Source organism: Enhydra lutris, unplaced genomic scaffold, assembly GCF_002288905.1.
Source record: "Enhydra lutris kenyoni isolate GAN:26980312 unplaced genomic scaffold, ASM228890v2 scaffoldscaffold9, whole genome shotgun sequence".
In the NCBI taxonomy this organism is placed as follows: domain Eukaryota; kingdom Metazoa; phylum Chordata; class Mammalia; order Carnivora; family Mustelidae; genus Enhydra; species Enhydra lutris.
In genome coordinates this window covers 12,987,406-13,056,015 of record NW_019154093.1, presented here as the reverse complement: position 1 = coordinate 13,056,015, position 68,610 = coordinate 12,987,406, and the positions used below count along the sequence as shown (strand labels likewise).

The 68,610-nt window shown below is 50.1% G+C and overlaps 5 protein-coding genes across 8 annotated transcripts in view; 2 read left to right on the top strand and 3 right to left on the bottom strand.

Moving 5' to 3' along the window:
• The window catches only part of LOC111143390 (transmembrane protein 269), a 14,454-nt gene extending 7,465 nt beyond the window's left edge, over positions 1–6,989 (bottom strand). Inside the window, exons 1-3 of the mRNA XM_022497094.1 lie at positions 6,975–6,989; positions 5,709–5,817; positions 2,734–2,878 (exon numbers count right to left, since the gene is read on the bottom strand). Coding sequence (XP_022352802.1) covers positions 2,734–2,878; positions 5,709–5,817; positions 6,975–6,989 — 269 coding nt within the window. The remainder of the gene's footprint in view (positions 1–2,733; positions 2,879–5,708; positions 5,818–6,974) is intronic.
• An 8,095-nt stretch (positions 6,990–15,084) lies between these two features.
• Positions 15,085–22,831, bottom strand: LOC111143326 (chromosome unknown C1orf50 homolog). 3 transcript variants are annotated; one of them, XM_022496991.1, is made up of 5 exons: positions 22,710–22,831; positions 22,490–22,602; positions 17,601–17,687; positions 16,952–17,083; positions 15,085–15,835 (listed from the first exon to the last, which is right to left on the bottom strand). In XM_022496991.1, the coding sequence occupies exons 1-5, from the start codon at positions 22,801–22,803 to the stop codon at positions 15,638–15,640; spliced, it is 624 nt and encodes a 207-aa protein (XP_022352699.1). In that variant the 5' UTR covers positions 22,804–22,831; the 3' UTR covers positions 15,085–15,637. The 3 variants fall into 3 exon arrangements, with proteins under 3 accessions (XP_022352699.1, XP_022352698.1, XP_022352700.1); XM_022496990.1 differs by having other exon boundaries at positions 22,490–22,605; positions 22,725–22,831; XM_022496992.1 differs by having other exon boundaries at positions 22,490–22,605; positions 22,734–22,831.
• Positions 22,832–23,154: 323 nt separating this feature from the next.
• Positions 23,155–42,427, top strand: LOC111143043 (prolyl 3-hydroxylase 1). The gene is made up of 15 exons (XM_022496475.1): positions 23,155–23,644; positions 26,970–27,122; positions 29,554–29,743; positions 30,009–30,140; positions 31,029–31,168; positions 35,899–35,988; positions 36,273–36,325; positions 36,495–36,616; positions 38,169–38,296; positions 38,468–38,563; positions 38,952–39,102; positions 40,721–40,838; positions 41,158–41,233; positions 41,449–41,589; positions 41,981–42,427. Exons 1-15 carry the CDS (start codon positions 23,180–23,182, stop codon positions 42,131–42,133), a joined length of 2,208 nt encoding a protein of 735 aa, XP_022352183.1. The 5' UTR covers positions 23,155–23,179; the 3' UTR covers positions 42,134–42,427.
• A 5,091-nt stretch (positions 42,428–47,518) lies between these two features.
• LOC111143502 (claudin 19) lies at positions 47,519–52,242 on the top strand. The gene is made up of 5 exons (XM_022497307.1): positions 47,519–47,971; positions 49,146–49,310; positions 49,421–49,505; positions 51,320–51,472; positions 52,194–52,242. The coding sequence occupies exons 1-5, from the start codon at positions 47,749–47,751 to the stop codon at positions 52,240–52,242; spliced, it is 675 nt and encodes a 224-aa protein (XP_022353015.1). The 5' UTR covers positions 47,519–47,748.
• Positions 52,243–67,388: 15,146 nt separating this feature from the next.
• LOC111143507 (Y-box binding protein 1) overlaps positions 67,389–68,610 on the bottom strand; it is an 18,805-nt gene continuing 17,583 nt past the window's right edge. For both annotated transcript variants that reach the window (XM_022497313.1, XM_022497314.1), the window contains exons 7-8: positions 68,538–68,610; positions 67,389–67,772 (exon numbers count right to left, since the gene is read on the bottom strand). The exon at positions 68,538–68,610 is cut by the window's right edge and continues 193 nt beyond it. In XM_022497313.1, coding sequence (XP_022353021.1) covers positions 67,671–67,772; positions 68,538–68,610 — 175 coding nt within the window. In that variant the 3' untranslated portion in view covers positions 67,389–67,670. The remainder of the gene's footprint in view (positions 67,773–68,537) is intronic.

Here is a 68,610-nt window from a genome sequence, read left to right as displayed (position 1 = left end):
TGTAATCATGCAGTAAGTGGCATTTTCAGTTTAGCTTCTTTCACTTAGTAATATGTGCTAAAGATTCCTCCATGTCTTCCCATGGCTTGATAGTTCATTTTTTTTTTTTTTTTTTTAGCACTAAGTAACACTTTCTGGAAATACCACAGTTTATTCATCTGTTCACTTACTAGAAGAGATCTTGGTTGCCTGCAAGTTTTGGCAATTGTACATAAAACATCATAAACATCCAACTGCAGATTTTCATGTGGACATAGCTTTTAACTCATTTGGATAAATACCAAACAGTGTGATTGCTGGATCATATGATAAGAGTATGTTTAGCTTTGTAATAAACTGCCAAATTGTGTTCCAAAGTGGCTGCACCATGTCATACTCCCATTGTCGCTCCACATCCTTGCCAGCCTTTGGTGTTATCAGTGTTCTGGACAATTGGTTTGGCTGATGAGTGTGTAGTGGTATCCCATCGTTATTTTAATTTGAATCTCCCTGATAACATATGGTGGGGAGCAACTTTTTGCATGCTTACTTGCCATCTGTAGATCTTCTTTGGTGACGTGTCTGTTAAGGTCGTTGGTTCATTTTTTAATTGTTTGTTTCCTTACTGATGAGTTTTTAAGCTTTGTCTATTTTAGATTATAGTCCTTTATCAGATGTACCTTTTGAAAATAATTTCTCCCAGCTTGCAGCTTGTCTTTCAATTCTCCTGACATTGTCTTTCACAGAGCAGTTTTCTTTTCCAGTATATGCATTTGATGCTATACATTTCCCTCTAACTACTGCTTTTTCTGCATCTCACAAAGTTTGGTAAATTGTCCTTTCATTTTCTTTTGGTTCAAAACACTTTTCTTCTTTAAGCCATGTATTATTTAAAATTGTGTTCTTTAACCTCCACATATTTGGGGATTTTCTAGTTATCTTTCTGTTACTGATTTCTACTTTAATTCTATGTGGTCTAAGGGCACACTTTGTATGATTTCTATTCTTTTAAATTTAAATTCAGTCTTATAGCCTGAATATGTGAAGAGAAGAATGTGTATTCTGTTGTTCCTGGATAAAATATTCTATAAACATCAATTTGATCCAGTTGATTGATGGTGCAGTTCAGTTCAACTATCTCCTTCCTGATTTTCTGCCAACCGGATTTGTCAATTTCTCATAGAGGGGTGTTGAAATATCTAACTATGATAGTGGATTTGTCAAGTTCTCCTTGCAGTTCTATCCATTTTCAGCTCACATATTTTGATGCTCTAAATGATTTCCAAGATCTCTTGCAGACCCTACATTCGAGGATTCCATGCTGCAGTCCAGCATATGCTCCCAGACAGCTCTGAAAGCAGCCACCGCAGTCTCAGGCAAGGCTGACCTAGGCTGCCATTCCTGAGTCTACACCCTGACTGCAGTGCTCAGATTGTCAAGCAGAAGCAGAGAGCCTGACCCCAGACTTCAGCAGTCTCTAAACAACCTCAGGACTACCTTCCTTTAGATCCATACCTATGTGTCTATAGGAAGCTGGGTTTACCAACCTGCCATAAAAACTACACTCCCTGGCTCAGTCATTTAAATGTCTGTCTTTGGTTCAAGTCATGATCCCGGGGTCCTGGGATTGAGTCCCGCATCGGGGTCCTTGCTCAGTGGGGAGCCTACTTCTCCCTCTGCCTATGGCTCCCCCTACTTGTGCTCTCTCTCTCTCTAGCAAATAAATAAATAAATAAAATCTTTAAAAAATATATACTCCCAGGGGGCACCTGGGTGGCTCAGTGGTTTAAAGCCTCTGCCTTCGGCTCAGGTCATGATCCCAGGGTCCTGGGATCGAGCCCCACATCGGGCTCTCTGCTCAGTGGGGAGTCTGCTTCCTCCTCTCTCTCTGCCTGCCTCTCTGCTTACTTGTGATCACTCTCTCTGTCAAATAAATAAATAAAAATATTAAAAATATATAGATATATATACTCCCAGAAGATTAGACTAGAAGAAGATAGAATTTTCTCTTGCAGGTATGATCTACTTTATAAGACTCCACAAATCCAGACTTAGAGAATCATAACATTTTCAAACTGGAAGGGAACTCAAACATCATCAGGTAAGATCATCCTATTTTATGGATGAGAAATGGATCCAGAGAATTCATGCGCTGATGGTTACAGAGAAGCAAACAGTTAGGAGGCGGATATCTGCATTATAAAAGATTTCTCTTTAAAGAACTGATTTGCCAAGGCATTGAAATATGATTCAATTTACAGAAATAGAACTTCCCTATAAAATATAATTTGCTTTGCTTTGTAGGGGCCCATATACATGTCTCAGATTTTCCACAATAGTGCTAATTGTAAATATTCCCCACATCATAGGTTCAAATTTAAGAATCAAAAATTTCAAATGGTAGCCTGCCTACCCGAGGATTATGTAAGGGCCACCAGAACAGAACCTCTGATTTTTCTCGCAAAACCATTCTAGACTGCCATAGCCCGAAAGCACTATAGAGATCACAGTGCAAGCTCCTTGTTTTAGCGATGGGGAAACCAAGGCTCGGGATGTGACCTAGCCAAAGTCACATATCAGGATGGTAGTAGAACTGAGGCTAGGATCTTGGCCCCATGACTCCCAACCCACTCCGCTTTCTCCTGTCCCTGGTTGATTCTGTGCCTCAGTGCCTGGCTCCCTAGGCTCCCCACTCCTTCCTTCATGCCATTGGCTCTAGCTCTTGACTAGGAGCCCGCTGGGCCCCAGACCTACTTGCAGAAGCTGCAGAAGATGGAGAAGAGTCCCAGGATCAGGTTGGCCAGGGACAAGGCGTTGGTGACATCCTTCCAGGAAAATTCATTCATCTGGAGACAGCTCTCGTCATTGGTCAGGAAGAAACTGGTGCACGGATCTGGGGCTCAGGGGAGAGGGGTAAAGGGTTCCCAAGGTCAAAGAGTCCCAAAAGAGGTTCCCAGGGACCAGGCAGTTCCTGTTCACCGGACCTCATTCCCGAACCGCACCCTCCCAACACTGTTTCACTGACCGTAGTGAGAGAGACAGGAGGCAGATGGCGGAGACCAGGAGGTAAAGACAAAGCTGCTGAGGATGAGTGTCTTGGGGAAGGGCAACAGCCAAGCAAGTGAGCCCGCAGACCAGTTTCCACACCCTCTGTACCCCTTGCCTATAGTGCAGACCTCCCTCCAGCCCATGTGGTGAATTCTATTCTATTCTTTTTGAATAAAAAAGAATGCTGGGGAAAGGTAACCCTCTCACCCCCCAGAAGTAGCCCAGGGGGAGAGGGTCCCTGAGGGGTAGAAAGCTCAGAAGAGACGGGTATGGAGTCAGCTTCCTTTGTCCTGCCAGCTGCGCTCACTCCCTCAGGACAGAGCTGCTGTTGGGGTGCCCCAAGGTCCTGTTCTGACAGGCCTCGACCAGAACAAGCAGGCCTAGCTCCCGCAGAGGAAGAAGTGAGAAACTAGAAATGAACGTGGACAGCATAGAACATGGACACCACACAACGTGGACAGGACAGTGGATAGTTCACAAGCCCCTTCCACTGTGTTCTCTCTCCTGATCCTGACGACCTCAGAAGATGGTGCTGTCATGATTTTATGGATGAGAAAACTGAGGTTCAGAGAACTGAGACATTGGCTCGAAGTCACATGCTAGGTGCATAGAAGGTAATCCTGTTGCTGGGTTCTCAGTCTGGTGCTTTCTCGGCTCAGGGCACAGCTCTGGGCAGGAGGAGCTTTGTGGAGTAGGAGACCAAGGAGGAGCTGGGTTGGCCAGCCCTGGAGGGCAGCATCAGCCTCCCGCTGTGGGAGCAGCCCGGCCCAGGGCTTCTCACACCTCCCAGTCCCTCAGGGCGGTGGGGAATCAGCTGGGCCTGACGATTCTCACAGCCTGGCTGGCTCCACTCTTCCTCTAAGACCAAACATGCACTCCGTACACACAGACTGCTTGTGACACGAAGTCTCTTTGGGAGAAAGAGCCCAGGGGCTCTCTGGAACAGGGAGGCCCCGCTGTTTGCTGCCAGCACGCTACCCACAAACAGTAATCCTGCCCCCCCCCCAAGGAAAATATACAAGTTCCAAGGTGTTTTCAGGACCTCTTCCTCATTTAATCGTCAGTCATTTGAGAGGGGAGGAAGTTGATCCTCTGCCTCCACTCAGCCCGTGTCTAGCCCTGGGCCCTTCTGGTCTGGGCAAGAGTTAAGACAGAGTAGGGTCCTTTTCCATAAACCCAGTCACGGAGATGTTAGAGGCTGGGAGGGGCTGGGTTTGGAGTTTGGAACTGGGAGTTTATCAGGGCAGCCTGGTGGGGCTCACTGCTCCCCCAGGCCATTTACCAAGACCCTCTGGACTCCTGAGACCCTTTCACGTCAGGGCCCCTCCAAACGTAAGACAGGAAGAATGCTGCCTGAGAAATCAGGGAGGGGAGGGAGGAGAAGGAACCAAGGGCTGGCTGCGAACTCCCTCCCCAGGAAGCGCCTCCTCCCAGGTTCTCCTGGGCCTCAGGGCTGACCCCCACAAGACGAAACACCTCAGCGCCCTGCCCAGCCCACTCCTGCCTGGAGAGCAGCAAGCCAGCCTCTCTGCCCCTCAGAGGCAGTCAGCACATACCTGGGGCACTTCTGCCAATTACCAGACACACCTCAACTGCACTACTTTGGTTACTTTTTAAAATTAGTGGTCAATTATCTACTATATTAACCCTTTCATTCAGGAAGCACTTTCACATTCATGGCTTCCATTGGCTTCGTGAGGTCGACCAGGTGAGGGTTACTATCCCTACTCACAGGGTAAGGCAAAGAAGACTCAGAGAGGAGAAGAACCTTGCTCAAAGTCACACCAGAAGTGGCAGAACAGGACTTACAACGTCACCTTAATTGTTCTTTCCCTCCTACTCTGTACTCTGCTGTCTACCAACCAATAGAACAGAGCATCATATTCCCTGTAAGCTCAGACCAAGCTAGGTCCTGGGGAAAGTGTTCACAGCATGCCCAGTCTACCCAGAGAAACAAGACTCATGCATGCATGTGGGGACTCCTAGACTGTTCGTCTTACAGGTGAGGAAACTGTTTTCAAGATAGTCAAGTGACTTGTCCCAGTGAATGATGGAACCAGGATTTGAATCTGGACTCCTCTTTTCCAATTAAATGCCATTTTCAGCATACTGCACAGGTCCTGGGTATGAAAGAATGTGGACCTCAGAGTAAGGGCTCTAGAAATCCAGAGAAAAAAGGAGCAATCCATTCATTCAGCAAACATTTGGTCATGAGGAAGATTCAGTGCCTGGTGCTTGGGACACGGAGGAGATTAAGACCTGGTCTCAAGTCCCAAGGAGCTACGGAAGGCAGAGGTATTCAACCTCTGCACAGAGAAGGGGAAGTGGACAGGCTGCTAGGGGAGCACAGAGGAGGGGTCCAGCTTGACAGGGAGCTTAGAGAAGGCTTCTCGGAAGAGAGGGTCCGAGCAGAGGCATTGCTGGAGTGTGGCTGGCAGGACTAGATCATGTCACTCCCCTGACTTTGTGCAAGCTGTCCGTGGCTCCCCGGGCGCCCAGGATATGGAGTCCATCTCTTTCCTTTGATGTATAAGCCCTTATGATAAGGTTTGGCTCCATTGTCAGCCTCCTCTCTCGACTGCCCCTTGCACTGGCTCTCCCTCTGCTCTCAGGGAAGCCTGAGCCCCTCCCTTCCCCGGAGCCAGGCGCCCCTCTACACTGCAGCGTCTCTGTGTGCTCACCGTGTGACCCCGGGCACTCTGCATTGGCGCAGCCTATCCTGTCTTCCTCCTCTACTACAGGGGAAGCAACTGGAGCGCAGGCTGAAGTCCCCTGTGCCCAGCATGAGGCCTGACAATAGAAGTTGTTCGATGATTGTTAAGTTAGTAGAGGATGTCCCTCTGGTGCTCCCCCAACATCCTCTGGCTGCACCAGGTCACATCTCTTCCCTGCCAGAGTCTGTTCAGTCTATCCTCCAAGAAGCCTTCTCAGATGAACTCTCAACCATCCAGACCCTCAGCACACCCAGCATCTACCTAACGCTTACAATCTTCCATTTGCTCATTTTTAAATACATGTGTTGATGCCCGCTCCGAGCCAGGGCTGTGTTCTGGGGACAGAGAGAACAGAGCTCGGCTGCATCCTCAAGAGGCAAGGAGTCTGGTAAGGGAGGCAGATCCGTGTAGGGAAGTCAAGGCAGCGTGGCAAGGCTCCTGTGGGACAGGGGACGTCCCCTTGCTGCAGTGCGCCAGGGAAGACCAGCCTATCTATGTCTGCTGTGGCAGCAGGGGAAACATCCAAGGACGAAGGGGGGGCCCCCTCCTGGCAAAGCGAAGAAAGGTGCCAAAGCATAATGAGGAGGCTGGATTCCGGGGGGTGGGGGGTGGTGACTGGAGGTGCGGTGGGCAGGGAGGCCGCAGTTGGGGATATGCCCGTGTGACCCTGTATCGTCGCGGTCATGTTTGGCCAGGAGGTGTCTGGGTCAGATATGGCTGGGAGTGGAGGGGAGAACGGGAAGAAAAGGAAGCCAGTCCCGAGGGCAGCGAGGGCAGAAAAGCCAGCAGGAATGGCAGGCCGCGAAAACTGTGGGCAGCGGAGAAGAGAGAGGGCTATGGCCCGGAGGCGGTGCAGCTCCTGTGCCTGAAAGCCAGGCGCGAACTGGAGTGCGCATGCGCTCGGACACAGGGCGCAGCCACTCCAGTTAGAGATGCGCGCACGCCCCGCCCCGCAGGCCGCCTCTCGCCACAGTAAGCCACAACCCCCTCCCCGCCTGCGGTTCCGTCGGCGGGTCCCGGCCCAACCGGGCTACGTCGCCAGCCTTAACGCCACCCCGCACCGGAAGATGGAAGAGAGGGAGCCAGGCTGGCCTCCAGGACGGTTCACACACACACACACACACACACACACACACACACACACACACACACACACCCACCCACCCACCCACACCAGCCCTTCTCCGGGGGCCTGGTCGCAGGGGAGGGACGTGCGCTGCCTCCAATGCCTACCTGGGGACCAGACATCCCTGGAGGGGGGTGAGGGCAGCACTCTTAACCCGCTTCCTGTGCGGTGGAGCAGGCCAGCCAGGGCCTGGAGGAGCCGCACAGGTCCCAAGCCTCTTAGCCCTGGCTCTTAGCTCACAATCCCCGAGAGGCAGGGGAGGGGCATGGGGCTCTAGTTGGCAGAAAGAGGGGCTTCAATTTGCAGAGGAGCCTAGGCCACCCTGTGGGCGCCTTGGGGAATGGAGGGATCAGGGAGGAAAGGACTGGTCTCTCTATGGTGGCCAGCAAGGGGAGGCTTGGGAGGTGAAAGCCCAGAGTGCAGCCAGGGCGTGTGGCAGGCGGGCTGGAAGGGCTTTGGGGAAGGTAGGCATCTGGCTGGGGTCCAGACCGTGAAGGGCCTCCAGGGCAGGGCCTTGGTTGTCTGGTTCACCGCTCTATCTTTGCACCTGTAAGAACTGCTTAGGCATATGGTAAGCCCCCCTTCCCACTCCAGTATTTGTTGGGTGGATGAATGACAAGCCGAGTTATTTATACTTAGTCCTGAAAATAGTTTAAAGTAGGGAAGTGACATGGTCAGGATGGTTCAGAAAGATGACTCTGGCAGCTACTGTGGATGAAGTCTCTGTAAAACTACAGGAGAATTGAGACAGCCCAGAGCAAGGACATACTGTGGGACCGCAACAGAAGGGAACGGGAGGAAGTAGCTGGACTAGGAGCGATTGTGAAAGCATCCCAAGGGTGTGGGAGAGAAATGAGAGGGAGAAGGTAAAAGCCGCTCTGAGGGGTCTCGGTTTGGCAGCTGGATGAATAATGTGCTACAGGAAGAAGCTTGGGTAGGTTCCCAGACACAAGTTCTGATACCTGCCCCACATCCTCCCACCTGCCCTAATGCCAAGTTAGCGCAGCAATGGCTTCCAGGACCCCACAGGACAATATGCAAGAGAAGAGATGGAGTTGGGTGGTCAAGGGACACTTTGCTTCTCCTAGCAACCTGGAGGGGAAAGAGGAGCGTGCCCTGAGTGGCGACTAGCCACCTGCACTGTGCTCAGTGCTCTACAGACATCATCATCATCTTCCTGGCCGTTCTCAAATGCTCTCGGCATTAGTATTAGCATTCCTGTTCTCCAGAAGAGGAAATAGAGGATTTGTTGATTTTCATAAATGATGGAGCTACGACCTGAACACAATCCAACACTAAAGTCAGACCTAAGGTGTCCGAGAAAATAGAAGAGAAAATGAGGATGGAGGCAACAAGAACAAGAGTCAGGTCAGCTTCTTTCTACCCTTTGTACTTACCTTAATTTGTCCATGCCACATGGACCTTTAGTGGCAGATTAAAAATTACAGCATATGCATTCTAATGCTGGCTTTAACAATTAATCAAGTTCATATGGCCGCTCTAACACCACCAGATGTGTAAATCTGAACACGTTACTTTGCTTTCCTGAACCTATTTCCTAATCTGTAATATGGGATTGTTGTGTGAACTAAGCGAAGTGCTCAGGACAGAGCAGAAGCTCCGTCATTATCATTATTATTATTCTAAGGACTCAATCATGCCTCTGTTAGCCTGGACATCACCAAAGCTTCCTTCTGAAGAGGGAGAGGAAGCAAGGGCAGCTACAAAAGACACGTGTCCCCAGCTGTCAGAAGTTTCTAGCTTCCTTCTGTTCTGGATCTTACAAGGAAGTAGAGGACAAGAACGGTAAAGTTAGACTGTTTACACTTGTACTAATATGGTTGCCACTGGCCACACATGGCTCTTAGGCACCTGAAATGTGGCTAGTCTGAATTGAGATGTGCTGTAGGTGTAAAAAAACACCAGAGTTGGAATACTTAGTTCATACATATACATATAAATAAATATATATGTATATATAAAATTATATATAATTTTTTAGTATTTGTTGAAAACATTTAGGATATATCAGGTGGACATCAAATATATTATTAAGTTCACCTGTTTATATATATATATATTTTTTAAAGATTTTATTTATTTACTTGACAGAAAGAGACACAGCGAGAGAGGGAACACAAGCAGGGGGAGTGGGAGAGGGAGAAGCAGTCCCCATCTGATCAAGGAGCCTGATGTGGGGCTCAATCCCAGGACCCTGGGATCATGACCTGAGCCAAGGACAGATGCTTAATGACTGACCCACCCAGGTGCCCCACCTGCTTGTATTTTTTTAATGTAGCTACTAAAAATTTAAAATCATTTGTGACTTCCATGATATTTCTATTAAGTTCTATTTATGACACTGACTTAGATCCCTTGCAGGATATAAGTACACAGACATAGCTGTCCATGCACTCATACATTATTAGAGTATTTTTTATGTCCCAGGCACTATTTCAGGTGACAGAGCAGTACACAAGACAGACAGTTTCTGTCCTTACAGAACTTAAGCTTGAGTGTGGAGGAAAGGCAAGCAGTATGTCTGCTCATGAAAAGGGCGATGGAAAACAAAGCAGGCCGAGCAGTCACTCGGACATGGGAGGGGTTGGTATTTCTGACAAGGTGATCAGTCAAGTGATATGCAAGCAATGACCTAAATGACGAGAAGCCGCAAACTATGCAAAGATCTTGGGGGCAACTTTCTAGGCAGGAACGCAAAGCCTCAGAAGCAGAAATGAGCTTGATTTGTTGAAAGGACAAGGTCATCGGGAACAGGGCCAGGTATGGAGAACGCTCCCACAGAAACTTGGCAAGAGGCTTGGATTCTATTCAAGTGTAATGAGAAATTTTTGGGTCATTTTTAAACAGTGGGGTTATGCCCCGAATTCTCTTTGTAAAGGATGATGTCCCCAGTCTCTGTGGAGCTAGACTGAAGCAGGGGGAGAAAGAGGGCAGGAAGCGGAGCTGGGAGGCTGCTGCGCTAGTCCAGGCCAGAGTTACCGGTGGTCTGGCCCCAGGGGCTGGGGTGGAGGTGGTGAGAAGCTGTCAGATTTGGGATAATATTTTGAAGATGGCTGAGAAGACCTGCTGACTGCTGTGGGAAGAACAAGCAGAATCGAGGATAACTTAGACTTCTGGCCTCAAAAAACAGAGGGAGCTAGGTGTTGATGGCAGGAGAGGGGCTCGGGATGAAACACGTCTGGGGCAGAATTCAAGACTTTGGGTTTGGACACGTTAGGGTTGTAATGACGTCAAGTGAGGCCGTTGATAGACAAGGCTGAGTGAAGCTGGGGAGAGACCGGGGCTGGAGGCAGGCTAATGAGTCAGCAGGATGGGGGTGGTGTGTGATCCCTGGGGACAGATTAGATCACCTAACAGGGAGAAGAAAAGAGGGCTAAGGAACAGGCCCCAGAGCAATCCAAAAGCTAGGTGTCAGGAGACAGAAAAGGTGTAGTCAGCAAAATGGGAAAAAAGGAAGGAGATCCTAATATCCCGAATCAAAATGAAGAAACGAGCTTTCAAGTAGAGGGTGGTCCACTGAATCAGAAACTTCTTTAGAAATAATTACTCCAGGCACTTGTAGCTCCTTCCTCCCAAGCTCCAGCTCCTTAAGGGCTGAACCCCATCTTGTGCGTGAGGGTTCTGCACAGGCTTTAGTGCCAGAAACATGGGCTCCCCCACTTAGGAGTTGCATGACCTTGGGTAAGTTACTTAACTTCTCTGGGCCTTGATCTACAGCCCCTCCATGCTCATCACTACACACCCAAGGGAATGCCTCCAAAAGCATCCCATTAGCACAGCTTACTGTCACTTTCGTGTTTTAACTTCCTTACATGACTATGTTGGGATCCCCTAGGACTGGTTATAGGCAGACTTGAATCAAACAAGATTGTTCGATCTATATAACCATGGGCCTGTTGCTTAATCTTTGGGCAGATGTTCCCGCGTTTTAAAACAGAGATACTAGGGTGCTTGGGTGGCTCAGTGGGTTAAAGTCTCTGCCTTTGGCTCAGGTCATGGTCCCAGGGTCCTGGGATGGAGCCCCACATCAGGCTCTTTGCTCAGCAGAGAGCCTACTTCTCTTCCTCTCTCTCTCTCTGCCTGCCTCTCTGCCTGCTTGTAATCTCTGTCTGTCAAATAAATAAATAAAATATTAAAACAAAACAAAACAAAACAAAACCAGAGATACTATTGGTGCCTGGGTGGCTCAGTCGGTTAAGCATATGCCTGTGGATCAGGTCATAATCCCAGGGTCCTGGTATCGAGCCCCATGTCAGGCTCCCTGCTCTGTGGGGAGTCCACTTCTCCTTCTCCCTCTACCCTTAGCCCCCACTTGTGCTTGCTTTCTCGCTCTCTCTCATGCTCTAATAAATAAATAAAATCTTAAAAGTAAAACAAGGATACTATATACCTCATAGACGGCTGTTATATGAAAATTAAATCTGATAATGGTATGCTTGGCAGGATAAAAGCTCACTAAGCTGTATTTATCATCTTGGTATCTACACCACCAATACTCTCAATGCCTGTGGACTGACAGGTAACTTGAGAAGGTAAGGACATAGCAAACCCTCCTTCCAGACAGCTAGGATGGAGAAAGGGAGGTGTAGTCAGCTGCTACTCACACCCAGTGAGCCTGGACAGGGCCAGCATGGTGAGCTAATAAAGCAAATATAGATCGCTCATCATTCTGGGAAATATCAGGGATGTCTCCCCCTTCCATATTTTGTTGAGTGGAACCCCACCATCCATATCAGCATTCAAGCTAGAAATTCAAGCATTATCTGAGAGTCCTTCTTGTCAGTCATCCCCCACCATCTTATTAGTTAACAAGATGCAGTTTATTGTGGCTTCAAAATGCCATACTTCAGGGCGCCTGGGTGGCTCAGTGGGTTGGGCCTCTGCCTTCAGCTCAGGTCATGATCTCAGGGTCCTGGGATCGAGCCGAGCATTGGGCTCTCTATTCAGCAGGGAGCCTGCTTCCCCCTCTCTCTCCCTGTCTCTCTGACTACTTGTGATCTCTCTCTGTCAAATAAATACATAAAATCTTTTTTAAAAAATGCCATACTTCATCAAATCCAAGACGCCAACCCTTCTAAGACACGTGAGACACACCATTATGTTCTGCAGGTCTAAGAAAGAAAAAAATGCTGCCACTGAAACTGTGACATGACACTGACTTTTAGAAGCATCCAAGTTCCAGAGATATTAAAATGTGGGGGAAGAAGAGTACATCTTACAGTTGATGAAATTGGACAACTCATTCCATCACTGGCTCCCTTAGCTCAGACCTCCACGATCGCTTGCCTAGACTAGGGATGGAAGCTCCTACTCGTCTTCCCTCCCCTCATCCTCTGAGGTCAAAAGAGATTTATACAAGGCCAATATTACCAACTCCCTACCCCAAATCTTTCAATTAAGCCTTCTCCTGTGGCCCCTGGCCTGTATTCTTCACCTTAAATTGGCTGCAGTTCCGCAGATGTCATATTGCTTCTAGCCTGGAATCCCTTTTCCTCCCATTCTTCAACTACTTATCTCCAAGCTATTAGAAGTGAGAGTTTTCTAGCCAGGGCTTACCTCACCCCAACCCACCTGCCTGCCGGGACTGGTTTGGTTAACAAGGCTTGTTAAATGGAGATCCCTTTCTTCATTCACAATATAACTGAACCCTACTACAAACTCCAAAGACAACTGTCCTGCAGAGGACAGTCAGGGTCTCCAAACAAGCTCTAACTCTTGTTTTTCTTTCTTCTTTTTTTTTTTTTTTTTTAAGATTTTTTATTTATTTTACAGAGATCACAAGTAGGCAGAGAGGCAGGCAGAGAGAGAGGAGGAAGCAGGCTCCCTGCTGAGCAGAGAGCCCGATGTGCTGTGCAGCTCGATCCCAGCACCCTGGGACAATGACCTGAGCCGAAGGCAGAGGCTTTAACCCACTGAGCCACTCAGGCTTGTTTGTTCTTCAACACCTATGTGGGCGTCTGCTCTTCCAAGAAGTCTTCCCAGATTCTCCAAGTTGGGTTAGGTACCCTGACGTGCATGCAAACCACTGTCCTAGCCCTTTTAATTCCACATTGTAATTGTTGACTCGGTTTCTCCCCCACTAGGCTGAGAGCTCCTTGGATACAGGTGCCTGTTTTACTCAGCTGTGTTATTCTCCAAAACCTGGATCCTAGAAGGCACTTAATACTTATAAAATGGTTGAATGGGACGGGGTGGGAGCGGGTTTTGGTGCCTGGGTGGCTCAGTTGGTTGGGAGTCTGCTTTGGCTCAGGTCATGGTCCCAGGTCCTGGGACTGAGCCCCATATTGGGCTCTCTGTTCAGTGGGGAGTCGGCTTCTCCTTCTCCCTCTGCTTGTGCTGTCAAATAAATACATAAAATCTTAAAAAATAAAAATAAAATGGTTGAATGGGTAGATGGTTGGGTGAATGGAAAATGGTTACTGTCTATAGCCAGTGGGTGCTAGTTCCTCACTCTGAGATGCTCCCTTGCCACGGACTTTCCCGAAGCTTGGTAATTGGCGGAAGAGCAAAGAGCAATGGCACTACCTGGTGGTCAGTGCGGAAAGCGCACCTTACTGAACGGCAGGACTTTTTTTTTTTTTTTTTTTTGGCTCCAGTGGTTATGAAATGTCGAGTGAGGAGGATTTGTATTTTAAAAAGCTCAAGCTGATGACTGTTGTGCAGAATGGATTGGAGAAGGGATCCATGAGGAAGCGGGGATGCCAGCTAGGGAGGTGATTTTGTCAGAGCGGAGTCCAGGTCCAGATCTGTGACTTGAACACTACCATGCTTAGCCACTTGCTAATACTGCCTCTTTTTCCCAGGACCTTCTTTTCTCCCTCTCAACTGAGCACTGTGGCAGGGATTCCAATGATTTCTGCCTTCTGGCATTCCTGCCCTTGTGTAATTCCCTCCTTCGAGCGTGGGCCTGCCTCTGACTTGCTTCTAACAGACAGAACACAGCCAAAGGATGAGCTGTCACTCCCGTGAGGAAGACTACACAATACTGGCACTTCCGTCCTGCTGGCAGACTCGTCCTTGCTGGTTTTCATCAAGTTGCCATGTCAGGGAGACCCATGTGCCAAGGAACTGAAGTCAGTTTGGGGTTAATAAGAGTCAACAAACTCAGTCCAACACCCTTGAGGAACTGAAATTCTGCCAACAGCCTAAGTGAGCTGGGAGACAGACCCTTCTCCAGCCTTCAGATGAGAACCCAGCCCTGGCCAACCATGGGATTGCGGTCTGTGAAAACCCTGAAGCAGAGGGCCCAGGGAAGTGTGCCTCAACTCCTGACCCAAAGAAACTAGGAGATCATAAACGTGTGCTGGTTTGAAACACCATGTTTTTGGTCATGTGTGCAGCAACAGACGACTAATAAGCACCAGCTCAAAATGTGTCATTAGCATGCAGGTCAGGAGCTTGTGAAAACCTCGGGAACCTTCTGCAGTCAGAATCAACTACTGTGCCACTAATATGTGTGTGTGTGTGTGTGCGCACATGTGTCCCCAAGGCCATACCCAACAGAGGCTTTTACAGCTGACTTGTCAAAGCATTCCCCTGTGAAATGAGTGATGGAGTATTACCTGGGTGACCCTGTCAGGTTCTAGCCCCATCCTGTGCCAGAGCTGCACTAACGGCTAACTAGCCTTGACCCAAACTTTTTTTTTAATTTTCAAGTTTCTTATTAAATTCTAGTTAACATATATGCAATGTTGGTTTCAATAGTAGAATTTAGTGATTTATCACTTACGTACAACACCCAGTACTCATCACAACAGATGCACTGCTCAATCCCCAACACCCATCTAGCCCGTCCCTCCCACTTCCCTCCAACAATCCTTAGTTTCTTTTTTTTTTTTTAAGATTTTATTTATTTCTTTGACAGAGAGATATCTCTATCTCTCTGTAGGCAGAGCAGAGGGCAGAGGGGAGGGTGAAGGAGGCCCCCTGCTGAGCAGAGAGCCCGATGCAGGGTTTGATCCCAGGACCCTGGGCTCATGACCCAAGCCGAAGGCAGCTGCTTAACCAACTGAACACCCAGGTTCGCCCATACCTTTTTTTTTTTAAGATTTTATTTAGCTCAGTTTGTTCTTTACAGTTAAGAGTCTCTCTCATGGTTTGCCTCTTTTTTTCCCCCTGTGTTCAACCTCAACCCAAACTCAAACACTTTCAGGTACAAAAAGACAAAAAAAACAAACAAACAGTCTTCTCTGGAAAATGTCTCACCAAACTTTATGTGAGAAAAAGAAACTCTTCTTTTTCTAATACCCTGAGTTGTGGGAGAACAGCTGGAGATAAAGGAAAAGGAAAGTACATTGGCCAATACTCTGAAAGTGACTTGCTGGGTACCTGTAACCTAGAGAGGATCCAGAGAGACTGATAGGATTCATTACCATCCTAACTAAAAGTAATAATGATAGCATTTATATTCACACAGGGTCTCTTTTCTTTTCTTTTTTTAATTTTATTTGAGAGAGGAGAGGTGAGAGAGAGAGCGCGTGAGCAAGACTGACTGAGTGCACACGTGAAATGGGGGAGAGGCAGAGGGAGAAGCAGACTCCTTGCTCGATCCCAGGACCCCAGGATCATGACCTGAGCCAAAGGCAGACACTTAAATGCTTAACCAACTGAGCCCCCCAGGTGCCCCACACAGGGTCTCTACTCAACAAGTTCATGATTCACCCACAACACCTTAATTCGCATGCTACCTCCCATCAAGGCGGAGAGTGACGGCAACAAGGAGGTGACAGCACCTTGCCGTGAGAGCTGTTTATGAGTGTCCACTCTCAGTCAGTCCCTGGAAGGTGGGTTCAGTGCTTGGAGGCAGAGCTGCTGACTGGCTTAGCAACTTGTTCACTGTGTTGATTTTGGCATCGTGTTTCTCAATGTCCTCATACGGAGTCCAGGACAAGTCATGCTGTAGCTTGTAGGCACCAAGGAAGTCATGTGGACAACCCGTCCCCCATTCCTAGAGAAGGCAAAGGAGTCAATTCTCATCAGGGTAGGAGGTAAAGAAATTAGGTTCGTTTCCTCATTTTATGCCACGAATTTCTTTTTTGGTTTTTCCCTTCGGACCAGTCAGAATCATCCTCATTGCATCACACATCAGATACCTCTCTTAACAGAGATAATGACTGTAAAATAATTTAAGTGTATTTTTCATGTATATTTTTTCTAAGAGTCATGTCTGGGCTCACAACACCTCTAATTTTCTAGAAAACATTTATTAACCCTATGCCTACATTTTTCTCAAAGACCAGAGTAGATTTTTATGCAAAAATAAACTTTTTTTTTTAAAACCCTTGAATAATTAATTTTATTTCTGCTTATTAGGAAATTAATGGTCATTATTGGTTAGCCTGGATATATTTTGTTTCAAAAGTATATGCCATCCAGTTATAAACATGGCAGGAAAACATGAGATTTTTATGTAACTTTCAATATCACAATTGAAAAGTTCTGAGATTATTTTATAAATATGTAGACCCATATGCACATGATCCTTTTGGATAATTCTCAGTATATTCCAATCATCAGTTAGCAAGATGAAGCTTTTTTTTTTTCCCAAACAGAAACATCACCAGTTAACAAGATGAAGCTGTTATTTTTTTACAAACAGAAACACTGCCTGATATTTTCCAAAGTTGAGAATATATATATTGTCAAGTAAAAATGTACTTTATTTCATCAAAATTTAAAAGAATGTTATTATTAGTTGTTTCAAAATATTCACTGTAAAAAAAAAAAAAAAAAAACCAAAAAACAAGAAGGGGGGTAATTTTTTTTCACAGACAGTAAGAAAAGAAACATCCTCTGCCCTCAATTTGATGTATCATATTCATTTGAAAAAAATAATAGCTGGATTCTTCAGTAAAAAATTCAATAGTATTCAAACCCAACTTATTTTATTAATTGTCTTAAATATTGTCTTACTATCTAAAAAAAATCTTTGAAATATAAAAATGTCACTGGGTACTTGTTGATGTTTCAACAGTGACAAGTTTCTCATAATGACATATTAATATTGTGATAAACAAAAGCTAACGACAGCCATTTCTACCAGTAAAAAAATAAATGTTCTTACCTTTGGAGAAATAATAGAAAAATACTGCTGACCACTGTCCCGTTTATAAAGGTAGTAAATGTTGCCAGGTTTTTTTACTATATTACAAGCTACGTGGTGTAAGTCAGCGTCTCTGTGAGCGTCTTCCAGTATCTAAGAACCACAGAGATGTAAAAAGTTAAGTATTAGATGTAACAGGCACTCACACTTGGTGATTACCCCAGTCAAAATCTGGAAATTCCTCAATGCTTAGGAATTGCTCCCCCATAGCAATAGTCACTACTAGGATTCAGATGGTTCTGAAGACACAAAAGTTAAGACTGCTACTAAACTGTAAAAATGCCTTTAAAAGAATTATATTTCAAAATGTCGAACACAACTGGCTGTGAATGGCTTTTCAATTTCTTAACTGTTTTTCTGTGGTAAGTACATTTCTTTTATAACTGAGAACCTATCTTCCCCCTCAAAATGCTTCGCCTCACTGAAACTGTCTCCCAGTGAAAAAGCTTATCTTGTATGTAACCTCTTGAGCCTGTTCTAGTTCACTCAACACTTCTCTATTTCTAGAAGGTACTGAAGACTTAAATAAGTTAAATGATTATAAGTGAGATCAGTCAATCCTGTGAATTAAATGAAGAAAATGAATGCCTGCCTAAAAGCCGTTACTTACCTTCCTGGCTTGTTCTTGTAAATGTTGGATTTGTTCAGCTATGACGGTCAGTTTGTTGGTGGCATTTGCTCGGATGAATTCATCAGCCTAAAGGTGAGACAAAAGCAAAGGGTGGGTGGAAAAAGGATAAGACTTCTACAATGTTCTTATTTAGAGCCCAGAGTGAGGAGTCACCTCAACATCTTCGCTTATGCCTAATATTCTTCCTGTCCTCCCCATAACCCCAGGAGCGCCCACTCCTCTCCTTCGTCAGCACTGCTTATGAGAAGTCTCCCCTGACATGGCCCCACACCACAGAAAGGTCCTCCTTCTCTTCTATGTCCCATAGCTTTCTCCCTTCTTCACTCTGTATTCTAGTCACCACTGCACTTCAGTCCTCCTCCATGTCCTACTCCCATGTGCTACCACATATACTGAATACATGTAACATGTTCTCGTCCTTACTCTTTGCCTGATTAAACCCACTCATTCCTCAGGCCTCCCTCTATTTTCTCATGCTTAAGTGTTTCTGAAAGCAGGGACAGGTCTTACAATAAAAATCCAAAGTTACTTGTGATAGGGCTCTTATCACCTCTTATGTAGTAATTTATATACAGAAACTACCTATTAATCTGACATTACCTCGGCTAAATTATTTACATCAAACCTAGCTATATTTTAACTTATATTTGTATTCCTAATGGTTACTTCAAATGTATTTTTAAAGACAGCACTAGTATGTACACCTGAAACAAAGTTATAATGTACACAGGAGACTGCCTGTCATGTGCTAGGAAATGCAACTGAAGGCAACTGAAATTGCTTAAATAATTTTCAGAGCCAGAGAGACAGGTGTGACCAATTTATGTACTGGGAAGGGTCATCACTCAGACATCAGAAATCTGTCAGAATTCCAGTTTACTTTCAAAAAAGCTGATTAGGGGCACCTGGGTGGCTCAGTGGGTTAAAGCCTCTGACTTCGACTCAGGTCATGATCTCAGGGTCCTGGGATCAAGCCCCGCATTGGGCTCTGCTCAGCAGGGAGCCTGCTTCCCTCTCTCTGCCTACCTGTGATCTCTGTCAGTCAAATAAATAAATAAAATCTTTAAAAAAAAAAAAAAAAGCTGATTAATGTCCAGTGGTATACAATTAAGTTAAGTTAAGAAGAAATTAGGAGGTTGAACTAGAACTAAAAACTATCAAGAGAATTTGCTGGTTAGTTAAGGACGCTCAAGGTAAAAGTCAGTTATAAGGCAGTACCTGACTTATCATGCGAAAACACAAACAACTTAATAAACAGGGTCAATCACTTATCTGTTCCACAAATACAGATTGAGCAACCACTGTGTGTCAGACACCATGCCAGGCCCTGAGCACACTGGCAAGTCAGAGAAAGAGGGCCCACCTCTGACAAGATTATAGCCTAAAACACTAGCCTTTAGAATATGAATCAAGTAACATATGTAATTTTTAATTTTCTAGCAGTTGTGTTAAAAGTAAAAATAAGTAAAATTAATTCTAATAATATACTTAACCCAATATATCAAACAACTTTATCATTCCAACATTTAATCAGTATAAAACAATTTTAATGAGATATTTTATTATTCATACTAAGTGTGTTTTTTATACCCCCATACTATCAACTGGGATGCCAAATTTTGATTAGAAATCCTCAATCTGTATAAAATTATAGTTAAAAGAGTCAATTCACATACTCAGCTTGTTCCAAATATACTTAAGAGTGTCCAATAACTGAATCAATTATCAGATTTTAAAATGCAAATTAGTTAAAATTACATAAAATTTAAAATTCAGTTTCTCAACTACACTAACCACACATTCCAAGTACTCAACAACCATATGTGGGTAGAAGCTACATAATGAACACCACAGCTCTGGTGAGTAATACAGACACCAACAAGAAAGACAATTAGAGCTAATATTATATGGACTCAGAATAATGATGCACTATTATGAAGGAAATAACTCTAATTATGTGGTAGAAGGAGATCAAAGGTAATGAGTGAAGTAACTGGTTTAGTAACAGGGAGTGAAGACGACTGTAGGGATTGGAATATATGTGTAGCCTAGAGGGAAATTCAATTTAATAATACTTCATTTGGATGGGGTGGGGTAGAGCCATTCTACAGACAAGGCCTCACCAAGGATGTGACATGTGACTTAGGTATGAACAAAAGGAAAAGGCCAGCCAGGCAAAAACTGAAGATGTGTCTGAAGAGTAGTTAGTGAGGGGGTTGTCAAAGGGGGATGGGGCAGGGGGGAACCTGGGTGGCTTAGTGGGTTAAAGCCTCTGCCTTTGGCTCAGGTCATGATCTCAAGGTCCTGGGATTGGGCTCTCTGCTCAGCGGGAAGCCTGCTTCCTCCTCTCTCTCTCTGCCTGCCTCTCTGCCTGCTTGTGATCTCTCTCTCTGTGTCAAATAAATAAAATCTTTTAAAAAGGCGGAGGGGGGGGCAGGGACCAGATCACACAAGGCCTTAAGGCCCATGGTGAAAGTGCTGCATTTTGTTCCAAGGAGAATGAGGCATCTTATGGTCAAGATGAGAAAGTAGGTAGTTTCTAGAGCTAAGACAGTTCTGGGTTAGGAGTGGAGTGGCCTCATTATTAGTCTTTTTCTTAAGGGGGTTAGCAGCAAATCTCTTCCTTGTAAACAAAAGAGCCTAATTCAAACAGAAATGAAGAGAAAAGTACTGATAATTACTAAACACAAACTCTGGTCCCAATCATTGTGAGGCTCTTCAAAAAAATTATCTTAGTTTTTTTTAACATCTTATGAAGATGGAGATTATTTCAGTCTCATTTTAGGAATTATACTCAGAGAGGTGAAGCAACCTGCCCAAGAGTTCACAGCTAATAAATGGCAGTTGAAGATTTGAATCTGAATCAGATCAGTCTGATTCCAAATTTCATGCCTTAATACCGGCCCGTGTGTTTTCTGAACACACATTAAGACCAAAATGGAGTTATCAGCTGTCAGTCCTGCTAGAAAGTACATTTCAAGACACAGACAGTAAATATACTTGATTCAACCTGTTTGTCTCTAGTGTTTTTAATTCAGAGGCTCAATATCGATAATATTGGAAAAAAACAGGCAGCAGAATAATGCAGCCTCTGTAGAATCTGTAGATTATATGCTGTAGGGCAAAAACAGTGTTCCGTCTCTGCTTCGGGCTACTCTAATAAACACGATGGTCACTCGGTGACTTATGAAAATGTTTGCCTAAGCTTTGGGCCTGGTTGCCTCCCTCCCAATAAGTGATCTAATTAAACAGACACATGAAATTCTCCTAATCCATAAAAGTTATACTTTGCTCCCCAACTTCTAGAGATAAGAGAAGTTTGAATCAAAGGCACCTTCCTAAGCATTTGAATATGTCATAATTAAAAACAAAACAAAACGCCCAGGGGGGGCCGGGGTGACTTGGTTTCAGCTGATGTTGTGATCTCAGGGTCATGAGATCGAGCTCTGCACTGGGCTCCAGACTCAGCATGGATGGAGTCTGCTTGAGAGTCTCTCTCCTTCTCTCTCTGCCCTTCCCACTTGTGTAGGTGTGCTCTCTCCAGAGCTCTGCCTCTCTAAAATCAATCAATCAATCAATCTTAAAAGACAAAAAAAAAAATCCCTGAAATACAGAGATGTATATGTGAGGGAATTTGAGCACATTAGTAATTATATATTTTTAAGCAAAATAAAGACCTCTGAATATAACCAAGGCCAGTGCAAGAGTGCATACAAGGATGAAGGGATATCAGAAGCATTAAAGCAGCAGGCCTATATATCTACATTCTAAAGAGGGTTGTACAACTAAAAGTCTTGACAAAAATTATATGGAATTTGCTTTTTCACAGCTTTGGCTGTAGAAGCTCTCCTAGTTGAAACCCTGCATTTTACAGATAAAGAAACTGAAGTCAAGGGGTGCCTGGGTGGCTCAGTAGGTTTGCATGAGATGCTTGATTTTGGCTCACGTCATGATCTCAGGGTCCTGGGACCCACAATGCGCTCAGCGGGGAGTTTGCTTGAAGATTCTCTCCCTCTCTGATAAATCTTTAAAAAGAAGGTGAAGCCCGAGAAAAGTAATTTGCTTCAAGTCACATGCAAGTTAATACCAAAAGGTGGGAGAGCGGCTGGGTGGCTCAGCTGGTTACGAGAAAGATTCCTGATGTCAGCTCAGGTCTTGATCTCAACTCGGTGAGTTCAAGTTGCATGGGAATCCACACTGGGTGTGGAGCCTACTTAACAAATAAAACAAAACAAAACAAAAAAACCCTCTAAAGTGGGATTAACACCCATGTGTCCAAACTTCCAATGCTTTTTCTGTTATTTCACATTTCCTCTTTTTTTTTTTTACTTTTGGCAATGAATGTCTAGGCACTGGGCTTGGGAATGTTGTATCCAGTGAATGACAGCACAGGACAAAACTTAAGAGTCCTTGTCCTTCCAGAAGATGTTACGTTCTAAAAGCATTCAGGTCACAGATAAAGATTTTACGGGAGGCAGTTTACAGTAAGTGGACTATGCATGCCTGCAGAATCTGCGTTAGAGTGATCCCGAAACTTCCACGGAAACTGCTCTTCACCCGTAAAATGGGAAGAACCTATGTACTTCTTACCTTCCAGGGCTGTCCTAGGGCCCAAATGAAATACTGAATATTGGAAATGCGTGCAAAACTTCCCACCAAAGAATACGGGCACTCATGTTGCAGCTGAAGGAGCCTTTGGTCTCAGAAGTTCAGCGCTCGAGTCAAGGGCAATCGGTTTTCCCGTGTTGTAAAATGCAGACAAAACAAATGCTACCCCACACTAGGTGGCTGTTGAGGTCCCAGTCCTAAGACGCAGGGCCAAACGTGAAACAAGACGGTAATATACTTCCCCAGCCGCACTTCCTCACCTTCTGCACCTGCTCTGCGAGCGCCACGAGGTCTAAGGGGTCCCCGACCCGGTGGGTGTGGTAGGGGCTCACCAGGGCCAGGCCGCCGGGGGTCGCGGCGCGCTCCACCAGTGCTCCTGCGACACATACCCAGGAACACAGCCCGTGAGCGCCCGCCCTCGGCCTCCCGCGCAACCCGGGAGACTAGCTGCTCCGTGAGGGCTTCTTTCCCCGGCCGAACTCCCGCCCTGCCTACCTCCCCGACCTGTCGCCGGCTGAACTCTTTGGTTTTCGGGGACCTCCTCCGCCTGCCCCAGCCTCTCGGCGTCCTCCATGACAACACCTGAAAGCTCCCTACCACCCTCTCGTCAGGAGGCGGAAGAGCATGCGCATAAAGGCCCGTGGGCGGAGCTTCCGTGTTCACCAGCCATTGGACATCACCGCCGAGGAGCACCGCCTGAGCCTGGGGGCGGGGCCCCGGCCAAGGCCCAGAGCTCCGCTGAGGGGCGGGGTCCAGGCTTGTGGAAAGCCGAAAAGGTGGTGCAAGCTTCCCGGGCACGCGCTGCCTGGCAAGCGGGGACTGAGCTCCACTCAGGGGCGGGGCAGGGCGGGGGGGGCGGGGCAGGGCGGGGGGGGGGGGGGGACTCCTCGGGGGTGGGACTCCGGCCTCCGTGGCGGGTGGCTGGCTGTCCCGTTAGGTCAGAGGAGGCAATGGCTGCGCGCGCTTTGAGGCTGCTGACCACACTGCTGGCCGCCGCCGCCGCTGCCTCCCGGGCCGAGGTCGAGTCCGAGGCGGGATGGGACATGGCGGCGCCGGACCTGCTCTTCGCGGAGGGGACCGCGGCCTACGCGCGCGGGGACTGGGCGGGAGTGGTACTGAGCATGGAGCGGGCGCTGCGCTCGCGGGCCGCCCTGCGCGCCCTCCGCCTGCGCTGCCGCACCCGCTGTGCCGCCGACCTCCCGTGGGAGCTGGATCCCGGCTCGTCCCCGAGCCCGGCGCAGTCTTCGGGAGCCAACGCCCTGCACGACCTGCGGTTCTTTGGGGGCCTGCTGCGCCGCGCCGCCTGCCTGCGCCGCTGCCTCGGGCCGCCGGCCTCCCACTCGCTCAGCGAGGAGCTGGAGCTGGAGTTCCGCAAGCGGAGCCCCTACAACTACCTGCAGGTCGCCTACTTCAAGGTGCAGACCTGCAGGGGCCTGGGCGGCGGGGATCCTTCTGGGCGCGGTTGCAGATGACCCTGGCGAACTTGGGGGGCCGGGGAAGTGCCCGCGGAGAGGGAAGGTAGCCTCCTGGCCGGAGACTTCTCCTCGGACCCGGGGAAAACAGGGACCCTGCTGGGAGACCTGCCTCGCCCGGTTCGCATAGGCAGATGATAACCCCAAAGGTCCAGCTTGGGGTTAAGGCATGGACCTAGCAAAACTTGGCCTTGTGTTCCCGGGGAGGCCTCCTAGAGGCAACTAAAGCGGCAGCTTGAGTCTCTCATCCAGATTTCATTTTAAGTGCCCAAGTGAGAAGCTAGGACCTTTCTACAATATCTTCCTTCCGGTTCACTGTTCAGTGATGCTTTTCCTGCTGCCGGAGTCCAGCAGCTCTTTCAGGACGTGAGGTTGCCACGTCGCCAGTAGGGGCTGTCTAGCCACTCCCTTTAGCGGGACCCTCCAGCTATTGTCAGGTTTTCAAAGAAAATGAGTATTTTTAGGGATTCCAGAGTGGCTTAAGTCCAAGTGCGTGCACAGATTTGGAGTGCCCCTGGCATGCATGGTGATGATGATGACGGTGATGGTGATGATAACCAGCACATACTTCCAGGCACTGTTTTAAGTACTTTGTGTTTATTGATTTATTTGCCCAGATCCTGTCAATGTCCTGTAAGGTAAGTGCTATTATTAGCCCTATTTTACTGGGGGGGGGGGGTAGGAAGAAGGAGCTGTGTTGCATATTGTTACATCCATAATTTAACAGACCTTCAGTTCCATCTAAAGAGAGACTTAGGGAACCGTGGGGACCACAGACTTCCACCTCTGCACAAGTATTTTGCTTACACAGTTTGCTTACATTCCTCCTTGTTACTGGGAAAAGTACCGTATTTGAGACCAAAACACGTGGGTCACGTCTTTGGTCTTGTCACTTAACAGCACGCTCTCAGATACTTTGACTAACGTTTCCTGAATACCTGCTACATTCCAGTTCTGGTGCAGGTCATTGAAACACTTGACTTTATATTGTTTTGTCTTGTATCACTTCCCTAGTAAGAATCACTGTAGAAAAGGCTATTAAAAGAGTGTGTAGGGACGCCTGGGTGGCTCAGTGGGTTAAGCCGCTGCCTTCGGCTCGGGTCATGATCCCAGCGTCCTGGGATCGAGTCCCACATCGGGCTCCTTGCTCAGCGGGGAGCCTGCTTCTCCCTCTGCCTCTGCCTGCCACTCTATCTGCTTGTGCTCACTCTCGCTCTCTCTCTCTCTCTGATAAGTAAATAAAATCTTTTAAAAAAAAAAAAAAAAAAAAAAAAAAAAGAGTGTGTACATAGGCTGTGGGAGCACAAAGGAGGGAGAATCTAGCTTCATCTCAGAGAAACAAGGGAGACTGAAAGAAGAGGTGACAATTGAAGTCGATCCCAAATATCATTAGAGGAGAGGAAGGATGGCCATTCCAGGTAAAGTGAGGCCAGACTGCTAAGAGAGTTCTGCAGGCTTCAGGAGCCTGTGTCAGACTCAGCTTTTAGAATGCGAGTTATGGAATGTGGAATAAGCCTTGGGAGAAGGAGAAAGTGGTGGCAGGGCTAACCATTAAGAGATGAGCTGGTTGTCCGTTTGAGAGAAGGAAATTTGGTACCTCGGTCCTTAGGGAGTAAAGAAGGACTGGGGTGCAGAGAGAAGGTGGGAGAGACCAGGAAAATGCATGAGCAATGCATAAAGATAAGGGCAGGAGAATAAATCCATGAAAGGGACAGACTTGTGAGAATTTCTAATTGTACAGTTAACAAAACAGGTACAGAGATGGGGATTATTGATGTGGGGTCACCTAGCTATTCTAGGGTCAAAGCCAGGACTGACTCCTTATTCAGCATGCATTTACTATTACTGATGGAAGAAGGAAAAGGAAAAAATTCTTAGCGTATTAGTAATACCAGCAAAGATTCTTTGTGCACTTGTAGGTGCCCAGGACCAAGTATTAGAAGCTGCATGTCTATTGCCTCGTTTTAACATTACCAACAAGCCTGTGAGGCAGTGAGTGCTTTAGCTCCAGATGGCAGATTAGGGAACTCAGTTTAGAGAGTAAGCTTTAAGTATCTAAAGCCCCAGCAAGTGACTAATTAAACCTAGTTTTGTCACAGGTCTGTCTGACACTTAAACCCGTGTTAATCATTAGATCATCAGTGATTTATTTTGGCTTCTACCTAAAGAACCCGTGTAACATTGATAGGCTGGAGTCCATTGCTGAGGTCATTGTGGTGTGTGGGACACTTTTTTCTCCTCAGATTTCATAACCACTTGTGGGTTTTTTTTCCTTTTTAATTAACATATAATGTATTATTTGTTCCAGGGGTACAGGGTTCCAGGTCTGTCAATCATCAGTCTTACACAATTCATAGCACTCACCGTAGCACATACCCTCCCCAGTAGCCATCCCCCAGCCACCCCATCTCTCCCAGCCTCCTCTCCTCCAGCAGCCCTCAGTATGTTTCCTGAGATTAAGAGTCTCTTATGATTTGTCTCCCTCTCTGGTTTCATCTTGTTTCATTTTTCCCTCCCTTCTCCTGGGATCCTCTGTCTTATTTCTCCAATTCCTCATATTGGCGAGATCATATGATAATTGTCTTTCTCTGATTGACTTATTTTGCTTAGCGTAATACCCTCTGGTTTGATCCACGCCATTGCAAATACAACCACTTAACCTCATGAGCCCTGGGCTTTGAGTCAGAAGATGCCATATCCTGATTTTGTATAAGACCTTAGGATTTTTCCATCACCCATCCATCTTTTCCTTGAATGTGTCAAAAACACTTGATTATATTTTATGCAAAAAAAAAAAAAAGTATCTTCTAGGGAAATCCTTAGGCACAGTCTAATCATTAACTGCTCTTTCCTCCCTATTTCTAAATTCTTAAAGCCTTAGACTTTTTTCAGTGGCTCAGTTGCCACTTCTGAATCTTGAGAATATATTATTTGGGCAGTCAGTCTTCCATATCATTCCCCCCCAAGAATATGACCTTTGTTTAAAAATAGAATGTTTACACTGTTGAAAGTTTACCTCCTATGATTTGGGGAATTGCTAAGCTTGATTTGGGAAATGGCTGAAATTCTGCTCAGGGCCCTGTGCTCCTGATTTCTGGTATGTAGTTCCTGCAGTAGGTGTGTTTTCTGGGGCTGGCAAGGTCTGGAGCAAACTGGGGAGTGGAAGGCTCAGGAAGGCTGGGATTTCCTGTTTACTATGGACTACGCATTTGGACACAAACCTTCAGGGTTTGGAGGTGAGGCTTATGGTCTTGTGTCTTATTCTTAGATCAACAAGTTGGAGAAAGCCGTAGCAGCAGCACACACCTTCTTCGTGGGCAATCCTGAACACATGGAGATGAGGCAGAACCTAGACTATTACCAAACCATGTCTGGAGTGAAGGAAGCTGACTTCAAGGATCTTGAGTCCAAACCCCATATGGTGAAAAAAACTTTGTTCCCCCATTCTCTTTTTATTCAAGTGATATTTCCTAGGCTTGTTTTCTTTTTCTTTAAGATTTTATTTATTTATTTGACACACAGAGATCACAAGTAGGCAGAGAGGCAGGCAGAGAGAGAGGGGGAAGCAGGCTCCCGGCTGAGCAGGGAGCCCGACACGGGACTCGATTCTAGGACCCTGAGATCATGATCTGAGCTAAAGGTAGAGGCCCAACCCACTGAGCCACCCAGGCGCCCTAGCTTGTTTTCTGATTATAGAAGTAGTAGACATTCATTGTACAACACTATAGAAAAATGCAGATAAGTATAAAACAGAAAGTGATTATCTATAATACTGCTGCCTTAAGAAAACCAGTAATTCATATTTGGGCCTTTTAAAAAAGATTTTATTTATTTATTTGTCAGAGAGGCGGGGGGAAGAGAGGTAGACAGAGGGAGAAGCAGGCTCCCTGCTGAGCAAAGAGCCCAATACAGAACTCAATCCTAGGACCCTGGGATCATGACCTGAGCTGAAGGTAGATGCTTAGCCAACTGAGCCAAACAGGTATCCCTATTTTGGCTTATTTTTAAAACTCTTCTAGATCTTAATTTTGGTGTTACATTGACACTAATTTGGTGTCATATTGTGTATGTATTTTTCATCATCCTCTGAACTAATACTATATCGTGAATCTTCTCTCATATCTTCAGATTTTCTTTGAAAATACAATTTTTTAAAAGATTTTATTTATTTCACAGAGACAGCGCGAGAGGGAACACAGGCAGAGGAAGTGGGAGAGGGAGAAGCAGGCTTCCCGCAGAGCAGGGAGCCCAATGTGGGGCTGGATCCCAGAACCCTGGGATCATGACCTGAGCTGAAGCAGACGCTTAACAACTGAGCCACCCAGGTGCCCCTAAAGATACAATTTTTAATGGCTGCATGATAGTCCATTTTATGCATAATTGTATTAATGTACTATGTAGGTTTTTGCTTTCACTACTATAAGTGGTGCAGCATTCCTCAGTGTTCTTACTCTGTTTAGCAGAAGTCTGTGTTCCAAGAGAGATTTTGTCTGATGATATGGCATTTTTTTTTAAAGATTTTTATTTATTTATTTGACAGAGAGAGATCACAAGTAGGCAGAGAGGCAGGCAGAGAGAGAGGAAGGGAAGCAGGCTCCCTGCTGAGCAGCGAGCCCGATGCGGGACCCGATCCCAGGACCCTGGGATCATGACCTGAGCCGAAGGCAGCGGCTTAACCCACTGAGCCACCCAGGCGCCCCGATGATATGGCATTTTATAAAGAGCTTATGTTATCATAAGTTTTAATAGTTCAGAAGTAGAGATATCAGAAACAAATAATATATAAATGGCTTTTCTTTAAGATTTTTATTTATTTATTTGACAGAGAGCACAAAGCAGAGGAAGCAGCAGGCAAAGGAAGAGGGAGAGGCAGACTCCCTGATGAGCAGGGATCCCTACACAGGTCTCGATCCCAGGACTCTGGGACCATGACCTGAGCTGAAGGCAGCCGCTTAATCAGCTGAGCCACCCAAGTGTCCCTCAAAATGACTTAAAATTAAATTGTGTAGGGACACCTGGGTGGTTTAGTCCATTAAGCGCCAGACTCTTGATCTCAACTCTGGTCTTGATCTCAGGGTCCTGAGTTCAGGCCCCTGTTGGGCTCCATGCTGGCTGTGGAGACTATTTTTAAATAAAAAAAAAAGTTGGGGCGCCTGGGTGGCTCAGTGGGTTAAAGCCTCTGCCTTCGGCTCGGGTCATGATCTCAGGGTTCTGGGATCGAGCCCTGTGTCAGGCTCTCTGCTCAGCAGGGAAACCTGCTTCTCTCTCTCTCTGCCTGCCTCTCTTCCTACTTGAGATCTCTATCTGTCAAATAAATAAATAAAATCTTTTTTTTAAAAAGTGGATTGTGTACATCTAGTATATTGCACAATCACACACAGCATTTTTAAGTGATTCTATGACAAACAGAAATGGTTATGTTCACAAGGATGGAGGCTATGTCCTACAGATAGCAAAACCCATTCTGTAATCAGTGGCAGTCCTAATTCCCCCTTATGCTGGAAGGATTGCTCTCTTCAGCACAGACCTCATGCTAGCATCTAAGAGTTCTTTTTAATTAAACTTTTATTTTGAACATTCTTATCCCTACAGAAGTGCAAGAAAATTACAATGGACTCCCATGTATCTTTTATCTAGATTGAGTTTTATCTAAATTTTGAGTTTCCAGAGAAATCTGTGGAGACCACTTACAGAAGGCCTTCACTAGGCAGTGGCCACCCTTTTCCATCCCTAACCCTCACCGGAGACAGAGAAACAGGCCGTGAGGACACAGTTGCAGGTTGTGGGGTGTGGGGAAGCGAGGGCCCAGGTTGTATGCAGGCGGGCAGTTGAATCCACCTTCCTCCCAGTAGCACGAGTTCCGGCTGGGAGTACGGCTCTACTCGGAGGAGCAGCCGCACGAAGCCGTGGCCCATCTGGAGGCAGCACTGCGAGAGTACTTGGTGGCCGACGCGGAGTGCCGGGCGCTGTGCGAGGGGCCCTACGACTATGACGGCTACAACTACCTGGAGTACAACGCAGACCTCTTCCAGGCCATAGCAGGTGCATGGCCACGAGCCAGCCCCACGTGCCTGCCCCCCTCCCCGGCCCTGCACCGCTGCCCCCCGCCACACACCTGTCCACACCTGCCCTCCACTGCTAGCCTGGGCTTCCGGGGCCACGTGCAGACAGTACCACCTCAAACCTAAATTTAGTACATCTGGGAATCCAACTGAAAATTCCTTGCACTGGAATTTGCTCCCCTCCCCCAGAATTTGCATCCTGAAGATCGACCTGATGGTTATTCCCTGTCTTTGCTTCCTTTCAGATCATTACATCCAGGTCCTTAGCTGTAAGCAGAACTGCGTCACGGAGCTGGCTTCCCACCCAAGTCGAGAGAAGCCCTTTGAAGACTTCCTTCCATCACATTATAATTATCTGCAATTCGCCTACTATAACAGTAAGGCCTACTTTCTTCCGTCTCTGCCGCTTTCCAGCAGGAGGCCAAAAGCAAGGGAGGCAGGGCTGATGGGTGCTGTGCATATCAGCGTGTTTGGCTTCTCACTGTGACCTGGAACTCTGGGAGGCGCGGTGCCAGGTAACCCCTGCCTGCTTTGTGACAAGCCACTGGCCCCAGCAGCCGATGCCAGCAACCCAGAGATCTGGGAGACGGAGACCCAAGACCTCTCTCCCGTCCCTTCTAGAACACTGATAATCTGACTCTGCATCTGAGTTCAGTTAGACCAAAGGCAAGGGTGTACTACTGTTTAAACCATCTCCCGGGACATTTTCCAGCGCTTCGTCCCAGGATGGCGCTGATGCTCTGGGTGGGGGGCTGCCAGGACCCAAACCAGCAACAAGTCAGCAGGTGCTTACCGAGTTCTGACTGTGCTAAGCATCACTGCATATTCGAGAGTGTGAGGTGTTTATTGTTGAGTTGAGACACACATGCGAGTGAGCTCTGCTCGCTCAGTGGAAGAGACCACTTGCTGTTGTAGTGTCCCCATCTCCTGAAATGTGTGGGGAAAACAAGGTAGGGAGATGGGGCCCTTCCTGAAATGCGTCTACTAGGAGGCCAGTGTTGAACTGTAAATTGTGAAATTGTAAAGATATGGGCGTCCAGTAATAGGCAGGCCAGAGGACCCTGCATTTCTTACATCAGTTCTGCCTTCTGTGTTCATGTAATTCCTATCCTTCTCACTCTTCTAGAACTTCTCCCTCAGATCAGGCAGCACCACAATGACACCCATGTCATCACTGTCTTGGGCTGTGCTGAGACTCGTGACAGTGGTTCGTGGCACCCAGGATTGGACGCTCTCTTCTCAGCCATGTCTTTTTGGCTTTGCAGTTGGGAATTATACGCAGGCTATTGAATGTGCCAAGACCTATCTCCTCTTCTTCCCCAATGATGAGGTGATGAACCAGAATCTGGCCTACTATACAGCCATGCTTGGAGAAGAAGCAGCCAGATCCATTGGCCCCCGTGAGGTGAGAGACTTGCGCTAGGGCAGCTGCCAGCTGAGCCCAGACCAGATGGTGGGAGGTGGGGGGATGGGTTGGCAGTGCTCAGGCAGGGGGCGGGGCCAGGCGGAAGTGTACTGACACACTTGTCACTCAGGAACCGGGGAGCAGCCTTACTCCCACCATTGGGGTCCAGAAGTCTGCTGTCTTGAGTCGTAAAGGAAAAACAGAACTGCAGTGCAGGCTCTCCTGTCCCCCCTTTCGCAGCACCTCTGCTTTGAGATTTGTAAGCCAACAGGCATGGTCTGAGTGTGTCCTGAGAGTTGTGTGGACAGGCAGCAGCCCGGACGTCTTGCTGATGGTATACAAGTAGCCAGCGACAGGTTTCCTTGCCTCTGACCTCAACCATTTGGCCAAGAGCTATCATTTTTTACTTCCAGCTAAATTCTTTTTTCACTCACCCGTTTCCTTGCCCCTGTTTCCTCCCTGACCCTTCTCTGAGCTCTCCCTCCCTCAGCATCACTCCCAGTTCGGTTCCCAAGCAGACCCAGTGACCAAAGTGAAATGCACTGATGTGTTAACAGTGGTTATTTCTAGGTGGTGGAATATGGGTGATTTTTTGCATTTTGCTTATTTATGTTTTCTAAATTCCCTTCAGCAGAATTACAAATTTTTTTTAAAGATTTTAGTTACTTTTTTGACAGAGAGATCACAACTAGGCATAGAGGCAGGCAGAGAGAGGGGGGGAGGCAGGCAGAGAGAGAAGAGGGAAACAGGCTCCCTGCTGAGCAGAGAGCTATGCGGGGCTCAATCCCAGGACCCTGAGATCATGACCTGAGCCGAAGGCAGAGGCTTAACCCACTGAGCCACCCAGGCACCCTTACAAATTATTTTTTGTAGTTAAAAACATTAAAAGTTCTGTTTTTTAACTTAGTGAAATGTGATACTACGAACCACGATATTTGTACATACATCTTATGCAGACACTAGACCCTCTTCTTCTTGAACCTAGAACAGTGAGTTGGATTTGAAGTCACGGGTGTGGGCTCAAGCCATGGCTCCTATGCATACGAGGTTGTGTGATCTTCCGCATGTGGTTGTGGGGGATCTCAGGCACCCTGTACTATGCCTCTGAGTCTCAGTTTCTCCCTCTGTAGAATGGGAATATGGTTCTTACTCTTTCTTCAACACAAGATGAGCATCAGCGTTAAATGACATACCGAGTAGAAATGCACTTTGTAAGCCAACAGGCGTGGTCTGAGTGTGTCCTGAGAGTTGTGTGGACAGGCAGCAGCCCGGACGTCTTGCTGATGGTATACAAGAAGCCAGCGACAGGTTTCCTTGCCTCTGACCTCAACCACCTCCTGGAATGGGGGGTGGCCTACTGTGGCTGCAGTGATCCCTGACATCAGAAGGGAGACTGTGAATGAGAGGAAGGTGAGCCTCAGTCACCCGGATCCCGCCAGCCGCTCTCACACCCTGCCCACCTTCTATGTAAAAATGTAGCTTTAGACCCGGTTTTCATTTTGACGGAGGAAAAATATGGTAACTAGAGATAATTAGAGGCAGCCCATTCGTTTATGCAACAAGTATTTGGGACAAATATGGGTGCAGGAGTGGACACACTCCCACGCTGCTGGTGGGACTGTGAGTTGGACCGTTCGTTTAACCGGCAGTTCTTTTTTTTTTTTTTTTTTTTTTAATTTATTTGACAGAAAGGGATCACAAGTAGGCAGAGAGGCAGGCAGAGATGGGGGGGTGCAGGCTCCCTGCTGAGCAGAGAGCTATGCGGGGCTGGATCCCAGGACCCTGAGATCATGACCTCAGCCAAAGGCAGAGGCTTAACCCACTGAGCCACCCGGGCGCCATAACCGGCAGTTCTGCCCCCAGCGAGCCGCCACGGTAAGCGGTGTCGCACAAGGATGGGAAGGCAAGCGTTCCGGGACACGTGTCAGAACCTTTCTCCTGACAGCAACCAACCAAAGCAAGCTAAATGCCACCCGTTTGGGAACCGGCTAAATGAATCACAGTAGATCCATTCCGTGGTGCACAAGACAATTGCATGAGTCGATTACTACACACCAGTGTGAGATGGTCTCTGTGTTACTACTGTAGGTAAAGAAAAAAAAAAGATCTAGAACTATAATTCTATTCTATCCTACTTATGTTTTTTTAAAATACATATGTACCTTTTAAGTCGTCAACTCTGTGGACAGATTGCTAAGAAACTGTGCCTTGTCTTACCCCTGAGGCTGGGGCCTACAGGTCAGGGTGGGGAGGGAGACCAAACTGTTTCTATTTATGTCTGTCAATACTTTGTGGATCTCTTTTAGCTATACGGGCATGACCTTCGTGTCTTTTTGAGTGCCATCTAAAGCGCACCTCAGGGACTAATGATACAGAAGCGGGCGTGATCCAGACCTTGGAGAGTACTGTAGTGAATCCAAGAGTGGCCGTGGAGGCCAGCTGGAGTGGAGGAAGGAAGAAATGGGAGGCTTTGCAAGGGGAAGCGCTGTCGGCATTTGGTTTTAAAAGCCTTCATGTGGTGAATGAGGCAGTGGAGGGCCTCTGAGATGGAGGACAGCATGTGCAGATGGCCTGGGAAATTGCCCCATATACCTGCAAGCTGATATGAGGAGTTACAGGAGATGAGACCCCGGAGGGTCAGATTTGGAAGGGTCTTGAGTGCCCTGCAAGGACTTTGGTCTCTGTCGCATAAGACAGGCAGTGGTGGGCGCTCAAAGGGTTTTAAGCAGTAGCTGAGCCAGCTGTGTAAGGCTCAGAACGGGAGGGAGCTAGAAACGGGGAGACCAATGCAGGGCTACTGTGGCGGTGCCAAGGGGAGCTGCTGGGTGGCGGGGGGGGGGGGACACTGGCTGGAGTGGGGAACTGACTAGGTGGGGTAGGAGATGGCCTTGGCAGAACGGTGGGGGGTTCACACCTCCCTCCTCATGTCTAATGAGACATGAGTCTCCTGCTTGGGAGACGCAGACATGGTGTTGCCCACCCAGCTCAGGACCGCACAGGTTTCGTCACAGGTCTGCCCTGCCTGTACTCCAGCCCCGGGGGCTAAGTTCTCCTCTGTTCTCCGAGAGAAGGAGGTAGCGGATGGGGCAGTAGTCCACTTCCCGGTGTGGTTGTTTTCTGAGTTTGCTATTGAGGATAGCCACCTTTCACATGTGTGGGGCATCTCATCTGCAAAATTATTCCATAGCTTCTATTTTATTTCATTCGATTCTCATCACAACCTGCCCCGAAGGGAAAGACCCAGGTTCCGCCTTCCCAGCTCTGGAACCCGGAGTCTCCACTAGAAATGATCCAGCCCTCTCCTCGCCAGTGAGGACATTACCTTGTAGTTGTCCTCTTTGGCCACTAGATGGGGACAGTCTGCCTTTGAGAAGGCACTTCTCCATGTCTCTTTGGCTTGCTGAGTTAAGAGCCTCTCTCGCTACCCCTCACTTTATGGTCATAGTAGTGAATTGGGGCAGAGAGGGAAAATAAACCACTTTTAACTGGAACCGTCCTTCGCGAAAGAAAGTAACTAGTATTTGTTGAGCCCTGTCCCAGTCTACAGGTTGTGTGGTTCAACCCCCATTATCTTGTTTCCTCCCCATGGGGGCTGTGGTAGGGGGCGCTATTCTCCCATTTTAGAGATGAGAACATCCAGGCTCCAGGAGTTGGGCTAGCTTGCACGGTGGCCTGTGGCTGAGAGTAGCGACCCGGATCCCTCCCCGGGTCCCGCGTTGTCTCGGGGCTGGCTCAGTTCCCAGCTCGTAGCTCCTACTCCATGAATCAGTGCTGAGCAAATAAACGTGGGCATGCAATTTGCTTCGCAGCTGCCTCAGGGCTGTGGGAGAGGGTTTAACGAGAGAACGCCCCAAGCGTGGTGTCTAGCACTCGGTGAATCACTTACATGCCTTAGGAGAAAATTTTTATCTCCCTGTTGGGTAAATATGCTAGATAATGTAGGACTCATTGAGGTTTTGCTAACATTTTCCTTACTGCCTTCATCTTGTATTTCAACTGATGATGTCTTCTTTTCCTTTTCTTTCCTCTTCCTGCTGCTTGGAGACTAGCAGGGCACCTAGGGAGAGCTGTGGCCCCAAAAGGTACTTAGTCTCCCAGCCCTGGGTCAGCCCTACCTGTGAGCACGTGTGGGAAGGGCCAGAGGGCCCGGGCCAGCGGCTCCAGATGCCGCAGCCCAACTCCAGGAGGGGCGCATCCAGTGTGTTCAGAGTCTCAGGGGAGGCAGGGGGCCTAATGAAAAAGCACCGAGGCTTTGTCCCTTTCCTGTAGCGTCAACTATGCTCCCTGCCCCCCAGTGTCTCCATCTGTAAGACAAGGAGCACAGTGTCAACGTCAGACGTGGCTGAGAAGGTTCAGTGAATAATACATGGGTCACCCAACCCCTAGGTCTCCCGCCTCCGCCTTAAACCCCTACAGAAGTCAAGAAAGAACGCTCCTTCTTTGAGGACTATTTCCACGTCTCCTGAGAGCCTCAGCTCTCCTGTCTAGGAGATTCATGGGGGACACGATGGGAGGTTAGGTCATCCTCAGAGGTGTTGCTTGTGCCAGGCCAGAGCTACCCTTAGCGCAGGGGTGAGGCTGCTGTCCCACACTGGAGAACAGACACAGCAGTGGTGGTGGGAGAGGAAGCTCAGGTCACACTGGGAGCAACAGCCCAGAACATGGGGCTCCCCCCACCCAGAGTTAACAGGGCTGAATTCCAGGGCATCCCTTCTACTTGGTTTTCCCAGAGTGCCCGGGAGTACCGCCAGCGCAGCCTGCTCGAGAAAGAGCTGCTCTTCTATGCGTACGATGTCTTCGGAATTCCCTTCGTGGATCCGGTGAGCCCGGCTGCGGGAGTGGGGGACCGGGGCGAGCCTTGTAGCTCTGTTTGGGGGCTTGAGCCAGACACGGGATCTGTGAAACCCGTGGACGAGAAGCAGAGCAAGACGGAGGGGAGTTCCGGGCAGCCAGAGGTGACTCCGGTTTGGAGACTCACTTTCTCTCCTGCGAGGAGGCAGCTGATAAGACGGATTCTCCTGGAGGCCCCGGGTCTCTGCACAGAGACCCGGAAGATGAAGCAGGTCACCCTACAGCATTGATTTTCCTCCTGATCTGCTTTTAGGATTCGTGGACTCCAGAAGAGGTGATTCCCAAAAGATTGCAAGAGAAACAAAAGTGAGGACCTTGAGGCTGCATGGCCGGAGCGGCTTGATGGAGCACCTGAGGCCTCCTGAGCCCAGGCAGATGTGCACTCCTGGGAGGGGGGGGGGGGTCCGGGTTGAGAAGCTGGGGAGGGAGCCCGGGTGGCCCCAGAACGCAGTCCTCAGAGCGGCTGTGCGCGCAGGTCCGAGCGGGAAACGGCCGTCCGCATCTCCCAGGAGATCGGAAACCTGATGAAGGAGATTGAGACCCTGGTGGAGGAGAAAACCAAGGAGTCGCTGGATGTGAGCCGGCTGACGCGGGAAGGTGAGAGGACAGAGCTCGGCGTCTGCAAGGCAGGTGTCCCCGTCCAAGCTGGCTGGCCCCCAGAGCAGGCTTGGCCTCTCCCGGAGCCCTTCCTGACTCCCCCGGGCTTCCACCCGGAGAAGGCACTGAGATTGGCCTCTGATGAAGACGTAGGACTCCTGGGTCACAGCAACACTAGTTTAGCTCGCTGCAGTTCTAGCACAAACCTCATCTGTCTCCCCACATCCATCAGGCATCCTGCTCCCAAGCCTCCAAATCGGAGGTACCTTCCCCTGGTCTGCCCACTCCAAGCTGCACTAAGACTGCTTTTCCTCGCTTCTCTCCCCAAGCCTCTCCTCTTCACCGTTGCTGCAGGGGCCCCCCCCCGCCCCCCTCCCCACCACTGCACCTGCTGTCTGCCCTCCTGTCCCTCCTTGATCTGTGCTTCCCCTTCCCCTGCGGTGGCTAGAACAGGCTTGCAAACACGGAGGCCCGGCCCCTACCCACCCTGCCTGCTCCTCCAACCACCTGCTTCTACCTTCTGTTCATCTGCCCCGGGATGCTCCTGCTCTTTGGGCCCACCTGTCCCCAGGCCAAGCTCATGCCTGTCCTTCCTCCCTGTACTCTCCCATTGCCTCTGCGCACGAAGCCTTGCTTCATCTCCCAATCCGGGGGATCCCCTCCCTCTTTCTCTGGAACTTCCACAGCAGCTTTCTCTGTGTTTGCATCCTTGCTGGGAGAGGTGCCATCTTCAGGTGTGAGACCCTCACCTCTCTCGGGCAGGGCCTGGCGCCCACCGTGGCCTCAGTAAGTAGACAGAGCTGAGCTGTCTCCTCCAGCAGGTCCAGGCACAGAGGGACACCATGAGAAATAGAAGAGAAGGTTCACCTACATTCCATTGTTGCTTAAATGAACGGTGGTTAATTTAACAAGATGAGCACTTGAAAAGAATTTGTCCCGCATTCCTTGGTTTTCAGGCAGCTTTCACTGTGTTGTTTCTCTTCTCTGGGGGAGGTGGGCTGGGCAGATGGAGGTCCTCGTTTGAAATGAGGGCTGCTGGCGACTGGTGCGATGGCAGCTAAGATTCTGAGCCTTTCCTGTGTGCCCAGTACTGTGCTGAGCGTTTAACTCGTGTCGTCGTTGCTCTTTACGTCAAACAAGCACCCATCTCAGGAGGTAGCTGCTGTCTTACAGATGAGGAGAGGAAAGCTCAGGGAGGTTAAGTAACTTGCTGAGGTCACACAGCTAACAGATGGAGGATTCAGGAGTCAAACCCCTTTCTTTCTGATTCTGGAGCTCAGGGTTTTAAAGAATTTGTTGGTGATGTTTCCTCAGCAATTGGCGGAGGCCCAAAAACCAATAACTGTTCTGGAAGGGAGCTAGGACTAGGGCGTGGCTCTCCCACCTTGTCAGCTCCAGGTGCTGTCCTGTGGGCCACGCCACCTTCAGAAGTGACCGAACAGGAAGTTTCTCTGGTGACCTGGAAACAACTGGAATTTCTATTCCCATTCAATGGAGAGTGTCTGGACAGAGCTGCCGCTGGATTCAGCCCAGTCTTGTCGTTGCTTTGCAGGTGGCCCCCTACTCTACGAAGGCATCAGTCTCACCATGAACTCCAAAGTCCTGAATGGCTCTCAGAGGGTGGTGATGGATGGTGTAATCTCCGCAGACGAGTGCCGGGAGCTGCAGAGACTGACCAATGTAAGGGAGGCCCCTTTTCCCCAGGGCCCAGCCTCCCCTTCACCAAGTGCCTCCAGGTGCTGAGCTCGCCTGCCCCTCGTGGCACATCGGCGACCACCTCTCTCATTGGCAACCACCTCTGCGGGCCTTCAGCTGCCCCGTCTAAGTCCCCCTGTGTTTTGGGCCTTGCAGGCCGCAGCGACCTCGGGAGATGGCTACCGGGGTCAGACCTCCCCACACACGCCCAGTGAGAAGTTCTATGGTGTCACAGTCTTCAAAGCCCTTAAGGTAGAATCAATTCTCAGCACTCTAGAGTGTGGGGAACGAGGAGAGGGGGAGGCTCAGGCTTTGGGGGGCACTCGGGGGTTGGAAAGGTGAAGGTGTCTGCTAGCCGCATTCCAGCAGCCACGGAGGGGGACGAATTAAGTTGAGGGAGGTTGACTTTTGCATCCTGGCTGGTGAAGCAAGTGTGATCAAAGTGAGGCAGGCGAGACAAGACTGATGTCCAGAGTGCTTTCTGCCCACAAAGAGAAGCATGGAGGAGGGGCAGGTATAACACGGGAGGGTTGTTGTACATGGGAGCAGAGGCGGGGGGGGTGGGAGGTGATGCCTCAGCGGGTTCTGTTGGCCCGCAGCCAGGGCGTTCAGGGCAGCTGACCACTGGTCTCCTCGACAGCTGGGACAGGAAGGGAAAGTTCCGCTGCAGAGTGCCCACCTGTACTACAATGTGACCGAGAAGGTGCGGCGCGTCATGGAGTCCTACTTCCGCCTGGACACCCCCCTCTACTTCTCCTACTCCCACCTGGTGTGCCGCACCGCCATCGAAGGTAGGCCTTCTCTCTGTCCCTGGCACGGGTGCTGAGGACATGGAAAAGCACAGGATATGGTCCTTTTCATCTTAGCTGAGGAACCAACACAGAATGTGGCAACCCCATGCGATCAGTGCGGTGGAGGAAGTTCTAGTCAGCCCAAGAGGGAGTCAGGAGGACTTCCTGGAGGAGGAGGTGACCATTGTGCAGGATAAATAGGACTGGTGGAGTGTCCAGGTGATGAGAGACCATTCGAGCCAGAAAGAACAGCACATACAAAGAAGGGCAGGCACTGGGCAGCCTGGTGGTGGGGACTAAGAAAGTGGCCGTTTTTGGGGTGTGGGGTTGAAGTTGGGGGCATCAGAAGGCTTTCAGAAGCTAAGCTGTGGAGAGCTACATTCCAGAGTGTGTTTTCATCCTGTAGGCCGCTGGGTCTCAGCGATGCTCTTGGGCATCCAGGTATCTGGACCAGTCATAGTCAATACCAAACCCGTGAGAGATGGACTTTCACAAGTCAGAGCCAAGTCGAGGTCCTTCTTTGTCAGTTGTCCTGAGGAGGGTGAGGTGTGGCCAGTGCCCCAGGGGTCGCAGGTGGCCCACAGCTGGATCTGTCATGCCTAAGCCTTCACGGCCCCCCCACCCCGGCACTGATGCACCACTAGGTGGCAGAAATGAGAGGGCTTGACTGCCCCCAGAAGGTTTGGAGTTCTCTCAAAATCTGGACACACCCAAAGGAATGTGTCAGACACACCCTGCACCTGCCCCAGCCTCTCCAGGTGGGGGCCGGGCAGTGGGAAGCCAGGAAGGGTCCTCAAACAAGAAGGACTCGGTGAGACCTCTGTGTTCCCAAGGTTAGTTCTGCCGCTTTGTGGCGAGAGGTTTGGAGGGTGTACATCAAGCCCAAGGGAGGGAAGCTGGTCAGCGGTGAGCCGGCTGGGCAAGGACAAAGGCCCGGACCTGGCCAGTGGCAGTGGGAGTAGAGAGGAGAGAGCAGGTGAGGGAGATGGAGGAGGTGGAAGGACAGTCCTGGCGCCTGGCCAGACAGGTGGGGACAAATAGGAGGGCTCTACCGTGACCTGATGGTGCCGCGGCCCGCTCAGGGGGCGATGGTTCCATGTCATGAGAGGCTTGCCTGGCATTACGCAGTACACACTGTGCCCTTGCACGGCCTTCCTCCTGCGTGGCTTCCCCCGCGGAGCCCTGCGGAAGCGAACTGCTTACCTTTGCTCCTGTCTGTTCCCCTTCATGCCGTCCCCACCTCGTCTCCCGCTGCATAGTGAGTCTCGCCGGGCCCTGCTTCTGGCCACCCTCCTGACCGCTCAGCTTCACCTCCCTGGGGATTCCTGGTTTATAAATTCGAGCCAGAAAGTCAAGGTCGTGCCGCTCAGACCAGAACCCACCCTCGCTTAGAGCCTCAAGACCCTGCTTGCTCCCACCCAGAACCTTCCTGGGAAGCCTGCAGATTCGTCCTGACCCGAGGGCTGATGCTTAGCCAGAGACCCCATAGTTCACTGGCCATTCCCACAGACCCAGGCGCATTTTGGGAAGCACCCCGCCCCCCCCACTCCGTGCCAACAGGAGAGCTACAGCGTCTCCTGAGGTGTTCCCACGCTAACGTGCATTACCTTGGCTCCAGAGGCACAGGCTGAGAGGAAGGACAGTAGCCATCCAGTCCACGTGGACAACTGCATCCTGAATGCCGAGGCCCTTGTGTGCATCAAGGAGCCCCCCGCCTACACCTTCCGGGACTACAGGTGCCAGCTGTTTCTCTGAGGCTCCCAGTCCCCTGCGCCTTGCCCCGTCCCCAACACACACACACAGGTGTGTGACCAGCTGTCCCCAGAATCCAGTCCCCATCCCCATGCCCTCCGGCTAGAAGGTTGGACAGAAAGGGAGTCATTCCGGTGTGGTGTGAGGAGGACAGTGGATTCTCTGGAGTGAGGGTGGCGTGGTGGGAAGACCCGTCCTGTGGCAGGCCCCGTCCAGCTGCTGGAGGAGAGCGCCTGGAGACGCAGTCACGGGAGCCATGGACTGTCTGCTGGCCTGTGACGAGACCGTGTCTGTCGTTCCCAGTGCCATTCTTTATCTAAATGGGGACTTCGACGGAGGAGCATTCTACTTCACTGAACTAGATGCCAAGACAGTGACGGTGAGTGTGCCCTCGTGCCTGTCCCTGGGGGACAAACCCTCACAGTGCTGTGGGCAGAGTGGCCAGGCCTTGCCTCCTCAAACCTGGGGGGCTCTGAGCTATGTCGCTCACTCCTCTGACTGGCTGCCTTTTCTCTCCAGACCCTAATGATCCTGTGTCCCCTCTGAAGGCAGCTTACAGTCTCCTGTGTCCCCCCTGCTTTGTGTCTCCTTCAGGCAGAGGTGCAGCCCCAGTGCGGGAGGGCCGTGGGATTCTCTTCAGGCACGGAGAACCCGCACGGGGTGAAGGCTGTCACCAGAGGGCAGCGCTGTGCCATTGCGCTGTGGTTCACGTTGGACGCGCGGCACAGTGAGCGGGTGAGAGCTCTCAGTGGCACTGGGATCTGCCCCTGGAAGGGCCCGGGTTCTGCTTTCCCCTCCCCCAGTCTCACTGCCAGCGGCTTAGACACCAGAGGAACACCGGGCCTGGTGTCCACAGAGACTCTCCCTGGTCCCATATCCTTGTCCCCTCTGGCCCTTCTCCTGTACTTGTAAATGGGGCTCCAGGGTGCGGTGCCAAGATGGGGAATGGTGCCAGCACTGGGCCGCCTGGTTGGGCAGCACCTCAGCTGTCTGAGGACCTGCCGGGAAGCAGAGGAGCTCAGAGGCCATGGAGGAAGAACTTGTTGCTCTCCAGGAAGCAGCCCCCGAGCGGAGCTGAGCGCTGGTCCGGAGGCCTCTCTGAATAGGCAGGGGTTTGTCCTTGCAGGACCGGGTGCAGGCGGATGACCTGGTGAAGATGCTCTTCAGCCCGGAGGAGATGGACCTTTCCCAGGAGCAGCCCCAGGAGGCCCAGGAGGGGCCCCCCAAGCCAGAGACCCCTCTGTCCGGCGGTGAGGTGGGACACAAAGATGAGCTCTGACGGCATCCGGCTCGCTGTGGATGGGTGAGCGGACCCACCTTGAGGAACTATGTCCTCCACCGGCTGGCCCCCGGGGGCTGCGTGTCTGGCGCTCAGCCAGCGGACCCTGCTTGGGGCCGTCCGCACGGTGCTACCGCTCCTGGAGTGGACATGGCGGGACGGCCATCTCGCTCTGGACCCGGCTGAGGGCTCAGGACACAGGCCAGAGCCGCCCCTGGGGGCCTGGACGGACAACTGAGTGACAGCACTACAGTATTTAAGTGTCTGTGTAGACAACCAAAGAATAAATGGTTTGTGGTTTTTTACTCATGAGTTGGTTCAGAGAGTAGGAGTACGGCCACCTGCTGGCCCACTCTCACCGCTGCCCGCACAGCCTCGGGCCCCGCACGGAACCCCAGGCGCCGCAGACTTGTCGGTAGAGCGGGGACCCCAGTGCTCACTCGGCGCCCCTTCTGGGTGGATTCAGGACCGGAGGTGACGGCCCTCTGTCAGCGGGAATGCTCTGGATGGAGGGCGGGGATTATAACTAAGCCCTCTCCGGCAGCCCCGGCCGGTCAGCAGTGCGCTGGCATTTCGCCCCCCGTGTCGGTCCCGCTCCGCTGTCCCGCCTTGGAGGCCCCAGGCCCCAGGAGAACACACACCTCTGGGAGACAGACCACAAGTGAAGGTTCTGCCCCCCTGGCCACAAGCCCGTCTCCCCTCCCGGGCTCGCGATGCTATATGGTGCCGAGTTCGGGAACCTGCACTCTGGGCCCTCCTCTGTTCAGCTGGCCAGTGGCAGTTGACAGAGCCCCAGCTCAGGGCCCAGGGCTGGGAGCACGGGAGCAGACAGAGCAAGTCCCTGCGGTCCCACAGCTGCTGTTTCAGTGGGGAAGACAAGTAACACACGTGTGTGTGCGTGTGAGTATGCATGCTTGCATGTGTGTGTAAGCCTTAGAGGTGGAGAAGGAAGCCAGTCAGGCCCCGAGGAGGGCCCAGCAGCAGGAAGGCCAACGGGGCACAGAGTGGGCAAGAAGGGGGACAGCCAGGGCGGGTGGGGTCTTGGGGGCCTCGTCAGTCACCGTGGGCATGTGGGCTCTGTGTCCCTGTGCCAGGAGCGGAGGAGTGACAGCCTCAGAGAAGGGGCTTTAGGGCAAGGACCAGCTGAGGAGAGGCGAGAGGCGGCTGCAGTCCCCAGTGGGCGGGGAAGGCGGCGTGGAACAGGGTGCCGGCAGGAGCAGTGGTGGAGTCCATTTCTGAGGTAGAGCCCACAGGAGTTGCTGATGGGTCAGGTGGTGTGAGAGAAAGGAGCATCAGGAAGGCTTCCAGCTTCAGCAGTGGGGAGAATGGAGTCACCTGCCCTCTGGCAGAGGGTCCGTGGGGGGATGGCACCAGGCATGGACGCTGGGACTCCAGTGTCATGCGTGTCGTGCTTGAGTCCCAGGAGCCCGTTAGGCCTCCAAGCAGAAATGTCAGCTACACAGACAGTCTGATGTGTGGATCGGGAGTTCAGGGGGAAGAGGAGGGGAGCCATCATTCTGGGAGTCGTCACTGGCCGTGGATGGTGTTCAGAGCTAGGAGACTGGGGTCTGTGTGGACAGGAAGAGGCAGAAGACCGAGTCTGCTGGAGGCAAGGAGGCTGGGGACTGGGCGGGGGGGGCCAACGGAGGACAGGGGCCAGCTGTAAGCAGGGGACCCAGAGTCTTGGTGGCTGATGGCAGCAGCTCACAGAGGACTGGGGAGCAAGAGGTCAGTGCTGCTGAGCCTGAACCAAGGACAACTGAGGAGCTGCTTGGGACCTGGTGACACGGAGATCCGTGAGAGCTTTGGCAAGAGATGCTCTGGAGGGGCTGCATGGACGGAAGGTGGCTGGAGGAGAGTGAAGTGGTGATGGCGGTGTAGACGGCTCATCTCAGGAGCTCAGCCCTACGTGGGGACAGAAGGACAAGCTGGAGGGACATGCGAAGGGGAGGAGCAGCCGTTCTGAAGCTGGGAGACAGCAGCATGTGTGAGCACGTTCAAGGGCAGGACCCCATAGGCACAGTCACTCCTCTGCTAGTCACCTGCGATCATGTCCTACTTGGTGACGCACTCGCAATAGGGAGAAAGGATGCACTGATGGGAAGAGCGTAAGCTTTGCCCCAGGGCTGAGCTGGGCGAAGCTCACTTCCACCCTTGGAGTCATGTGAGGTTGGAGTGCGTGTCCCCCGCAGTAACATGGGAGATACTCCACAGAACAGAAAACTCCATCAGCCTGATTCTGGTCCAACAGAAGTTTCCACATCAAGGCAGATGACCTTTACTATTTCAATGTATGCTAACCACGCAGAGCCAGCCCACTGTCTTCGCTTAACTCATGAAAGGCCAAAAGTTCTCAGTGTCCACAGGACTGGGGATACGTGTGTGTAAAGGGGGGTGGGCTACAGGTCCAGGCAGATAGCAGGGCTCTCTGCAGGGGTGCCAAAGACAGCCTGTGCCCAGGGTTGTTTGGGGTGAAGGGAGCACCCCAGCAGCCACACAGGTTGCACAGACCCTGACCCACCCCTACCCTGGGTGACACGTGTGGGATCCCCCAAATGAGGCTGGGGTCTGGAGGTGCTTGCAGTCCCGGGGAAGGAAGCAAACACCACACCAAATGCTATGAGTGGAGGGAGGTGCAGAGCATTACAACTCCGGGCGCTTGGCCCCGCAGGGACACCGCTGGTGGCCTGAGGCAAGTCCCCTCCATTCCACAGGGGAGTGAGTCTGAGTTGCGGGGGGAGTAAGAGCAGCACCACCTCCTGAGCCCCCAGCATTTCAGGGGGTGCCTGCCGAGCATGCTGGATAAAAACCATCTGAATCAGACCCTCCCAATGGACAGAGGGAGGCGGCCAAGGAAACCGCTCCAGTATGTCGCTGGCAGGGAGGCAGAAACACAGAATCCCCAAACCAGTCAATGATCAACACGCAGCAGCAGAGCCTGGCTCTCTGCCAGGCACCACTGGGCAGGAGGGGGCAGTGGGTCTCCAGCCACAGGCTGCGCTCACTCCCAGGATGAGAGGGCCTCATGCAGGAGGGAGGCCTTTGGGAAGAGCTTTCATTAGCCGGCCTCATTTCTCCAGGCACAGTATGTTTTCCAAAAGCGCTTTCACCCATTATTTGATCCCTGTAACTCCCTCATGACCCAGACAGGGCCAGTGCCATTATCCCTATTTTATCTCAGAGAGGCTAAGGGACTTGCCCAATGTCACATAGGTTTTTGTGGCAGAGGTAGAGCTAAGCTTCTTGTCACATACATGAAGCCACTTGTTAGGAAGCGTGGCACCCAGGGCAGTTTCTAGTCAGCTCCAAACAGAGGCTGGGCCAGGACCCTGAACCATCCCGCTCTCCCCGCATGCCTGGGAGTCACTGGACTGCAAGGGACCATGGGGGCAGAGGTAGGGAACTCCCCCCAGGACTGCGATCTGTGGATCTGAAAGGATTTGGAACCTTGGTGAGGGAAGGCCCTCAGGGTAGGAGAGGATATTCTGACAGAACAGACTGGAAACCTCAAATAGCAAAGAGGAGGGTTACCCAGAAGAGCTTCAGAGGAGACGAGAGCCTCATTCTGGACCACAGGGTGGCTCTGGGGCCCCAGTGCAAGGGAGGGAGGCCCTGGACAGAGGGGCATGCAGGCATCCTGACATCTCTACGGCCTCAGCACCCCTAGACTTCGCTCCTGGGGGCAACTGTGTGACCTTAAGTGGCTCACTTCCCTTCTTTGGCTCTCAGCCCCCTCATTCGTCAGAGTCCTCCTCAGAAAGCAGGGCGTGGCACTAGCACACTGATCTGCTGCATCCTGGACCCACATAGGTCACCTCTTGGCCTGCCCAGTGCCAACGGCTGCCTTGAGGACCACACAGCTCATGCGCAGAAACTGTGCTCACTGTGTCCCCAGGCGTCCTGCTCTGGGCTCTGGCCAAGTCCTGTTTCCCCTGATCGCACGGTCTCCAAACTGCCTGTGGTAGAAGAGGGATCCCAGCTCAGGACTGACTTCTCTACTCTTCTAGGCCCCCTTTGAATTCGGGGACCCTTGGTCCATCCCAGGAAGCCGGTCTGTGCGTCCGTGGATCCACGTGGCTCTGGCCTTCTCAGCGCAGACGGGACCCAGTGTTGGCCCCGTGTGCGGAACTGCAAGCCACACAGCGCCCACCCCTGCCCCCCAGCTGCTGGAGCTGCAGGCCATACCAGGGGCCCACGCCCTGGGCGGATGCACAGGGCAGCCATTGTCTGCGCAGTGCCTGGCACCCTCTCGTTTGCATAGCCATGTGAAGAATGTGAGGAAGCAGGCTGGGGACGAGTCCCTGCAGAGGCCCCCCCCTCCCCGCCCCGCTGCTGCGGGGGAAGAAGCCTATGGGGGAGGCTGGGGGGTCAGCAGCCAGACCCTGCTTTCCCCCATTGCAGTCCAGGAAAGGCAGGTGGGCCACTGGGGACAGAGGGGGCAGCCTGGGGCTGGCAGGAGTCAGAGCAGGATTGTGACATTCCCCTTGCACCCACGCCCGCTGGAGCCCAGGGGGCCAAACTGAACGTGAGGGGATTGCTAATGAGCTAGAGGAGAGTTAAATATTCCCCCGCTCCAGAGGGCTGAGCTGGGATGGGAGAGAGAAGGGGGAGGCCACTAGGAGGGGCAGCCTGAACCCCAGGAATGTGCAGAGGCCACAGCTCCTGGCTCCCCGTCAGGCTGTTCTGGAGGGGGGGGGGTGCCTCCAGCCCCAGCAGGAGCTGCTAAGCCAGCCAGCAAAAGGATTAGTGGGGTTGAACAGTCTGCCTTCCCTCAGGCTGATGCCAGATGGTCAGCGCTATCTCCCACCTCCCTGGCCGGGACCCTTGCTGGCTGGCCACCAGGTCTGACCCAGCCTTGATGGGGTCCCTCTTCTGCCCCACTCAGATCTCAAACAGACCCCATAAGTGCATATTCCCTGGCCTGGCCTCCCCTGCTTTTGATACCTATGGTCCCCCCAAACCTGGGATCCCACCTCCCTAACATCCAGCCCTGTCTTTCCACCTCTGGCCTCAGAATCCTCTCCAAAAAGTTCTCCCTGATGTCTAACTCTAGTCTTACCTGCTGCAAAGTAGAATTCCATTTCTGTCCTACAGTCAGAGGATTGAAAACCCCAAGGGTCAGGTCAGCCATGCAATAGCAAAATCCATCATCTTGGGGCTGGTGCTTGGGCAGGAACTAGAACTTGCATGGTTCCTAAAGGGGGTTCCCAAGCAGGAAGGCCCTGAGGGCAAGCAGGGTCACCCCTCCCAGCCCCTCCCCTCTCTATCCCTGGGAGGTGGGGCAAGGGCACCCACCTGGGCCATGGCCCCGCCCCCCGCCCCCAGGGGGCTGGCGGGAGCTCAGCTGGGGACCCTGTCCTGGCTTCGGCAGCTGCTGTGGGCGGGCCCCTGGCCTTTCCAGCCCCTGGGCCTCCCCCTGCATTCTAGAGCCCAGAGCCGCTGCCTTTGGCTCCGCTGCTCCTGCTGGACTAACACCTCTCCTTCTCAGCCTCTGGCCACTCGCTGCTCCCCCGCCCTCCACCTAGCAGCTCCTTTCACCTGGCCATGACCCCAGCCCCCTCAGGGACCCTGGCCCAGCCCTGAGCCCTGGAACCTCCAGCCCCCTCCCCTGGGCCATGGCCAACTCAGGCCTCCAGCTCCTGGGCTACTTCCTGGCCCTGGGTGGCTGGGTGGGCATCATCGCCAGCACAGCCCTCCCGCAGTGGAAGCAGTCCTCCTACGCGGGTGACGCCATCATCACGGCCGTGGGCCTCTACGAAGGGCTCTGGATGTCCTGCGCCTCCCAGAGCACCGGGCAGGTGCAGTGCAAGCTCTATGACTCCCTGCTCGCCCTGGAAGGTAGGCCTCCCTCCAGCTGGGTTGGGAAGGTGGGATGCTGGGGAAGGGGAGGTCCAGAGCAAGCTCGCCCACAGGCTGCCGCCTGCATGGGGCTCCATTCTCCACCCCCTGCCCCCATGTGCTTTTGAAAACCCCGGGCCAGCCTGGTGCTCCGTAGAGGGCAGGTACTCCAGGCTCCAGCCACCATGGGCCCAGATCCCAGCTCTGCCACTGTCACCTTCAAGGAGTCGCCAAGCCTCTCTGTGTTCTAATGTCCTCATCTGTAGAGGGGAGCACTAAGACGTCACAGGACTGTGGAGGGTTAGAGGAGATAGATGAGTGCCCGAGTGCCTGGCACTCAGGCTCCCCTCCACCTCCCCCCATGCTCTGTCTGCAGACACACTGTGACACACACCTTCATGCCAGGCCTGCCATCTGAACAAGCATGCTCCATTTGGGTGTGCCAACACACACGAACACACACGCGCGCCTATGCCCACAGGTTCTTGGGTACATAGGTCCCTCTCCTTCTGGGGTGTGCATTTGAACTTGACAGGCTGGCTTGCAAACAGGCCCGACTGCAGCTCTAGCCCCGGCTCTGGGCTGACCCACCCACCCTCTGCCCAGGGCGGTGCAGGCCTGAGCCGGGCAGTTATCACAAGACACCCATCCAGGCGGGTGACCTGGTCTCCTTCAGGGTGGCCTGCAGCCCAGGACTGAACTGCGCACGGGTGTCCAGCTGCCGTGGGTGACTCAGAGGGCAGAGGGGAAGGCGACCAGGAGCCAGAATGGCTGATGGGGAAAATGTCCCTTTCCGAGAGCCGACTTGGGGCTGAGATGGGCCTAAGATGCCCTCACTCCCTCCTGCTGAATCTGCAAGGCCCCATTGCTTGGGAGGCCAGGCCCCAAAGGGAGTCTCACCGCCAGGGAGCAGCAGAGGAGAGAAGTCCTCCAAGTACCCTGGCATGGCACACAACACCTGAAGGAACCTGCAGTGGGAGTGAGAGACGGGGAGGCAGGGGTGGGGGGTGTAGAGGGGAAGCTCAGCCGCACAGCCTGTCCGCAGGGGCCCCTCACACCTGCTGCAGGTGCTCCTGGGAGGCGCTTCTGGCCCCTGCCCCAGCCCCTTCCCTGCCAGGCTGCTCCTACCCGCCCGCTTCTCCTGGTGCCTGCTCAGTCCCCCTGCTCTGCCCAGGTCACATCCAGTCAGCGCGGGCCCTGATGGTGGTGGCCGTGCTTCTGGGCTTTGTGGCCATGGTCCTCAGTGTGGTCGGCATGAAGTGCACTCGGGTTGGAGACAGCAACCCCATCGCCAAGGGCCGCATCGCCATCTCTGGGGGTGTCCTCTTCCTCCTGGCAGGTCAGTGTCCCTGGCTCCCTGTCCGCCATCTCAGTCATGGCAGGTGGCCCCGCTCTGGGGGGCCAGCCGGGGGCCAGAGCAGAGCTGAGCGCTCCCTCCTCCATCCTTAGGCCTCTGCACTTTGACAGCCGTCTCGTGGTATGCCACCCTAGTGACCCAGGAATTCTTCAACCCCAGCACACCTGTCAATGCCAGGTGAGTGCCGGGGTGTGGCCTGGACCAGGAAAGGAGCTGGGCCTCCCCTCCGCTGCCTTTGTTTAGCAGGACACATGGGTGGGAAAAATGGGGGCAGGGGGAGGCACGGGTGCTGTCGGTGAGAAGGTCTCTGGAGTGGGGGGCTAGGCAGGGTGTGGCTGAATCCTCTGAGGGGGTGAGAGTCTTGTGGGAAACACCGCAGGAGCTCAGCAACCTGGATCTGCGTTGAAATCCCAGCTCTGTGCATGCTGGTTGTGTGAAGGGCGAGTCCCTGTCCAACGGAGCTGGGTCCCAAGGGCTCGGGGAGATGTTGCAGGGAGGACTCAGCACAAGGCCGGGCTCCTGAGAGCACTCAGTGAACCCCTTGCTGTGACTCCTACCCAAGGCGGCAGGTGTCCTGGTCTGGGAGATGGCGACTGGACAAGTGGTCAGGGCAGATGTGGGGGGCCTTACAGCCAGAGGAAGATTTGCTTCCCCATCCTGGGTGGAAGGCAGCCAACAATCCAGGCTCTGACACGCAGCACAGTGGGGCGAGGATATGACCAGGAAGGGGCAAAAGGTCTGGAGCAGGGCTTGGGGCCCCAAGGCTAGCAGTGCAGAGTAGGCTCCGGGACATTTAGGAGCTAGAATGGCCAGGACTAGGAAGGCAAAGGGCAGGAGGGCAGAATAGGGGGCTCGGTGAAGAGCCTGGACCCACCAGGCTCCACCCCCACCTCTCAGCTGTGCCAGAGCAGAGACTGGGACGGTCTCAACCCCAGACATCCCAACAGACCTGGGGCCCTGGGCCTGAGGGAGAATGAGAAAAGATACCCAAGCTACTGCAATCAGGAGGGCTGCCTGGAGAAGGCAGAAGTGTGGCAGGGGAAGAAAAGGAGCCCACAGGCATGGTGATCACTCCCTGAGGTGGGCAGCTGTAGCCACAAAGATCTCTAACCAAGAGGCAGCTCAACTCAGAAACAGACTCAGTGCAGGCACCCCTCCCTACTCCTCCAGCACTCCCCAAGGCACCTGGTATGCAGGCCCCGTGCTGGGTCCTGGGGAAGTGGAAATCTGGTGCTGTCCGCCCTCCAGGCACTCCCAAGGGAGCCAGGCTGAAGCCAGGAGCTGAAGGCCACCCAGGAGGCGTCAGCAGGAGGCACAGCAGGAGGGGTCAGGGAGAGCCCCTGGGAGGAGGGGGCCATTGAAGTGGGCCCTGAAGTCAGAGGAGCATAGGAGGCGCAGAAAGGGGGACTTTCCAGGAGGGGGCGCCTCCAGCAAAGGCATGGAGGCAGGGAGCCAGGGGCGGGGCGGGGGGGGGGTGGTGGTGGTGGTGGTGCCCAAAGCCAAGTGGGAGTAGGGGCTGCGCCCGCTCGCCGCAACACAAGGAGGGGAGCCCTGAGTGCCAGGGGAAGGGCCCAGTGTGCCCCGGGAAGACAGCGGGAAGCTGGGGCTGGGCGTTCTGTGGGCTGGAGGGGCACCGAGAGCAAGATGGCAGGGATTGCCCTGCTCCTTCCCACGGGATTCGGCAGCCCTCCTGGACCACCACCTCTGGCTGGGGGGCAGTGGGGTGGGGGTGGGGGGGAGGGAGGGGCCCAAATCTGCACCGAGCAGACCCACACTGGGCCTGGGTCCCCGTGGGTGGTGGAGGTGTGCTGGCTGGAGGTCAGGAGGAGAAATGGGCACGCCCCAGAACTTCTCCGGAGAGACTGAGGAGGCTTGGGAGGCCCCCAGTCTCAGCCCCCCCTACCCTACACGACCCCTGCCCCCACGTGGGGATCGTTGCGGTGGGGAAGGCTTGCAGCCACCCCTGATGCCGTCCTCCCTACCCCTTGCAGGTACGAGTTTGGCTCAGCCCTGTTTGTGGGCTGGGCGTCCGCCGGCCTGGCCATGCTGGGGGGCTCCTTCCTGTGCTGCACGTGCCCAGAGCCTGAGAGGTCCAGCAGCAGCCCGCAGCCTTACCGGCCCGGCCCCTCGGCTGCAGCCCGAGAGTACGTCTGAGCCCCGTCCCCGCCGGCACCTGCGGCACCTGCAGCACCCCAGGCAGAGCCAGTAGGGGCATAGCCCTGCGAGGACTCTGAGCAGCTTGTCCCCACACAAGCACCCACCCTGCGCTCTGAGACTAGACCCAGACACTCAGAGGGAGGCCGGAGGCAGGCCGAGCCTGCAGGTGCACACGTGTGTCCCGGTCCGGGCATGGACCCATCTGCACAGCTCATGGGCACCAGCCCGTTTCCTGTCCAGGCGCCGTTGCCTTCCCCCGGCGGCTTATTTACTCCCTGCAGGGCGACACAGGTGTCTGCTCTGTGCTGGGCCCTGGGGACACAGCCACAAAGATGGCTGTTGGTGCCCCATGCCCTGGGATGGCCAGAGCCTTTCCCCTCTGCAGGCCGACAGGCTCCTCACAGCAAGCCCAGGCAGGGGCCAGTGTGCGGGGATGAACATCCCCCTCACACACCAGGAAACAGGTTTGGGGGGACCGAGAGGCTTGGCCTCACTGTTCCTGAGTTCAGGTCTCAGGCTTTTCGTGGACACCACCCCGCATGGCTAGGCCAGCCTGCCCCCTCCAGGAACGGGCCCCAAGAAGGGCCACTGTGGGCACCCGGGGCCGACTGCGCTGGTCAGTCCCTGCGTCCGGGCCTATACCCCGCAGCCCCCACCCCACCCCACTGCTCACCCCACTAACCAGCTCTCCTCTCTTTTGACTTTCAGACCAGTTGTTAAGTTGTCCACCTCCGCCAAGGGCCCCCTGGGTGTGTAATGTCCGGGTCCCCAACCTGACTCTGTCCCCCTGCCACACCTAGACCGTGTGTTCGGTATTTTTTGGAAAGAGAAGTGAACATCAGCCCCGAGTGTGGTGTCGTTTGATGTGTCCCTGGTATGACTACAGTGGGTCCTGGCTCGGAGAGGTCAGAGCTGGTCCCTGGGGTCTTCAGGCGTCAAGATGGGGAGACAGACCTGCACGGTGAGTCACACCCACATCCAGGGCCAATCGAGGTTCCAGAAACTTCCCTAGCCTGACTCTTACCTCAGAGCTGGGGTGAGGGGACCCTGGAGGAGTTCACTACATGGAGAAGGACCTTAGGACCTTCCAGCCACGAAGACTGTCCCGTACAAGGTTGCAAGCCCCCTAATGCTGCCCCTTCTTCCACACCCACCCTTCCTCCTCTCCAGTCTGCCGAGCTCCCCCTTCCTCCCTGCCCTGGATCGAGAGTAGAGAGGGGTGGCCTCAGGCTGTGGCCAGAGCCCCGCCCTAGGCAGAAGACTGCGGTCCAAACTGGAGGGGCTTTCTGTCTTCGAAGTACAGATACCACCTTAGTCTAGAAGAAGACATCCTCAGAGAGACGGAAGGAAAATTAACCTAGATCAGCACCTCTCTTCATGCTCGGGCCTCGCCCACCCCATGGGTCTCTGGCCCCTGACTGCCCTGTGTCTCTCATCTGGAAGGAGCCTCCCGTAACTGTCCCCGCCTTCCTCAGGCCCTCCTCAGCCAGCTCTGGCTGGCTGGCTGGCTTCCTCCAACACCTGTCTTGGGACCCCAGCTCTCACCAGCTCACTGAATCCCAAGGAGGCAGCTGGGCCTTCCCCCCCCAGCACGGCTGGAGGGAGGTGCAGTCAGATAGGATGACTGTCCCGCAAGCTCCCTGGGAGGTCGGGGATGGGAGGAGGGGAGCGAGCTGCGGAGCAGCTGTGGGATTATGGGCGCGGGGCCCCGGCCTAGCAGCTGCTGCGCAGCCACGGGGCACCTCAGGGGTGGCCGTGTCCTGTGGCCGGGCCAGCAGCTGGTTCCGGGGCTGGGACCCCGCATGGGTTTCCCGGAGCCCTGCCCCTTGAGCTCTGAGTGAGGACTACAGAGGAGTCTCTGTGGGGGCCAGAAGCTGTGATGCAGCGGTTCTTGCCCCTAGGTGAGCTTTCAGATCACCTGAGGAGCTGGGGCCCAGGCTCCACATCCCAACGGAACGGGCCTGGGGCCGACCCCGCCCCAGCTCAGGCCCTTCCTGAAGGACTGCGGTGTGTGGGCACCTCTGTGAGGCCTGCAGCTGGGGGCTGTCTGGCCCGCATTTCTTGCCACTCTGCAGGGGTCTGGGAGGGAGGAAGGTAACTTCCTGAAGAGGTGAGCCTCGGAAAGAGCAGGGGAGGCCCGTATTCCTCTACCTTTCCTGAGAGCAGGCTGCTCCATGAGGTTCCCACTTTCTCCCAGTACATAGCCACCTTTTTGCCAAAACAATTTTGAGGTTGACTTCTGTCACATACAGCCAGAAGAGCCCCACCAAATTTGCAACCCAGAAATTGAGAGTCTGGGTGAGGGCTCCTGTCGCAGGCACCAGCTGAGCAGGCTGGTGGGGTGGGGGTGGGGGGATGTGGGGCCCAGAGCCTGGACCTCTGCCGGTCCCCCAGGACCTCCCTCCTGTCCTCAGCTGGGGATTTGGCCAACCTTGCAGTATGGCCACAAAGCAGTTGGCCAGGACACCGTGTATTCTCTGGACGTTCAGGGTCCACCAGAGGCTTGGGACTTGGGAACACTTTGGGATAGAATGTGCTGGCTGTCCCCCATGGGTTTCGGGGACAGACTGCAAGAGAGAAGAGCTCTGTGCCAGTGGGGGGGTCTGACGGCTGCAGGAACAAGCTTCCCTCTCGTCCTTCGTGGAGGGATGCCCTTTCTGCCTCTAACCAGGGCCCGGAGAGGGGCAGAGTGAGGTCACTGCATACAGCCCTGCACACTAACAGCATAGCAGGAGGCTGGCCGTGGGAAGATGTCCAGGAGAAAATTAGAGGAGTTCAAGGCTGGAAGAGTTTGGGAAGCCTGATCCCCCAGGCCTCTCTTGAAACAACTGTTTTCAAATACCTACATCAAGGTCACCTGGGCTGCCAGCGTGAGGCGGGGCCAACTTTCCGGGCCTCCTGACCCTTGTCCCTGCTGTTTACTGTCCCAGCCTCAGGGCTAGAGGACGGGGCAGAGACCCAGGAAGGGGGTCAAAGGGCACAATCCTCAAGCTTTTGCTGATGTTTATTAACAGAGTTCTCCCAAGAATGAAACTGGCCGGCCATAAAACACAGTTTGGGAAGGAAAATACCTGCGTTCTCAGCCAGTGAGGAAAAGCATAGCGTAGAAGTAGCTGTGCATACAGAAGGAGCTCCGCAACAGGAGGTGTTCCTCAGAGGACGTGAGCTTGGGGCTGGGGAGGCAGGGACCGGGTGGGGGGGGACCCATCCAGTGCCTGCCTCTGGGAATATGGATTGCACTGAGTAGTACATGGTGTCCAGGAGTTACGTTTTTGTGTTGTATGTATTGTTAATTCTGTGTGATAATGACGCTGTGGTTTGCTTGGGGTTTTGTTTTTTTTTTAAATCCCTGTTAGAGGAGCACACTGAAATGATAGAAGGCTGGATTTGCTTTAAAATGCTCTAAGAGGGGTGCCTGGGTGGCTCAGTGGGTTAAGCCTCTGCCTTCGGGGGCACCCGGGTGGCTCAGTTGGTTTAGCGGCTGCCTTCGGCTCGGGTCATGATTCCAGGGTCCTGGGATCAAGCTCCACATCGGGCTCCCTGCTCAACAGAGAGCCTGCTTCTCTCTCTCCCCCTCTCCCTGCCGCTCTGCTTACTTGTGCTCTCTCTCTAGCTCTCTGTCAAATAAACAAATAAAAAAAAATATTAAAAAAAAAAAAAAGAAAAAAGCCTCTGTCTTCGGCTCAGGTCATGATCTCAGGGTCCTGGGATCAAGCCCCGCATCGGGCTCTCTGCTCAGCGGGGAGCCTGCTTCCCCCTCTCCCTTTGTCTGCCTCTCTGCCTACTTGTGATCTCTCTGTCAGATAAGTAAATACTTATCTTTAAAAAATCTTTAAAAATAAATAAAATGTTCTAAGAACGAAATGGTCAGGGGCAGGGGAAGTTTGGTAAATGCCAGCGATATGTAGGGGTTCCCTCTGTTCTCTGCGTTTGTGTATAGGTTTGCAAATGAAAAAAAAAAATTAAAAATGCCTGTAAGTTTTGCTAGTCATGCCAGGTAACCACCCCTCACTGACCACTGAATGGGACAGAGGGGATGAGCAATCTAGAGAGTCCTGCTACCTGGAAACTTGGTAGAAACATAGCCTGTCAGCCTCCCCCACCACACCGGGTAACACAGGCTCGACATTTTAAGGAGCTCTCCGGGTGACTGGTGTACACACGAGTTTGGGAAACGCTGATCTAGGCTCGGGCAGGAAGAGCTGTGTGGTGCATTGTCTTCCTCCATCATTTGAATACCAGATGCAAGGAGGGCAGTTCAATGTATGATTTCGTCTAGAGTTGGCAAGATTACAGGAAGCCATGGCTACACGGGATCCAGGCGAAACTGGAAATGAAGAAAGATAATGCCCAAAGTAGTGCTTCCCGACTATCTCTCCTACTGGGCACAGAAAAATAATATTTGGCTCAATTTATGAGTACATTACAGGCATTTTCTTGACAACGCTCTTGTTCAAAACAACTAAAAATGTTGGGGAGAGGGTTAGGAATTCTTTACAGGCATCAAAGGAAAAGGCTGATACAACGCTCTGAAATCACCAAGTTAACACCCGAGAAGCACTCCCTTTTGTCTACGAAGACCACGTGGTGACCAGAAAACTGAGTGGCCCGTGGCTGCCCAGGTCGAAGCTGAGTTACATATAAGGGGATTGAACAAATAAGTAAAATATTGAAGATAAAGTTTCCACTGCCAGAGGATAGATTTGCAAAGATGAAATGGGGAAGATTCAAATAAATCCTGGGATGTTGGATTGGAATTGGACGTATGTGGATGAACACCTGGCTTTAAATATATTTAGATGAATATTGAAATAGCTCTAGTTGTGTATGTGTATACATAGGTGTGTGATATACACACGTCCATGCATCTAGGAGTTCTGCCTCTTAGAAAAGCCTAGAAGCAATGATAACCCAGTGGCGAGACCCTACCTTGATTTCTGAATACCATTCTCCATTAACAGGTACCAGGGCTCCATGGAGAAATGGCTGATCTGTAGGCTGAAAAGGGAAATAATAAGCCAGGAGCATCTTGATGTTCCAGAAAATAAGAAAGTGGTCAAGGAATAATGGAGACACAGCTAAAGGATACAGAAACCAGATTAAAGAGATTCCCACTCACTTTACTGGGACAATTTGATATCAAAATAAATAATGATAGCCATGGATTCTAACTCAATGAATAAAATAAGAATCTGTTAGTTCATACTGATACAAATAATTAAATAAATGGGGGAGAAAAAAAGCTCTACAGTAAAATGGCAACTAATATAATTTATTAGCTAGTAAGTATAAAATATTTAACTTGACCGTAGTGAAACACCGCAGACATATCTTAATCAAGTGACAAGAGTTAACATCACTGGCAATGGGGCAAGTCAAAATTGTGTGTCCCTTGACATAATACACTGAGAGGAACACAGCATCATTTCTGTGACATTCCTGCTAAACATGTACAAACTGAACGACTTATGAAGAAACAAAAAAGTCCAAATGGAGGTTTTTCTACGAAGTAACTGCCTGCACTCTTCAAAACTGTCCATGTTATGAAAGGCAAGAAAAGACTGACAAGACTGAAGAGATATTAGAGCTAAATGACATGAGTGATCCTGGATTGGATCCTGGACCTGTAAAAGACGTTCTTGCGACATCTGGTGACAACTCAATAGTCTGTGGTTTCTATGGGTAGTACCGTTTCAAAGTTAATTCCCTGAATTTGATAGTTTCCTTGTAGTCTTAGGATGGTGTCCTTGTATTTTATTTTATAAGATTTTATTTATTTATTTGAGAGAGAGAGAGAGAGAGAGAGCATGAGAGGAGAGAGGTCAGCAGGAGAAGCAGATTCCCTGCCGAGCAGGAAGCCCGATGTGGGCTCGATCCCAGGACTCCAGGATCACGACCAGAGCCGAAGGCAGTCACTTAACCAACAGAGCCTCCCAGGCGCCCCTCCTTGTATTTTAGAAATACACACTGAAGTGCTAAGAGGGTAATGAGGCATCAGAAATAAATATGCATAGATAAACACATGAAAAGTTACAAAAAATATCTGCAGTGTATTAATCGGGCAACGCAAGTGACGGGCATACTGGAGTTCTTTGAACCTTGCTTGTACCTTTTCTCTGAAGTTTGAAATTATTTCAAGATAGAGGGTTTTTTTTTTTTTTTTTCAACACGTCTAAGTGAAAGCTGGAACACTGAGACACTGATTTTCTCAGAAGGCACTTGAAACTCCAGACAAACGTAGATGTAGACGCCTCCCAAGATGGTGGTGGAGAGGAAAGCTTTGGACACACCTCTGGTGAACACAAGCAGAAATCGTTATTTCACCATCATATTTCAAAGATGTTTTTGCTAGGTATAGAATTCTGGATTGAGTCTCCTCCTTTGAGAACTTTATAGATGTTATCCTAGTGTCTTTTGGCTTATACAATAATATCTAAATGAAAAGCCTGCTTAACTCTTTTTGTTGTTGTTGTTTTTCCTTTGTTTTCTCTCAGTTATTTTCCTAATTTTCTCCATCTTTGGTTTTCAGAAGTTTGACTATGAAGTGCCTGGGTATGGGTTTGTTTGTTGTTTTTTCTTCCCCCTTTCTTTCCTTCTGTTCTCCTTGGGGGGTGTTCTGAGGTTCCTGGCTCTGTGGTTTGCTATCTTGTATTGATTCTGGAAAAATCTCAAGCTGTTATTTTTTCAAATGCTTCTTCTGCCATATTTTCTCTCTTCCTCTGCTACTTCAGTTACATGCCTGCTATTGTGGCACCGCTATTAAACATTGTTGTTTTATTTTTTCCATAGTTTTCTGTTTCAGTTGGATTAATTTCTACTGACCTGTCATCAAGCTCATGAATTCTTTCCTCTGCCGTGTCCTTTGATAAGCACATCAGAGCATCTCAGTTCTGATAGTGGGTTGCTGCTACCTTGTGCTCAGTCTAGACCTGTAATCCCAGGATTACCTGAGGTCTGGGTGTACCTCAGCATTCAACAGTCCCTGCATGCCTGCACCAGAGAGGGACTCCCCCTCCAAACTCTTGCCCTTTCCCCAGCAGCAACTTGCCATTGTTTAGGATTCAAGGCTCATGTTGGTGGTGGGAGAGTTGTTCTCCTTTCTCCTGCGCCAGCCTTAGCTGTAGACAGGTCCTGTGCACCTGAGCCTCCAGGGTAGGGCTTTGTCCTCCCCACATAGCATCTGACCTCGGCATGTAATTAATGGTGGGTCTTGGGTGGCGGTGAATTTCCTGCCCTCCCGCCCGGCAGCAAGCTTCTGTTTTGTATCAGGGCAAGTTCCTGGTTCTGAAAGTTTGCTACTTTCCACTAGGGGCAGGTTAGCTTTTGCTTCGACTCACCTCAGAAGTACCCAGCCTTCGTTTGGGACGTCCTTCTTTTCTTTTCGTTGCTTGTGTATCTCCTAGTATTCCGATACGATGGTTTTCTTTTGCTCCTTAGTGCAAGTCTGCTGCTTGCTTGTCAATGCTCTCCATTTTTGACTCAGAATTTTTTTTTTACCTTCATATCTTACTGTGTAAAGGAATCCTGGGTCGGCAATTATTTTCTTTGAGATCCCTGAAGATATCATTCCACAGTTTTAAGGTGACAATTTTAAGATTTTATTTGAGAGAGACACCAAGAGAGAGAGCAGAAACAGGGGGAGTGGGAGAGGGAAAAGCAGACTCCCCACTGAGCAAGGAGCACGACACAGGGCTCAATTCCAGGACCCCGGGATCATGACCTGAGCCAAAGGCAGACACTAATGAGTGAGATACCCAGGTGCCCCGTGACCACTTTTCCTGCTGTGAAATCAAATGTCAGCTTTAATGTCATTCCTTTCAAAGTAATCCTTTCCCCCCAACTCCTCTTGTCTTCTAAAAATTGTGGTACCATTATTGATGTGTTTAGATGTGAATTTTTTATGTAAGTTTTTCAGCTTCTTGACTCTTTCTTTTGGTGTCTTCTTCCCTCTAATCAGTTCTGGGTTAAGTCTCAGACATTCTCTCTTCAATCCTCTTTTCCCTTTCTTCTGTGACTCCAATTATAGTCTGCTTGATTTTCTTACAATAGTCTCTTAGCTTTTCTTTTGTTTTCCAATTTTTAAATTCTAGGTACTTCATAATAAGTAGTTTCCTTCCACTACCTCCCAGTTAACTAATTTTATCTTCAGTTGTGTTTAATCAGCTTCCAAATACACCCATTGATTTCTTTGAGGTATTTTATTTTTCTGTTCTCAGATTCCCACCTGGTTGATTTAAAAAAATCTGCTGGGTCCATTATAGTTTCTGGTTCCCTTCTCTATTAGTTTGCTAGGACCACCACAACAAACTACCACAGACTGGGTTGCTGAAACAACAGAAATTTACTTCCTCACATCCCTAAAGGCTACAAGTCCAAGATCTAGGTGTCAGCAGAGTTAGTTTCATTCTGAGGCTTCTCTTCTGAGTTTGTCTTCTTGTGGTGTGGTCCCTCAGCCGTGTGTCTGTCCATGTCCTAATTTCCTCTTTTTATAAGGACACCAGTCATATTGGAGTAAGACCTCCCACAGTGACCTCATGTCATCTTAATCACCTCTTTAAATACCCTATGTACAAATAGTCACATTCTGAGGGAGTGGAGGTTGGACTTCGAAATATGAATTCAGGTGGGAGAGTGACACAATTCAGCTCATAACACCTAGAATTTTCAAGTTTCCCCTTGCATAAACGTAACTGCAAACATAATTGCTTCACATTCTGTGTCTATTATCTTTGCTATCTGGGGTTTCTGTGGGTACTTTTTGTCTGTTTCAACCTTGTTCATCATGGTTCCTTGTCTCCTTGTAAACCTAGTTATCTCTGAATATGTGTCTGATAAGGCTTCTGTAAAATATGTGTAGTAATCATGTAAGGCCAAGGATTATTTGCTTTAGCCTGTGCCTGGGGGCCCTAGCTATTCTGGATCACCTTTATCCAAGTTCAGGACTTGAGGTTTCTGGCTCCCCATGTGACTCCAAGTCAGGCTGCAATCTGTGTGAGGGTTGGGTTAGTTAGTTACCACGGCACAACCATTCCGGGTCCCCAACTCCAAGCCTAACAGAGTTTACAAGGGCACCCACAATTGCTGGGGCTGGACTTTACAAGTTTTTCCCTCCAGCCCTATACAACTGCTTCTTCCAGGTCGACAAACACTTTGACATCAGCACTCAGCACATCCTATCAGAGACGAGTACTTACCTGTTCCAGATTTGCAAACATATCCAGGGAAGAAGTAACCCTTGAGCATCAGATTCAATTTTCTACATTATTCTCCTCTTCCTGGACCCAGCCTGGGACCCCTCAGTGTTTTGTTAATTTTAGAAAGATCCTAGAAAATATTTTGTCTAATGTTCTTAGCTGTTTTCAGTAGAAGAGTTGGACCAATATTACCCCCAAGTGGAAATCAAGAGTCATCTTGCCAAAGGCTATCATATAATTTGAGAGAATTTTAAACCTTCTGATTTAAAGTAGAACATTTTTATTTCTTCTTCTGTATAAGTGACTGCTCATGACCAATCCAAATTAATGAAAGAATTATTAGATGTTAAAATATTTACCAGAATTGGTGTAAAATTATATCACCTCATTTTTTAAAGTTTCAACATTTTCAAATATTTATCTTTTTTATTTGAGTAATCTCTACACCCAATGTGGGGCTCAGACTCACAACCCCAAGATCAAGAGTCACATGATCTAAGTCACAGGAGCTAAGCCAGACAGGAGCCAGACAGGAGCCCCTGAAAGTTTTTCATTAATTAATTTTTGAAAAAGATTTTTTTTAATTTATTTGAGAGAAAGCACAAGCATGGGAAGCAGCAGAGGAAGAGGGAGAAGCAGGCTCTCCGTTGGGCAGGGAGCCCAACTTGGGGCTCCATCCCAGGACCCTGAGATTACAGCCCAATCTGAAGGCAGATGTTTAACTGACTGAGCCACCCAGGTGCCCTGAAGTTTTTAATTTAAATATGCTTTCCAAAAATTATCTAATGAGCACATGAACCTTGTTATTTGACGTTTTTACAAAAATGGAAAAGACAATATACAAATGACAAAGCCTCATAAAATGGCCTTTAAATATCAGTTGTTTCCACTAGTTTTTCTTCTTTAGACAGGCCATCTAACTTCTCCTTCTATAAAACTGACAATCACTGCAAGACCCTAAAATGTTTTATTTTCAATGTTCTCTTTCTTTCTTACATCTTTATTCGACATCCTTCCCATCATTTTCCCCCCAACTTTTAAAAAAGATTTTATTTATTTGATAGAGGGGGGGGAAGCAGGCTCCCCGCCAAGCAGAGAGCCCGACGCAGAGCTCGATCCCAGGACCCTGAAATCATGACCCGAGCCAAAGGCAGAGGCCTAACCCACTGAGCCACCCAGGCACCCCCTCCAATTTAAAAAAAAAAAAGATTTTATTTATTTATTTATTTGTCAGAGAGAGTGAGCACAGGCAGACAGAGTGGCAGGCAGAGGCAGAGGGAGAAGCAGGCACCCTGCTGAGCAAGGAGCCCAATGTGGGACTCGATCCCAGGACACCGGGATCATGACCTGAGCTGAAGGCATCCGCTCAACCAACTGAGCCACCCAGGCGTCCCCCCAGTTTTTTTTAATGTGGTAAAATACATATAAAATTTACCACCTTAACCACTTGAAAGCACACAGTTCCGTGACATTTAGTACATTAATATTGCTATGCAACCGTTCAGTACCATTCATCTCCAGAATTCTCTCCTTACAAAACTGAAACTCTATATCCATTAAATGTTAACTCCCCACTTCTGCCAGTCTATTCTCTGTGCCTGGTTAGACTAATCTCAGTACCTCACATTAGTGGAATCATACAGAATTTATTTTTGTGATATAGGAGGTTGGGAGATCTGGCCACCAGGAAGGGCTGCTATTTTGAATAGCGGTCAGGGAAGGCCTTTCTAGTTAAAGACCTGAAAGAACTGAAAGAGAAAGCCATTTGGTTAACAGGGGAAATTGTCTTCCCATCAAAAGGCAGCTTATGAGGTTGGAGTAAACCAGGGGAAGAGCAGAGCAAATGGGAGACAGATGGGGGTACCTGGTGAAGCTTCCCGTAGGATGCTGGCTTCTGCCCCAGTGAGACTGGAAGCCTCTGGAGGCTTCTGCTCAAGTGACCCTAGCCCTTATATTGAAAACTGACAGCAGAGAGGTGGAGGATACAAAGGAAGGTAGCAGGGAGTTCATCTGGGAGACTGATAATCCAGATGAGATGCGGAGGCCTAGACCCATGTTGGGGGAGATGCTGAGAAGTGGTCAGGTTCTGGATGTTTCAAAGGCAGAATCAACAGGATTGGCAGACTCATTGGATGTGGAGTGTGAGGAAGAAAAGATAAAGTCAGGATGGACACTGAGGGTTTTGGCAGGGACCTAGAAGGCTGGGCCGGCTCTTACTGGGATGGAACGCTGTGAGGGCGTCAGCCCTTCAACTGCTTCTGCGGCAGCCTGGGGCCCACCCCTCGGTTTCCACCGCTGCTCTCCCTAGCCTCCTTGCCAAACCCAGTGGACACTTTCCCACCTTCACCTTCTTGGACCTCTTGGTTCTGATGCCAAACGAATCACTTGTTATTTTGTGCTCTAGGATTCTGTGATGTCCTCCCTTTCTGACTTCTCACATCTCTTTCTGGCCATCACTTTTACATCCTTGGTCTTGTTCCCAAAGTTTGGGCCTCTACCCTCAGGCATCACAGATGCTCCTTGAGTGATGGGATTTCATCCATGACCACAGCTTTCAAAAGCCACCTGAGTGTCAAGCATTCTCCTCAGCCTACAGCTCACTCTTTAGTTCCAAATCTGCTTCCCAGACTCCCCTCAGACACCATATATTTAGAACCAAAAAGGCCCCTCCCCTTTGTGCATCCTCTACCCCAGCAGATGGCACCATCGGCATTGGTGTTCTGCAGTCATGCTGGACTTTCTCCTCCTTCTCATCCCCACACTCAACTAGTCACCTAGATCTGTCAACTCCCTTCCTGAAAACTTCTCCAATTTGACCTTTCCACTGCCAAATCTAGGATACAGGTTTCATACAGATTTAACTTGGTCTCTGCAACAATGTCCACACTGGTCACTTTTCTGGTCAAACTTTATTTTTCCCCTCTAGAGTACTATTTCTAAAATGAAAATCATTCTACTTAAAGATAATCCAGGCCCCCTATCAGCTTCTTGGCCCAGAGGAATGAAAACGCAGGAGGGCAGTAGAGCTCACTGCCCTAGGAGAGGTGCTAAACCATCACTCTAGATGTGACTGTGGTGTGAGCGAACAGTCCACTCACTTTTATTATTTGTAGCCTTTACAAACCGGCGGCTGGGTTGAAGGTCCACGAACAAGGCCCCCTCTACCACTTAACTTAATTTGAAGACAAATTGACAAGCCTCAATATCCATTAACATGGAAACCTCTATTTTCTTTGAATACCTTTCAAGAGTTTTGCTTCTGCCCTGATTTTGAAAATGGCATATATTTTAAGATTTTTATCATTAAATGGGGCACCTGGGTGGCTCAGTAGGTTAAGTGTCTGCTCTCAGGGTCCTGAGATTAAGCCCCATGTTAGGCTCTGTGGGAAGTATGCTTGTCCCTCTCCCTCTCCCCTGCTCATGCTCTCTCTCAAATAAGCTTAAAAAAAAACCAACTTTATTAAGTAATCTCTACACCTAGCCTGGGGCTCAAAGTCACAGCCCTGAGATCAAGAGTTTCAGGTATGGCTCTAAATACATTTCCTTGATACTACCATGAAGCAAAACTTTACTAGCTATTATATACAAATAAGTTTTAGCCATTTACTAACATTCTCCATCCTTAAACTGACAGCAAGTTTTTTGTTACCAGTATCATCCATGCTGCCTGCCACGGTTTCCTTTCCAATCTTCACGTTTCCATCTCCATGTACTACCTAGGCCCTTAAGTACAATGCTTTTAACAGAAACCATGACAAGCATCGTCACCTTGTTCCTCATTTTGATTAAAACAGAGCATACCACAGGCCTGACATAGGATACCTCATTTCTTACCACTCTTCCTACACTTACTCTGCTGCAGCCACATATTCTTACAAAGGGATGAGATATTTTTAATTGCTAAGGCTGGAGCATCGGGCTCAAAGCTAAGTGTCAAACACTAAGGCAGTAGTTACCAGATGAGGAAACCATTGCTGCTGCTTTGGCAAAACAATGCATCCACTCTCCCCTACAGCCAAGTGCTAACTTCTCCCAGGTCTCATGCTTGCACTATGTGACTGCCAGGCCAGGTTCTCCCCTGCACCCTGGCTGTAGAAAGAATGCATTCTCTGGGTTGGCTAAGACACATCGGCTAGCTACTCCTTATACATGGTGAAGACATCCATTAATTGCTGGCCAACACAAGATACATGAAAAAGTACACAGGTAGTTTTGTTTGCAACGCTGGCATCAAGACTGTATCACAAGAAACTTTCTTCCTTGCTGTGGTTTTCAAAATCACATTTTAACATTTCAGGTCTCTCCTGCCTGTCTGAATGGAACCCTCTGTAAGCTAAATAGTGTAAAGTGAAGAATCAGTTACCACTAACTTATATGGAAAAACTTGTGCTCTCAGAAACAAATTATCTCTTAGATTTTTCTAATACTTTGGGATATATTTTGCTAATGGATGTAAAAATAGAATGCTTGCTTCAGCAGCACATGTACTAAAATTGGAATAAGAGAATATTAGCGGGGCCCCGGCCCAAGGATGACATACAAATTCATGAGATGTTCTCTATTTTTTACTTACTGAAAGGATTAAAAAATGCTGATTTGAAGGGGGCACATGCACCCCAGTGTTTATACAAGCACTATCAACAAATTATGCAAAGATCCCAAATGTCCAGGTGCACCTGGGTGGCTCAGTGGGTTAAGCCTCTGTCTTTGCCTCAGGTCATGATCTCAGGGTCCTGGGATCGAGACCTGCAACGGGCTCTCTGCTCAGTTGGGAGCCTGCTCCCCGCCAAAACCCAGCCTACTTGTGATCTCTGTCAAATAAAATCTTAAAAAAGAAAAAAAGCCCAAATGTCCAGGTGAATGGATAAAGATGTGGTATGTGTATATATATACACACATATATAAAATGGAGTATTACTTGGCCATTAAAAAGGAATGAAACCTTGCCATTTGCAAAGTGGATGGAACTAGTGTACTACACTAAGTAAAAGACATCAGAGAAAAAACAAATACATGATTTCCTGCAAAACAGATGAATGTAGGGGAAGGGAAAGAATAGATAAAAACAGAGGGAGGCAAACCACCATGAAGAGATTCTTAAATATAGAGAATGGAGGATTGCTGGAGGGGGGTGGACTAAATGAGTGACAGGCATTAAGGAAGGGAACTTGTCAGGTGCCTAGATAAGCTCAGTGGGTTAAAGCCTCTGCCTTCGGCTCAGGTCATGGTCCTGGGATGGAGTCCACATCAGGCTCTCTCTCAGTGGGGAGCCTGCTTTCTCCTCTCTCTGCCTGCCTGCTTATGATCGCTGTCAAATAAATACATTTAAAAGACAAAGAGCACAGATGCTTACACAGTTCCAAACTATGGCAACTCGATGAATGGGATTTCTCAGGGAAAGAGCTTGGTGGCCCCACTCCTGCCGCTCAGTATGCACTGCCCTCTGTATACAGTTCACTGCAGCCAATCCAACAACAAATGCTATTTTCATAAAAGTGGAAATTATTCAGATTTCTTGGTCAGCAAAAGCAATAATGTAAGTCTTCCCTTAAAAGTGCTAAGGTATAATGCAGAATTTTGAAAAGTGGTGAATACCTGTATTGGATATTTAACCAATATTGGTTTTTTTTTTTTTAAAGATTTTATTTATCCATTTGACAGAGATCACAAGTAGGCAGAGAGGCAGGCAGAGAGAGGAGGAAGCAGGCTCCATGCTGAGCAGAGAGCCCAATGTGGGGCTCGATCCCAGGACCCTGGGATCATGACCTGAGCCGAAGGCAGAGGCTTTAACCCACTGAGCCACCCAGGCGCCCCTAACCAATATTGTTTTTGTCATTTCCATGACACACACATATCCTGGGGATGCAATTATAGAAAGTATACTTTACACACCATCAATAGTATTCAAATCTGTTCCACTGTACTCTTGTCAGCACAGAGCATCTTCTAAAAAGGCCAAAAAAAAAAAAAAAATTGGCTCCAAGTTTAGGAGGAGTTTGAAAGACACTAGCCTACTTAAACATTATGCTCCCACCTTATTCACCAGTCCCCTAGAATTAAAGGTACCAGGGCAATACAACCTTGGTTGTGAAATGTGAGCAAGTTCTGGAAAGGGGCACCACCACCTGGACTTACACAGAACTGCAGGACCCCTGGAAGTGCCACTCTAAATCCCCAGCACCTTTTCTCTCTGGGCCCAAAAAACTGGTCAGGATGATCCCAAATGAACATCTAGCGAGACACTGTACAAGAATAACCAGAACAGGTTTAGGTTAGAAGGGAGTTGAGACCACAGAATTATTTTCACCAACCTCCATAACTGTTTAGTAAATCTTCCTACAGGCATTACCATTTGTTGTTACCATCTCGGATCAGCCACACACAGTAGTGAGCCTGTTTACAGAGGACAGCCAGGCTCTGCCGTAGGCTTGCAGAATCCAGTTGGAGCAGGTATGCTCTCTCCCCTTTGCCACTGTCCCTCAGCAAAAACAACTTACAAAAAAGAAAATGGCCAAATCATCCTAGTAAATGTTTTCTGATGTTTAGTACGAGCCAACAGGTATGTCACTTGAAGAATTACACATTTTATGGAAATTTCCGACTAATCCGGTGAGTACCATCTATTTGCAGCTAGGTTTAAGCTAAGGTTCCTATGGCCAACAAAGGACTTAAACTAAAATTAAGACAAGACAAAAATATACACAAAGACAATTATTTAAGACCTTTATTAACGGGTGCTTGCCGTTTGTTGACTTTTTTGAAAAAATCAAGTTGTAAACTTTTATTACAAATTAAAAATGAGGTTCTTAAAAATCTCAACTTGACCAGATATGAAACAATTTAAAAACCTTTAAAGGTGTATTGAGAAAAACCAGGCTTTTTTTTTTTTTCTTAAAAAACACGTTTGTCATTACCAAAAAGAGACGTCTTTAGGTAAAAATAATAAAAACCCCATGCTGCATAGATAATGCAGATAGTTCTATTTATCTGGTCAATGGGCAAAAAGCAAGCACTTAAGGTCTTCAGCTCCAATCTTTTGTTCATTTCTTATTGCTGGAATTTCATCTTCATTTCTTCGTGTTGGATGACTAAACTGTAAAAAAAAAAAAAAAAAATTAAATTTAAGATTATCTTGCACAATTGACTACAATGTTCTTTTAGTGTATACCAAATTGTTCCAGATTACATTAGCTAAGTAGGGAAGGCATTAACAAATCTATTTCTTTATCCCAAGACACTGATCCAACAGGAGTGAACAATGCTCTGTGACAAGAATGGCTACTGTCAGTTCTGGATGACCTTTTGCCACCCACAATATAATAGAAGGGAAAAAAACAAAAGTATCACTGGCTAGAAATGACAATTCCAGAGCCAAACAAAGACAATTACAGGCTTCTCAGTAACAAGTAAAAAACTGAACGCACAGGAATCCCTTAACTTTAGACCTGATATAATGTTAAAACCTGCCACTTTCCCTAAAGAGACTATACTGCTCATCACCACGCAGGTTATTCTAGTAAGCTATCTCACCTCTTTTTAAAAATAAACACAGCATAATCATCATACTTCTTAGGGTAGTTATATAGCAAGACGTAACTCAGCTTACTACTGAAATCACAGATTCCATTCAGAACAGTTGATAAAGGCTCTAATACTCAAGATTTAGATAGGCCAAGTATGGCCCTGATACTTGCCATTACCCAAACTGGATACTTAGGTAATTTGAAAAGGACTATGGCTGAAAGACATCCTAAAGAACACTGGTTCATCTTACCTGATGAACCGGGATTTTTCTCTTGCATGAATGGACACCACTCATGACTGCTCAGAGGCCAGAAGGCCACCCATGCCTACTTACCCGGATGATGGTAGAGATGGTAAGCCGGCATTTACTCAGCCCCGCCCTGCTCAGCCTCGGGAGCGGACGAATT

Excerpts from the sequence above, each read along its gene's own strand:
- LOC111143326 (XM_022496991.1), bottom strand. The coding sequence starts at position 22,803 with ATGGAGGACGCCGAGAGGCTGGGGCAGGCGGAGGAGGTCCCCGAAAAC. Across the intron at positions 22,603-22,709 it reads GGGAGGTAGGCAGGGCGGGA|CACTGGTGGAGCGCGCCGCG; the intron begins GTTCGGCCGGGG and ends GTGTCGCAGGAG. Across the intron at positions 17,688-22,489 it reads TCGCAGAGCAGGTGCAGAAG|GCTGATGAATTCATCCGAGC; the intron begins GTGAGGAAGTGC and ends TCTCACCTTTAG.
- LOC111143502 (XM_022497307.1), top strand. The coding sequence starts at position 47,749 with ATGGCCAACTCAGGCCTCCAGCTCCTGGGCTACTTCCTGGCCCTGGGT. Across the intron at positions 49,311-49,420 it reads TGTCCTCTTCCTCCTGGCAG|GCCTCTGCACTTTGACAGCC; the intron begins GTCAGTGTCCCT and ends CTCCATCCTTAG. Across the intron at positions 49,506-51,319 it reads AGCACACCTGTCAATGCCAG|GTACGAGTTTGGCTCAGCCC; the intron begins GTGAGTGCCGGG and ends TACCCCTTGCAG.
- LOC111143043 (XM_022496475.1), top strand. The coding sequence starts at position 23,180 with ATGGCTGCGCGCGCTTTGAGGCTGCTGACCACACTGCTGGCCGCCGCC. Across the intron at positions 30,141-31,028 it reads GCAATTCGCCTACTATAACA|TTGGGAATTATACGCAGGCT; the intron begins GTAAGGCCTACT and ends TTGGCTTTGCAG. Across the intron at positions 40,839-41,157 it reads TACACCTTCCGGGACTACAG|TGCCATTCTTTATCTAAATG; the intron begins GTGCCAGCTGTT and ends TGTCGTTCCCAG.